General features: G+C 41.5%; 2 protein-coding genes across 4 annotated transcripts; both read right to left on the bottom strand.

Annotated features, from left to right (window-relative positions):
• Positions 1-16,762: 16,762 nt before the first annotated feature.
• LOC132836882 (uncharacterized) lies at positions 16,763-52,529 on the bottom strand. 3 transcript variants are annotated; one of them, XM_060856442.1, is made up of 12 exons: positions 52,425-52,529; positions 48,857-48,917; positions 45,900-45,957; positions 42,495-42,839; positions 33,408-33,526; positions 32,588-32,708; positions 29,318-29,571; positions 28,240-28,330; positions 25,080-25,804; positions 21,468-21,660; positions 18,389-19,817; positions 16,763-17,140 (listed from the first exon to the last, which is right to left on the bottom strand). In XM_060856442.1, exons 2-11 carry the CDS (start codon positions 48,872-48,874, stop codon positions 18,406-18,408), a joined length of 3,336 nt encoding a protein of 1,111 aa, XP_060712425.1. In that variant the 5' UTR covers positions 48,875-48,917; positions 52,425-52,529; the 3' UTR covers positions 16,763-17,140; positions 18,389-18,405. The 3 variants fall into 3 exon arrangements, with proteins under 3 accessions (XP_060712425.1, XP_060712427.1, XP_060712426.1); XM_060856444.1 differs by having other exon boundaries at positions 29,318-29,556; XM_060856443.1 differs by lacking the exon at positions 52,425-52,529 and adding an exon at positions 51,970-52,004.
• A 2,433-nt stretch (positions 52,530-54,962) lies between these two features.
• Positions 54,963-67,468, bottom strand: ddx56 (DEAD (Asp-Glu-Ala-Asp) box helicase 56). Its single transcript, XM_060856374.1, has 14 exons — positions 67,388-67,468; positions 66,133-66,294; positions 65,327-65,481; positions 65,072-65,242; positions 64,422-64,512; positions 63,311-63,552; positions 62,728-62,856; positions 62,012-62,125; positions 61,656-61,750; positions 59,689-59,762; positions 59,068-59,157; positions 58,796-58,901; positions 56,979-57,076; positions 54,963-56,407 (listed from the first exon to the last, which is right to left on the bottom strand). Exons 1-14 carry the CDS (start codon positions 67,442-67,444, stop codon positions 56,333-56,335), a joined length of 1,659 nt encoding a protein of 552 aa, XP_060712357.1. The 5' UTR covers positions 67,445-67,468; the 3' UTR covers positions 54,963-56,332.
• Positions 67,469-72,089: the final 4,621 nt, after the last annotated feature.

Raw genomic sequence — 72,089 nt, 5'->3', positions numbered from 1 at the left:
GCAATGCTGAGTTGGAGGATTGGGATGAGGAGAGACGAGGAAACTGGTGAATTCAATATTGATGCCATTTGGTTGGAGGATCCCAACGTGGAAGACGAGGCATTCTTCCTCCAGTCGTAAAATGGCTTGGATTTGGTGGTGGAGGCGGCCCAGGACTTGCATGTCCTTGGTGGATTGGGAAGGAGAATTGAAGCGGTTGGCCAGAGGGCAGTCGGGTTGGTTGGTAGGTGTCCCCAGAGATGTTCCCTGAAACAGTCCTGTCTCCCCGATGTAAAGTAGATGACATCTAGAGTAATGGACGTCGTTGATGAGATGGGTGGATGTGCAGAAAATCTCTGCAGGATGTGAAAAGATCCTCTGGGGCCTTGGATGGAGGTGAAGAGGGAAGTGTGGGCGCACATTTTAAATGTCTTGCAGATGCCATGGAAGATGCCAGGTGTGGAGGTTGGGTTGGTGGAGGGCCTCCACCTAACAAAAGAATCACGGAGGGATCAGTCTCTGCGGAACACTGATAGGATGGAGAGGGAAATATATCTGTGGTGGGTGGGGTCTGATGTAGGTGGCAGAAATGGCAGAGAATAATGTGCCGAGTGCTGAGATGAGTAGGATGGAAGGAAAGGATCAGGGATCAAAAATTGGCATAAAATTGGAAGCAGAGAGGAGGCATAAATGGCTATTTTTCAGGGTGACAAGATTTAACAAGACATTGGAATTAATGCGAGAATCTCAACTGCCCGCAATGTATATTGAAAATACCCTCATTTGATTTTCTCCTTGATTTCATCTTTTAAAAAATCATTCTGGTTTGAAGATCTGAACTAGGAGCTGAAAGTAACTTCGGACTGTGAGATACAGCTCATTTAAAAAACAAACAAATTCAGTGCTTGAGGCCAGATCTGAAAGCTGGTTGTCATGTCATGATTGTTAAAAGTGCTTTTAAGTTATTGAACTCCAGATAGGCAATCTGCTCATCTTATGGCAGATGCTTATATGATAATAGGAGGGCAATCACGTGGGGAAAATCAGCATAAACGAAAGATAAACCAGAATTTCAACTGGTTTTTGCACTGTATTTCAGTCAGAAGGATTGGGCTTGTGAAAACCACAGGATGGAGGTTTGACTGCTCCCGAATTGTTCTCTTATTGTAAAGTATTTAAGCTGTTCGGAGAACAGAATCTCAATAACAATTCAATTAATATCCCTCAGAAAATATTCAATCTTATCTGCATGCATTGGTTTCTTCAGGAAAGAAGTCAGATAGAACCTAAACATCTGCCATGTTAGAGATCGTACGGTCAGCCTAAGTAAACATTTTTTTTCCATTTATCTATTGCTTCTGTCTCTGCCTCTGCTGGTATGAATAAGTGTGCCAGAATCAACAGAGATCATGTTCAAGTCAATTAAATAACCTTGTGCTTTAAGTTTGCTGTGCATAAGATACTGTTTGTCAATGAAATATTTTGTTTAAGCTACTAACTTCGCAACTGGCATGGGGTCAATTTTGAGAGTATTAAGTATTTTAATTTTACTGCATTGTGAATGCAGGAACAGAGAGCATCATTGCATTTGACATAGAGACTCTGGAAACAGCACAAATGACTTGGGTGAAAGGATAAAAGGGATGGTTACCAAATTTGCTCTCAATGTGAAGAACAGGAAAGGAAGTTGTGGAAAGAAAGGTCAAAAAAATGGATTAAGTGTGTAGCCAAAGATGTACCAATTGCAATACATGTGGCAAAGTGTGAAATTATCTGTATTGCTGAGATGAACAAAAAGTATTGGAGCAAAGTGCTAAGAAACTGCTCACAACTATGCAATGCACAAGGATCTGGGAGTCCTTAGGCATGAATTGCAAAAGATTGAAATGCAGGCACAGAAAGTAATTTTGGAAACTTTACAGAACGTCATCATTCACAACATTGTGAATGGTGTGGCAGGGTTGAGGGGCTGAGATACCTACTCCCACTTCCTAAGATAATGGCTTTGCTACCTGACGCCTCAATTTGTTGTTCACGTCAGCTCCTCACTCACTGCGTTCAAACCTGCAGTGTTTCCAAATTCTATCGATCTCCTTTTTAAAAATATGTTGATCACAGATTTAGTAACCTTCACTCTGTTAGGAAACAGAGATCACATCAGGAGTGAGACACAGACTGAATGACAGTATAGGAATTTGATGAGAGAAACGCTTTCTTTGGTGAACATTTTGGAAGGTCTTTGAGCAGGCCAAACTGAAGAGCAGGCTTGGGGGGTCCAACTTTAAACAGCTGATAATTTGGCTATCTATTCTACGTTATTTTCAGACGTAAAGTAAGTAGGAGAAATATTTAGATTGCAACCTGAAACACCAGTTGAATTTAAATAAAAACAATGTTTTGTAACTTCAAGGTATGGGAGCGGGTGGATCCCACTGTGATCTATAATAACCACACCCCATGACTGTTGGTTGCTTTAGGAACGCTGGATCAAAAGTTGACAAATTGGAGTCCAAGTTTTCAAAACTGCAGTACAGAGTTTCGTGCAGACTGTATTTCAGGAGCTAGTCACATCCCTTAAATTAACAAGCTCAAAATAATTCAGGGACAGGAGAATGTGATTACAAGCGAGACAAATAAGAGTACCCAGGATATAGTGCGGAAGGAGCCTCAGCTTTTGAGCGTGTCTAATGGATTTGCAATTCTTACTTCCTGTGTGGACAAGAGCAGGAACGATTAGGAGGATGAGCAAACTGACTGAATAACCGTGGATGCCCCATTCCTGATGAAGGGAGTTTGCCTGAAAAGTCGATTTTGCTGCCCCTTGGATGCAGCATCTCCAGCCCTCACTTTCACCAAACCAGGGACAGGGAGCAATTCAAAGTGTGGGAAAGCAAGTAGAAAAGACACATGTAATTCTAATGGGAGATAGTAAGGAGAACACATTGTTGTCTTTACCAGTGTTAAACATCCTTTAGGCTCCATTTTATGCATAGTTCTCAAGTCCAGGGCTCAATAGTTAGAAATGACGTCTCATTGCACCAGGAACCCAGGTTCAATTCCATCTTCAAGCAACTGTGTGTGCAAATTATCCCCCCTGTTTGCTGGGTTTCCTCAGAGTGCTCAGCTTTTCTCCTACAGTGTGCGTGTAGATTGACCACATCAAAGTGCACGTACTGCTCAAAGTTGTGCAGGCGAACTGTATTAGCCAAAGGAAATGCAGCAGTACAGGGATAGGTGGTGTGGGGCTATTTTTGTGTAAGATGGTCTTCGAACAGTCAGAGTGGATGCAATCACTGGAGTCAGGTATGTTCCAGAGGACCCCTATTTCAGAAAGGAGAGAAGCAATAGACAGGAAATTATAGCTTGGTTAGCATGACCGCAGTTGTTGCTAAGATTTGAGTCCATTATTAACGATAAGACGATAGGAAACTTAGAAGCGCATCGTAGAAGAGGGCTGAGTCAACACAGCTTCACGGGGATATCTTCCTTGACAAATCTATCAGACTTCTTTGAGGAGGTAACAAACAAGCTACACAAAGGAGAGCCACTGAACATCATCAATTTGGATGGCCACAAGGCATTTTGAGGAATGGGGATAAAGTGGTTCCTTTCAGGATGGTAGCCATGGAGTTTCACAGGGATCTGTGTTGGAAGCATAACTATTCACATTATGCATTAACAATCCAGATGAAGGAATTGATAACATTATTGCCAAAGTTGCAGATCAGGCGATGATAGGTGAAGGGGCTGAGAGTGTTGAAGAGGGGGAGTGACTGCAGCTGAACTTAAGACTGTAAGAGTCAGCCAAGAAGTGTCAGATGGTATAAAATGTGGCCAAACAGAAGTTATGCATATCGCTGGAAAGATTAGAGGAACAGAGTACTTTCTGAATGGGGAGAGGCTTTGGAAATCTGAAGCACAAAAGGATTGGGAGTCAAGAGTTCCCAATTCTCTTCAGGTTAACATGTAGGTTCAGTTTCTGGGTTAGTGGTGCTGGAAGAGCACAGCAATTCAGGCAGCATCCGTCTGCTCCTCTTCCAGCACCACTAATCCATAATCTGGTTTCCAGCATCTGCAGTCATTGTTTGTACCATGTAGGTTCAGATGGCAGTCATAAAGGGCAAATGCAATGTTAATTTCAACAGAGCTAGAACTCATGAGCAGGATGTACAACCGAGGCTGTATAAAGCACTTGTCAGACAGCATTTAGAATACAGAAGTTTGCGGCCGTTTGTCGAATGCGGTGCTGGCCTTCATGGGGATCCAGACCAAATTCATGAAAACAGTGTGGGGAATGAAGGGCTTGTCATTTGAGGAGTGATTGAGGACTGTGGGTCTGTTCTCAATGGAATTGTGTTGCATGAAGGAATGTCTTTTTTTAAGATTACTTAGTGTGGAAACAGGCCCTTCGGCCCAACAAGTCCACACCAACCCGCCGAAGCGCAACCCACCCATACCCCCACATTTACCCCTTACCTAACACTACGGGCAATTTAGCATGGCCAATTCACCTGACCCGCACATCTTTGGACTGTGGGAGGAAACCGGAGCACCCGGAGGCAACCCACGCAGACACGGAGAGAACATGCAAACTCCAGTCAGTCAGTCAGTCGCCTGAGTCGGGAATTGAACCCAGGTCTCAGGCGCTGTGAGGCAGCAGTGCTAACCACTGTGCCACCATGCCGCCTAAAACATACAGAATACCAAGAAGCTGGATGGAGCGGACACGAAGAAGACATTTGTCAGTGTATAAGAGCAGAGTACCAAAGGGCAGAGGCTCGGAGTAAAGTGAGGATCCTTCAGAACTAAGCTGAGGAGGCACTTCTTCAGCCAGAGGGTTGAGAACCTGTGAAATTCATTGCTTCCGTAAGTTGCAAGGCCAAGTTATTTGAGTGTCTTTAACACAGAGATAGATAAGTTCTTGATTAAGTAGGGCGTCAAATATTAGTGGGAGATGGTTGGAGAATGGGACCAAATGAAATGCAGTGCAGAGGAATCTTGATTATCTGAAGGACATGGGCAGGGAATATTTCGTTCAGTTAATCAAATGCTAGTTAGCCAAGCATCAGGACCTTGTTAGTTAATCTATTATCATTAATTGAATGCTGGATAATAGAGGTTCCTCTGTAGTGTTGGGGAGAATCTGCTATCGGGGTACCTACATTGGGGCTAGGGAGGGGAGCACCATTATTAAAGCAGACACTGTCAGATACCAGCTAAAACACAGCCATGTAAAGTAAACCCAGCCACTGCAAGACTGTCTGCCTGGGGCCACATTCCTGGGGGATTAGAACATGTCCGTCAGTTTCAGATCATCCTATTACACTCTCATTGTTAATAAAGGGAACCGGTAACTATAGGATAGTGTAAATCGCACCGATACTACACTTGATTGATAAAGTACTTGCTAATGCCTCCGCTGACGTCAAACTCATTCGGGTCCTATGTTAAATGATAATATCTGTATATTCAACTATGGAGAACTATTGTGAACGCCCAGACAGCCAGACGCATGGCAATGAGGAATCCCTTCCAACAATAAACTTTTAATTTACAAGATCGGAAACTGCCGAACCCAGGATGTCTACCCATTGTTCGGCACAGCAGGAGTGGGACAGGTATCTCGGGGCAGCCAATAGAGACACTAATCCCTTCACAGACAGGTGAACCGACCAATGAAAGAGCCGAACAAGGGGAACCTGACCGGGAACTCGAGGAAGCGCGAAGTATAACTGCACCAGATCCGAAGGGAGAGACAGAATGCCTTCTCCAACGAATTTGCATGCTTTTGAATTCGTTGTATAGTGTACCAGTTTTGATTCTGTAATAAACTGTGTTTTTGCTCCAAACTCTAGCCGGTTTGATCTCTCCTTCCAACGAACACGTAGAGACGAGACCATTCAGTTTCCGTCTCAACAGTAGTTCAACTGGACAGTTCACGACCAACTTCTCAAAGACAAGTGGGAATGGGATATACAACTGAATATCAATTTGTGACATACAGATCCCAATGAGTTTGAAAGAAATAAAGAACAGGTTGGTCTCATACTGAAAATTAGGAATTTGGTTTTGTTGCCAACTGTGGTACAACCTAACCATATGCAACATCGTGGTTGAGAAGCTCAAAGCTAATTTACAATGTTAAAAAAAATTCGCTTATCAGTATTATTCAAATCCTGCCAATGAATTAAAAGAATGTAGTTTAAGTGAGTCTTTAAACATTGCAAAAGTTCTTTTAACAACATTGTACTAATCAAAATAAAACAAAGAAAGAAAGACAGACAAACAGACAGACAGACAGAGAGTGATGTGGACAGGATTATCCTTGTTTTTATTTACATATGATCGAGCCCATTTTCAAGAGCCAGATGCACCAAGCAACCCCCACCCCCGAACCACACTCCATATCAAGGGCAAGGTCGGTCAAATCCAGCACGAAGCAAACACCCCATGACAGAACTGCCTCCGTCACACTGTTCCACCTCTCTCCCTGCGCGCACACACGCACGTGCTGTTTGGGGGAGCAGGGAGTCAAAAGGAAGACAAGTGGCTTTCAGCAACTGTAGAGCACCACCTATCTGTGCCCCTCACCATAGCAAACCTCAGGCAAATTAAGGTCTCTCATCCAAGCCTGCCAACAACTCCCTCCCTCCCTCCCCCATTTTTACAGGATGACAATTGAGTCTGTTCCCTAATATGTCAAGCAGATAGAGCAGAGGTAGGTTTCAGGATTTCATTGTGCTTATATACTGACCACTTCAGTGCCTGTTTAGTCTGCCAGTCAGAGGTCAACCATGGAATGTCAAACCCAAAACCTTGTGCAAGAAGGGAGAATTCTTCTCTGGTACCAACCACCCTAGGATCACCCCTTGTTATCAGATTCTCAGGAGGGCATCTTGTACAGCATTTAAAGAACTTAAATTCCATGTGGTGGTGCAACAGGTTCTGTCATGAGGTTGGTTTCAGGATACTGAAGTAGATAATCAGTCTAACCCCACAAGAGAAACCATTTGCCTCTGAATGTCCAATGATAAGTATCTCAGAAACATAACTGCACACCCATCATATTCTCATCATACGCATGTATGCAGTAGATTGAACTGCTGCACAATTTCAAAGTTGAAGAATAATACAGCTTTTCCTTCTTCAATATATCTTGAAAGAATTCCAGTAGTACACAAACATATCAAAATGTTTTACCTGCAGAGTTTCAGAAATTGTCTGTTTGTTTTGGCAAGTTTTAATTGCAAGAGCCAAAATGAAAAAAATCAGGAGGCATTAGCAGGAAGCATAAGTGTGGCATGAATATTTCTTGGACACTTCCACTGTGATTTGTGAAAAGGTCGCTTGCTCCTCAGATTGCAAAAGTTTAGAGATGTTTCCAAACTCTTCCAATCTGGAGCTGTGTGTGTGAAGCTGTACTATACAACAGGTGAACCAGAAACAATCCCTTTAATGCTGCAGCTTAGTGTTCTGGGCATTCCAAACCTTGGCTCATAATCTTGTGTGGTCCTTCAACAGTTCTTGTTGTGAAGGAGCGAACAAACAGGATGCTTTGTGTCAATGATTTAGTTCTCAACTCCAAGATCATGGAAGTATTTTTTACTGACCAAAACAAGAATTGCTTCATGTACGTATATAATGCTGCTTCTTTGTATTCATTCTGAACAGGGATAACAAAGTAGAAACCGACATACAAATGTATAGTTATGCAAATGTACATTTTTGAACCATTTTATATGTAACATGGAGTAGTCAGATATTTCAACTGCTCTGTGCAACAATAAAGCACGCAGTAATAATAAATTAGTGTCAAGTGTGATGTACATTAACACCATGGCTTTGAATTGAAAAAGCAAACCATACCACATTCTGATCAATGTACATTTCAGCATCAAACGTGCAGCACAGAAAGAGGCGCTTGGGCCCACATCTGTGCCAAACATGCTGTGATTCCCAAGTAACATCATCTGACTGCAGGTGGTCCACATCTATATTCCCTGCATGTTAACATGTTTGTTCAAATGCCTCTTAAAACTGGTTTATTGGAACTGATTCTACCACCTCCCCAGCATGTCAAACACACACTTGTCTGACAAACATACCTTCATAGCCACTTGCAACTCCAAAGTCCTATTTAGTCAAGCGCATGAAATCCATCCAGGTATTCAAAGACCATTCAGCCCATATTGAAAATACGAAAAGACATGATCTGACATTCTCTCATCCTACCTCACGTGGGCACAAAACATCAGCAGCATGAAGACACAGATCCTCCAATGGAACTGCCGAACAATTCAAGCTTCATGGAAGGAACTTTTGTGCACTTAGTGCAACAAACCACACAACCTGCTCCCCACACACAGAGACACCTCCCTTGCCTTCATCTGCAATCTTGAGACAGCCTTTCAGCAAAAGATCTCCAAAAACATTCTCTCCAAGAAACATTTAGAAGAGATTCATGAAATTTTCTTTCATGTGAAGAAAAGTACACTGCTAAAATTTTGAGTCGGGAAGTGATTTTACACTGAAAATCAGCAATTTATGCCACCTGCAGCAAATGTCTTGAAGCATTACAGCAAACTTCTCTTCAGAACCTTCAGCTACAGATCAGACTGACACTTTGTTTTTGGCCATGCAGCATGGACAAAGAAGCTAAGTCAAATGCCTTCATTTGGTTTGTTTCTGTTAAGATTATGGAAATGATCTACTGGTTCAGGCTGGTTTGATTGAGCAAGTGCCTGTGGCATCTCTGTGGTAATGATAATGTGGTGACAGAAATAGAAATTGCTGGAAAAGCTCACCAAGTCTGGAAGCATCTGTGGAGACAAATGCAAGTTAATGTTTTGGGTCGAGTGAGCATTCCTCAGAACACCTTTTGATTTCGTACCTGATCACCTCTTTGACTGAGATTACTAATGGCCTAACATTTGCATCTGCTCCTTGTTGTTCCAGAAGTAATCACTGGTAATGCACCTTCCATTTATACATACTCTGGATTTGTCTTTTATTTGTTTTCTTGTCTCAGAACCATTATTTTGTTGTGCTAGCACCATAACCTCTACATTATTTCCAACCTTTCTTCTACCACCAACCTCTGCCAAGCGCCACCATGTTTCCCCACTTGGTTTATAATGTTGAACATCACAATACAGAAGAGCCTCAACTGGAGCTTCCTCCACCACTCAGGCAGTGCATTCTTGATCACAACCACTCTGAACATCAAGGTTTCTCAGGTCTGTTTTGCTTCTTTTCACAATTACATTTTACATTTCTATGAATGCATTCTTGATTGTTGCATCAATGCAATCTTTTGTCATCAAGCTTGTCAAAATTAACCCACCTCTGACACGACATCATTGTACCAAACGTGTCCCATATTTCTTTCCCTGAGTGACCCAGCCCAACTGGCTCAGTATTTTCCCACATGTTCCAGTTTAACATAGGTCAATTCATCTTGGATGATGTTGTTGCAAACACCCCTATACCGATCGATCAATGATTCTGAATTAACATGACAGCCTTCAATAAAAATGAAATCTTGGACATCTGAAATAAACACACTCAATCCTGAAAAAAAATCCAGCATTTCTGGCAGCAGCTGTACAGAAGGGAAGAGAACTTAAATTCCAATATGTCTTGGGACTGCCATAGTGTTAAGGGTTTAGATAAAGACAAATTTGTTAAGAGTGTGGATGTACCAACTGGAGATGGTGCACAACGTGACTTGATCTTGGGAAGTTAGGCAGGCAGGTGACTGAGGTGTCAGTGGAGGAGGACTTTGGGGCTGGCAACCATAATTGTATTGGTTTTAAAATAGTGATGGAAAAGAATAGAGTGCATCTAAATGTTGAACTTCTGAATCAAAGGAAGGCCAATTTGGACGGTATTCGGCAAGAACTTTCAAAAGCTGATTGTGGTCAGATATTTGCAGGTAAAAGGTCGGCTGGAAAATGGGAAGCTTTCAAAAATGAGATAATAAGAGTCCAAAGACAGTATTTTGAAGCCAGGGTGAAAGGAAAGGCTGGGCCGTATAGGGAAAGCTGGATGATGAGAGGAATTGAGGTTTTGGTTAAGAGAAAGAAGGAACCAAATCTCAGCTTTAGACAGGAGATATCGAATAAATTCCGAGAAGGGTATAAAGGCATTAGGAGCACACTTAAGAGGAAAATCAGGAGGGCAAAAACAGGACATGAGATTGCTTTGGCAAATATGGAAAAAAGGAGAATCAAAAAAGGGATTTTATACAGAAATTAAGAAGGACAAAAGGGTAACTAACTAGAGAGAGAATAGGGGTCCTCAAAAGATCAGCAAGGCAGATGTGTAGAACCGCAGGAGATTGGGGAGTGGGGGGATACTAAATGAGTGTTTTGCATTAGCATTTACTGTGGAGAATGTACATTGTGGGGAAACAGATGGTGGCATCTTGGAAAAGAAAAGGCCATTTACAGAGGAGGTGATGGATGTTTTGAAAAGCATAAACGTGGATAAATCCCCATGACCTGATCAGGTGTGCCCCACAACACTGTGGGAGGCTGTGGAAGTGATGGCTGGGCCCCTTGCTGAAATATTTGCAAAAGTGCCGAAAGACTGGAGGTTGGCTACCGTGGTACCACTATTTAAGAAAGATGAGTAAGGAAAAGCCAGGGAACTATAGACTGGTGGGCAAGTTGTTGGTGGGAATCCTGAGGGACAGGATGTACATTTATTTGGAAAGGACTGATTAGGGATAGTCAGCATGGCTTTGTGCAAGGGAAATCAGGTCTCACTAACTTGATTGAGTTTTTTCAAGAAGTAACAAAGAGGATTGATGAGAGCAGAAAGGTAGACGCAATCTATACTGACTTCAGCAAGGCATTCCACAAGGTTCCTCGTGGGAGACTGGTTGGCAAGGTCTCACGGAATACAGGGAGAATTAGCCATTTGCATACAGAACTGGCTTAGAGGTACAAGCCAGAGGGTGGAGGTGGAGGGTTGCTTTCCAGATTAGAGGACTGTGATCCATGGTGTGCCACAAGGATCAGCGCTGGGTCTACTGCTTTTCATCATTTATGTAAATGATTTGAATGGGAACATAGGAGGTATAGTTACGAAGTTTGCAAACGGCACCAAAATTGGACTTATGGTGGACAGTGAAGATGGTTACCCCAGAGTACCAAGGGATCTTGATCAGTTTGGCCAATGTGCTGAGGAGTGGCAAGTAGAGTTTCATTCAGATAAATGTGAGGTGCTGCATTTTGGAAAAACAAAACAGATCAGGGCTTATATAATTAATAGTAAGGTCCTTGGGAGTGTTACTGAACAAAGATACCTCAGAGCGCAGGTATATTGTTCTTTGAAAGTAGAATCAAAAGTAGATAGGATAATGAAGACGACATTTGCTACGCTTTCCTTTAATGGTCAGAGCATTGAGTATAGGAATTAGGAGGTCAAGTTGCAGCTGTCTAGGACATTGGTTAGGCCACCTTTGGAATATTACATGCAATTGTGAAGCTGGAAAGGGATCAGAAAAGATTTACAAGGCTGTTGGCAGGGTTGGAGGATCTGAGCTGTAGGGAGAGGCTGAAGAGGTTTGGGGCTGTTTTCCTTGGAGTGGAGGCTGAAGGGTGGCCTTACAGAGGTTTATAAAATCATGAGGGGCATGGCTCGGATAAATAGACAAGGTCTTTTCGTTAGGGTGGGGGGAGTCTCGGAATAGTGGGCACAGATGTAGGGTGTGAGGGGAAAGATATAAAAGGGACTTAAGGGGCAACTTATTCACACAGGAGAGTGGTGTGTGTGTGGATTGAGCTGCCAGAGGAAGTGGAGGCTGGCACAAATACAGCATTTAAAAGGCATCTGGATAAGTATATGAAGAGGAAGGGTTTAAAGGGCTACGATTCAATTGCTGGCAAAAGGACTAGATAAGGCGAGGATATTTGGTTGGCGTAGACGAGTTGGACCAGAGGATTTGTTTCTGTGCTGTACATCTCAATGGCTTAATTCGAAGGGGTTGGAGCATGGCTTTTTTTAAAAAATGTGGTCAAAGGAGGAAGACAAGTACAATAGGTGTTAAGGGTTTCTTCAGCAAAAGGCAAATGGAGTGTTAATGATACATGTTAAAAAGGAGAAATCTATCTACTCTGCGGAGAGTGAAGTGAACAAGATGCAGCATTTTCTGTCTTCAATACGAAAGCCTTGGAATCAATCCATTTTCAACATAACACAATATAACAAAAGCAGCTTTCAAGTCTTAGAGGAGTGCTAAACTGCTTATTCACCAGTATTCGGAAATTTGCCACACAAACACAAAGACAGTTAAACTTTTCAATGAATAATGAACTCATAATTACATTCTTTGAAATTCTAGTGGCATTCGATAAGCTGTTTCAACCAAAATGTAGGTGTCCGACCAACATTGACCCCCGAATCAGTACAAATATAAGAACACATGTAGCCATTCACCAAGTTTAGTAAATAGCAATATATAATTAGTAAGTAAGTAATTAATGAGATCAGGAGGTACCTCAATAACTTTGGATATTGTCCAGGCTCTCTTTAAACACTTAGCTCACCTAGTTAAAAATCACAGCACCAACCTATAGTCCAACAGGTTTATTTGGAAGCACTAGCTTTTGGAGCATTGCTCCTTCATCAAATAAACCTGTTGAACGATAACCTGATTTTGTGTGATTTTTAACTTTGTAGACCCTCGTCCAACACCGGCACCTACAAATCATAGCTCACCTTGTAAGAAAGTCAAATTAACCTTGCTTTTCACATCCAAATAAATGCAGAAACCAACTGCCACACCCTAGACACTGTAGCATTACACCCATGTTGACTGCCTGAACAAAGTTATTCCTAAGATTACAACATTTTCAGACATTTGTTGAATAGTATAATGTTGCCATCTGGTGGCAGGAGTCAACAAGCAAAATGCAATATTTGGAGTCAAAAAAGATACTTAATTGTACATGGCTTAATCCCATTCCTGAAGAAATTACAGGTTGTGCAAGTCTTCGAAATCTTACAAGCATTTCATAGCATCAGAGACGTACAGCATGGTAACAGACCCTTCGGTCCAACCCGTCCATGCCGACCAGATATCCCAACCCAATATAGTCCCACCTGCCAACACCCGGCCCATATCCCTCAAAACACTTCGTAATCATATACCCATCCAAATGCCTCTGAAATGTTGCAATTGTACCAGCCTCCACCATTTCCTCTGGCAGCTCATCCCATTCGTGTACCATCCTCTGCATGAAAAAGTTGCCCCTTAGGTCTCTTTTATATCTTTTCCCTCTCACCCTAAATCTATGCCCTTTAGTTCTGGACTCCCCAACCCCAGGGAAAAGACTTTGTCTATTTATCCTATCCAAGCCCCTCATAATTTTGTAAACCTCTATAAGGTTACCCCTCAGCCTCTGACCGTCCAGGGAATACAGCCCCAGCCTGTTCAGCCTCTTCCTGTAGCTCAGATCCTCCAACCCTGATAACATCCTTGTAAATCTTTTCTGAACCTTTTCAAGTTTCACAATATCTTTCCAATAGGAAGGAGACCAGAATTGCACACAATATTCCAACAATGGCCTAACCAATGTCTTGCACAGCCGCAACATGACCTCCCAACTCCTGTACTCAATACTCTGACCAATAAAGAAAAGCATACCAAACGCCTGCTTCACTATCCTACCTACCCATGACTCCACTTTCAAGGAGCTATGAACCTGCACTCCAAGGTCTCTTTGTTCAGCAACACTCCCTAGGACCTTATCATTAATTGTATAAGTCCTGCTAAAATTTGCTTTCCCAAAATGCAGCACCTCGCATTTATCTGAATTAAACTCCATCTGCCACTTCTCAGCCCATTGGCCCATCTGGTTCAGATCCTGTTGCATTCTGAGGTATCCCTCTTTGCTGTCCACGTCACCCCCAATTTTGGTGTCATCTGCAAACTTACTAACTAGACCTCTTATGTTTGCATCCAAATCATTTATGTAAATGACAAAAAGTAGAGGACCCAGCATCGATCCTTGTGACACTCCACTGATCACAGGCCTCCAGTCTGAAAAACAACCCTCCACCACCACCTTCTGTTTTCTACCTTTGAGCCAGTTCTGTATCCAAATGGTGAGTTCTCACTGTATTCCATGAGATCTAGCTGCAAATGTGTTGCTGGTCAAAGCACAGCAGGCCAGGCAGCATCTCAGGAATAGAGAATTCGACGTTTCGAGCATAAGCCCTTCATCAGGAATAAGAGATCTAACCTTGCTAATCAATCTCCCATGGGAAACTTTGTTGAACACCTTACTGAAGGTCCATATAAATCACATCTACTGCTCTGCTCTCATCAATCTTCTTTGTTACTTCTTCAAAAAGACAAAATCAAGTTTTTGAGACATGATTTCCCCCCACAAAGCTATGTTGACTATCCCTAATCAGTCCTTGCCTTTTCAAATACATGTACATCCTGTCCCTCAGGATTCCCTCCAACAACTTGCCCACCACTGAGGTCAGACTCACTAGTCTATAGTTCCCTGGCTTGTCTTTACTGCCGCCCTTAAACAGTGGCACCACGTTTGCAAACCTCCAGTATTCTGGCACCTCACCAGTGACCACTGATGATCCAAATATCTCGGAAGAGGCCTAGCAATCACTTCTCTAGCTTCCCAGAGTTCTCGGGTACACCTGATGACGTCCTGGGGATTTATCCACTTTTAACTGTTTCAAGACATCCAGCACTTCCTCCTCTGTAATCTGGACATTTTGTAAGATGTCACCATCTATTTCCCTACGGTCTACATCTTCCATATCTTTATCCACAGTAAATACTGATGCAAAATATTCATTTTGTATCTCCCCCATTTTCTGTGGCTACACACAAAGTCTGCCTTGCTGATCTTTGAGGGGCCATATTCTCTCCCTAGGTAACCTTTTTTCCTTAATATATTTGTAAAACCCCTTCAGATTCTCCTTAATTCTATTGCCAAAGCTATCTCATGTCCCCATTTTTCTCTCCTGATTTCCCTCTTAAGTATGCTCCTACTTTCTTTATACTCTTCCAAGGATTCACTCGTTCTATCCTATCTATACCAGACATATGCTTCCTTCTTTTTCTTAACCAAACCCTCAATTTCTTTAGTCATCCAGCATTCCCTATACTACCAGCCTTCCCCTTCACCCTGACAGGAATATACTTTCTCTGGATTCTTATCTCATTTCTGAAGGCTTCCTATTTTGCAGCCGTCCTTTACCTGCGAACATCTGCCTCCAATCAGCTTTCGAAAGTTCTTGCCTCATACCATCAAAATTGGCTTTTCTCCAGTTTAGAACTTCAACTTTTAGATCTGGTCTATCCTTTTCCATCACTATTTTAAAACTAATAGAATTATGGTCACTGGCCCCAAAGTGCTCCCCCGTTGACACCTGCCTTATTTCCCAAGATTAGGCCAAGTGTTGCACCTTTTCTAGTAGGTACATCCACATACTGAATCAGAAAATTGTCTTGTACGCACTTAAGAAATTCCTCTCCTTCTAAACCTTTAATACTATGGCAGTCCCAGTCGATGTTTGGAAAGATAAAATCCCCTACCATAACGACCCTACTATTCTTACAGATAGCTGAGATCTCCTTACAAGTGTGTTTCTCAATTTCCCTCTGACTATTGGGGGGTCCATAATACAATCCCAATAAGATGATTATCCCTTTCTTATTTCTCAGTTCCACCCAAATAACTTCCCTGGATGTATTTCCAGGAATATCCTCCCTCAGCACAGCTGTAATGCTATCCCTGATCAAAAATGCCACTTTCCCTCCTCTCTTGCCTCCCTTCCTGTAGCATTTGTATCCTGGAACATTAAGCTGGCAGTCCTGCCCATCCCTGAGCCATGTTTTTGTAATTGCTATGATATCCCAGTCCCATGTTCCTCACCATGCCCTGAGTTCATCTGTCTTCCCTGTTAGGCCCCTTGCATTGAAATAAATGCATACAAAAGTTGCAGCTCAGACCGGAACATGGGGTCACGAACTGTTATAAACGATCTACTAAGAAACGCTGCACCCTCTCTTCCAAGATACTTGTTTGGCAATATCAGTCATTTCAGGCAGGAGACCAGAAAGAGCATAGCTGCATTTAAGAAACTATAAAAGAAAGAAAGAAAGAAAGAATGAATAGAAGATTTTATTGTCGACATATTTGAAAAACAGTTGGAGGAAACTGGTCAAAAACAAACTGGCCCTGTGGCAATGCTCACATTTGCAGTGCGACACCATATGAAATAAAGCACTTGGATTTGTTGCAACTTTACTAACATCTATGAAAGACAGTTTTTTGCCAAAAGACAAGCAAAGCAGTCACTTGAGCCAGCTTCTGTTGTTAATAGAAGGAAATGGGAGTGAACAAAGTATTATTTTAACAACAACATGACACTCAAATCTGATTGAGTCAGATCAACCTGCAGTTTTCTGACTCAGTCTAAGTGTAGCCCACAAAAATGCTTTGCTCCAATATGGTCCACATGGCAACAAGTCTTGCACAAACAATTAAATCCTCCAATTTGGGATTACAATTATCCCACTTTCTCAGAGGCAACAGAAATTCAAACATCCTCAATGAGTTCATCCAATCAAGTGATGCCGACATGACATTACACAAAACAAAACAATCATAAGGGTAGGAATACCAGAAACATAGCTGTTCCAGGTGCTGGTCACATCTGAAGTGGAAAACACCAGCACCAACATGAACGCTGATGTGCAACAGAATATAGACTGTGAGGAAAATTCAGCATGTGTGCCTCTTTATTTCTTATGAAATTAGCTGAACAATGTTTTTTAAATGACAAAGCAAAAGTAACATTATTTCACAAGCAATTCCTTTTTCTTTAAATATATCAGTTGCTTCAATGACAAATAATCACAAAACAATTTGCACTGTGCACAGCAGAACAGCAAATCGCTCCATTTCAACAATATAACTATGGATCTGCTATTGCAGAGATTCAGTACCTGCTCCATGGTTCACACTGGTACAGTGGCAGGGAATATGCAAGGAACAACAACATCCTCTAAATAAAGAAAACTTGGATTTTCACTTCTTTGAACTTGTTGGAATGTCAATTATCTTCATTCAAATGTCAGGAAAGTCTGTTATACAACTTCCCATTTCTTCAACTCCTGAAAAGAAAACCAAATAACTTTATTTGACTCAAAAAAATTGATAATACAGTTGAGGTGATTCTATCAAACCTACAGTTCCCAGCTGACTTGCTGCTAAATCCAAGAATCAACTTGACACTTGGACTACTTGTCACATTGAATTTCTGTTATATAAGTGCAGGACAGAGGCCATTTGGCCCATTGAGCTCGTAGTCTAACTCTGAACAGCCTCCCAAAGTATTTTCATAAGCCCAAATCAACCACCTCTAGTCTACCTAGCCTGCATTCCGCATCTACATCCCTGGACACTACAAGGCAATTTACTTTGGCTCATCTACCTAACCTGCACTTAGTTGGACTGTGGGATGAAACTGGAGCACCTGAAGGAAACCCATGGAGACCTGGGTACAATGTGAAAACTCCACACAGGCAATCACCCGAAGTTGGAATTGAACCTGGATCACTGGAACCATGAGGCAACACTGCTGACTACTGTGCCACCAAGACAACTATTGCTGATCATTTTTAGTTTGGGGTGATAACATTAGTATTCTGGAGTATAAGTGGATAGGAAGGGCAGAGAAAGGGGCAAAAGGAAAGTCAAGTCAATCTTAAAATTGCAAATGAAGTTTGGTCAGACAAAGGCACACTTCTATTGCAATGTCCTTGCCTGTGCAACTTGCCAAAACTTTGCTGTGCTGCTGTTTCACACCCAACATGAACAGCATTTATAACAGTCAGAGCAGAAAGCAGTTGAAAAAGAAAAAAACAAAACAAAGTTGCCCAATATGACCTAATTGTTTAACATATATGTTTCTTAACACATTTCACTCCAGTGATCTGTTCAGATTGCTTTCCATTTATTCCATTACAAAGCAGTCAGTCTCTGTGGCACTGTTTATTTAGTTTCAAAAGCACAATTAATTTCCTTTCAACTGGTTGCTTAACCATGGAACCCTTCACTTGTTTTTTCTGAGAATGTTTCATTGTCACTTCACTCAAGTTGATAGTTTGACCTGATGGGATTACATAGGGTCTAAGCTAACAAGTGCAAAACTGCATTTCTCCAGTGAACACATTTATGCTGCAAAATTAATTCTGTCAGCAGTGGCAGGCTGATGTCTATTAAAACTTAGCACAGCTAGATACAACTTTACGAACAGAAGCTGTAATTTTACTGCTGTTTGTTTTCAAACTGTACAGAAAATCAACAAGCTATACGTGACATAAATCCCCATGTTATTTCCCGGTGATATATGAAAATACCTGAGTATTTCTGATGGTCAACTTAGTTCTATCATGCTTTTCTTCGGAGATTCTTCCAAACCATCAACAGCCGTACTTCGCAGACACGAAAGTGACCGTCGCCTGAGAGTTCTAATTCTTGCTTGGGATTCAGTTTTACTCGCCAATTCTTCTGCACTGGAAATGTTTTCCCATGGTTTGGTGAGCCTGCAAGATCTTCTGGGAAGCATATTGGTCGTCATCTTTTCCTGTACCGGTTCAGTGCTAGATACCTCAACCCAGCTCAGTCCTGCCACATTTATCACACCGGACAGCCGGGCACTACGCCTCACCTTCTTTTTAAAGATTGAGTTTTCTCTTGAAGAACCTAAATATTTGATTCCCACTTCCAACTGGTCAGCAGTTTCAAATACATTTATATTCATCTGTTCCGATGAACATAAGAGGCCTGAGGTATCAAACAGAGCTCCAAAGTTGGTTTTTACTTCGGCCTCACCAACCTCAATGTTACCTTTATACTTGGGAACAATTCCTTTGCCCATCATGCTGTTTACAAGGCTTTCTGTTTGTGTTACATTCACAGCTTCATGACCATTTTTATCATTTGCATCTAATGCCTCATGTCCTCCAAAATAGTCTACAAATGGCTTGTCTACCTGCTTTTTGGATGCCAATTCTGCTGCTCCAAATATTTTGCTCTTTCTGCGGCATGTTCTGCTTTGAAATATCTCCTGAGTGGCTAGAGGTAAATGAATTGCAACAGATGGCACAGTTGCTGTTACAAGGGATTCTTGAGTTACAGCGAAATTACTGGTAGGAGTCAAGTCCTCCATTTTTGCTGACTTTGCGTTCAGTTGCTGGTCACTTTCTTGAACAACATTTGATTCAGATTCCAAGCAAGAACGATTGATTTTGTAACCAGCTGTGTCAACCGCCTCCTTGAAATATTGTTTGAGTTCAATGTCCTTGGGATGTTGTTTCTCAAGAAGGATCTGCACTCCATCTGTTCCTTTCTGATTATTTTTCACCATAGGGAACTCTTCTGAAAGATGCTTCCTTGTAATCTTGTTTGAAAATGTCTCAGTCATCCAAGTAGGCTCATTGTCAAGATTCTTGTCACCTGAACTTTCCAAAGCTTCCAACTCATCAAATGTTGTATGTGACAATACAGGCGATTCATCAGTACCACTGCTTAAATTGTTCTTCACTTTCTCAAGTGCACACTGGTGATCACTCACATTGTTAACCAAAGTGGTTCTTTGCTCACTGTCACTTTCAACAGATTTCCAAACACTTGAGTCTTCCTCAAAGTTGTGCAGACTGCTCTTGCACAATCTTTTGAGTTTTCGTACTTGTTCCCCTCTGGACACTGCATGCAAAGCAGCATGTCCATCAGCTGGCTTTTCAGAGTTGAATGTGCTTTGTCTACTTTCTTCTTCAAGAAGACTACCTGCAGGACAATGAAACAAGACAAATACAAAACATTCTGTACTTTTTTTAGCTACTTATGATTCAATGTGAAGCTGGAAAAAAAGTCTGTCCAGGGAGAAAGTAATCATAACATCTACATAGTCTTTAACAAAAAAGATTTGTCTTCCACCATGATGTCAGTGCAAATCAGAACATTGGCCTGATAACTCTTTGCCGAGGAAGCAAACACAGACAGAAGACATCCTGAAGCGGAGATGATTAAAAAAAAACAAATTAACAACTGATCAACTAAAACAAAAAAAAAATAAATGCAGGGCCAAGTGATACGTTCTACTTGCATGATGAATGGGGAACTGGAGGACCCCAATGTTCCTCCTAACAGCAACCCATGTCGGTTGCTCAAGGAACTCAAGTTAAGAACTGTTAAACTGGACAATGAGTTTCAGACATTGCAACACACCTCTAAGTTTTAGGAGGAATCACACCCTTTAGGTTACTTGAAATTTGGCCAACAGTCAGGGACAGGACAGTGTGACTCAATGTGATGTACCTGAAGTGATCTTCAGTGTAGCACTAGAGGATGTAGAGTCCTCCATGGGGTGCTACCTACCTGGTACCAGGTAGAGAATTACCTTCAACTAGCTTCAAAAGGAAGCCTTGGGCAAGTCAATGCGGTTTCAAAAACAACTAACAAGACAGATTAAATCAACAGCCAGGAATCTTAGTTCAGGCATGGCAGGTAATGGCAAAACTATACCAGTTCAGTGATTTAACTCGATGACATAAATAAAACAAGTTAATAAAAAATTAGTGCTGAGTGACAGATTTAAGTGCTCGGCCCAAATAACAGTTCAATGCAGAAGTGTGTGTAAGGAATAATTTAAATGAGCTGCAGGTACAAATTCAAATTGGAGTGTATGACATAGTTACCATGACTAAGACACGGCTGCAGGACTGGAAACTACGTCAGAAGCTTACAAGAGAGACAGGGAAAATAGCAGCAGGTAGGAGGAAAATTTGCATGTCACATTGTTCCACATTGAGAAAGGATATGAATCAAGAAGCAGTTGATGAATTTATATGCCAAGGCACACAAGAGTTATAAAAGGGGAACGAGAACAGTTTAGTGGTTGGTTTTGACAAACACAATCTGTACGATTGAAAAGGTGTTTCTGTGCTCTGGGCGTTTACATCTGTCCAAAAAGGGAAGAGTCATCTTAGGAAGCAGTAGCAACATTAACAATTACTTACATGAGATCTATGGCAAGGTCATTCTCCCTTTGTGCAAACTTGCTGCAAAGTTCCAATTATTTCTAATTTGTCAACAATAAACAGTAGCAGACACAACGATAAATTAGCCAGAGTGATGTTCAGCAGTCAACTGGGAAACTACTCTTCGCGCTTGAAAGCAAATCCTCTCCTTCATTTTACATTCATCCACTCTGTTATCCCCGACACTTGGGATCACAGAATTGACCTCGTCAAATAGGATATGGTGACTACTGTTGAAAAATGTGTGTGGCTCTTGTTTTTTGTGAAGAAAATCTTCTTAATTATACCAAAGATACTAATCCCTCAGAGTCAACCAAGTGCTTACTTTGAAAAAATTCAAATATTCTGTCAGTCAATCAACCATTAAGAGACAATTAGTATTTCCAAAAATCCTTACCCTCAAGAGGGAGAAGAATGCTCATCCTTGAAGCTTTCCAGTCTGCCTTTCCATCACAATCAGGAAAATCTTCTGGTTCAGGCCACATATTAGAGTCCTCTGTGATTGGGCTTAGTAATGGTTTCTTGGAAGCATATTCCCGTTTTCCATAAAGTTCTTTTTTGACTTTCTTTCTATATTTGCCTTTTGTTACCTGCAAAACAGTTTTGCTGCCATCATTCCTGTTTTCCGTCACATACTACTTGAACTGGAGGCATTTAACTTAGATTACGTCATGCTTTCCTCAGTCTCAAATTCAGCCATCACTCCACTGTACAGTACTGTACTTGAACATGTCCTGCATAGTTTCACAATACAATGCATTTGAAGGGATGAAGATTTTATGACCACTTGAAGAGCCATGTTGTACTAAAACTAGTCACAGCTGCTTACAAATTATAATAACTGCACTCTGAAAGGAAAATAATTGGTCAACATGCACTGGGGAATATTCCGAACAAGTGTGTTGTTCAATATATCAAACACAGATTCCTGACTTACTCAATCTATTTTTCTGTCTGGTCTTTAAATCCCTCCGTGGCTTTGCATGCTCAGTGTACCTCCTATTGTGCCCTCTTGGGCTCTCATCCGAAATACTTCCAAAAGCCTACTTGCTCAACCAGACATTAGGTCATCTTGCCAAATGCTGTACAAGACTTGACATTTGAGTGGGTCTGATAACACACCTTGAGCAGTCACCTGGAATGTCTTGCTCTTCAACACCAAGCAATGTTGACTGTCCCTAGTCAGTCCTTGCCTTTCCAAATTCATTAGGGCAACACAGTAGCTCAGCGGTTAGCACTGCTGCCTCACAGTGCCAGGGACCCGGGTTCAATTCCTGTCTCGGGCAACTGTGCGTAGAGTTTGCACATTCTCCCAGTGTCTGCATGGGTTTCCAGTCGGTGCTCCGGTTTCCTCCTACAGTCACAAAGAGGTGCACGTCTGGTGAATTGGCCTTGCTAAATTGTCCGTAGTGTTAGGTGCATTAGTCATGGGTAAATGTCACGGTATGGGTCTGGGTGGGTTGCTCTTCGGAGGGTCGGTGTGGACTTGTTGGGCCGAAGGGCCTGTTTCAACACTGCAGGTAATCTAATCTAATCATAAATCCTGTCCATCAGGATTCCCTCCAACAACTTGTTACCACCGATGTCAGTCTCACCTGTCTATCAATCCCTAGCGTTGACTTACCACCTTTCTTTAACAGTGGCACCACATTAGCCAACCTCCTGTCTTGCAGCGCTTCACCTGTGACCATCAATGACCAAAATGTTTCAGCAAGGGACCCAGCAATCACTTCCCGAGCTTCCCACAAACGTCTATGGTTCACCCGATTTGGTCCAAAGGATTTATCCATCTGATTTGTTTTTAAGACCTCCTACTCTGTAATATGGATGCTTTTCCAGATGTTACCATATATTTTCCCACATTCCAAATCTTCTACGTCCTTCGCCACAGCAAAACCTGATGCCAAATACTCGTCTAGCATCTCTCCCATCTCCTGCAGATCCACACATAGGACCCCTTAAACATCAGCAAGACATCCTATGCTTTCCCTAGTACCCATGAAAAAAATGCCTTTGGATTCTCCTTAATCCTATTTTCCAAATGTATGAACCCTTTTGCCCTCCTGATTTCCCTCATAAGTATATGCCTACTGCCTTTATACTTCAATCTCTGCTGTCTGTATCTGGAATATGCTTCCTTTTTTGTCCCCCCCCACCAAAACTTCAATTTCCTCTAATCACCTACCATTCACTACACCTACCAGCCTTGCCTTCCATCTTAACAGGCATGTAGTGTCTCTTGATTCTGGTTCTCACATTTTTGAACGCTTCTCATTTTCCAGCCATCACATGACCTGCGAATATCCACCCCTCGTGAACTTTTGAAAGTTCTTCCTTAATACTGTCAAAACTGGCATTCCCCCAATTTAGAACTTCAACTTTTAGATCCAGTCTATCCTTTTCCACCACTATTTTAAAACCAATACAATTATTGTCGTGGGCTCCAAAGTGCTCCCTCACTGACACCTCAGTCACCTGGCCTGCCTTATTTCCTCAGTGTAAGTCACATTTTGCACCTTCTCCAGTAGGTACATCAACATGCCGAATCAGAAAATTTTCTCATTTAGACTGAAAAAAATTCTCTCCATCTGAACCCTTTACACTTTGACAGTCCTAACTTGGTTTCTGCTTTGTTTCTGTCTGCCCTGAGTGTTTGCCTCACTCCTTTTCCCAACTTTACCAGTTTTAGCCCGATCTCTTTCCTCTGTATCTCCCTGGGTCCCACCCCACCACCTTAATAGGTTGAATCCTCCTAAGCAAGTTTCTCTGCTGGTATGTTCGTTCCCTTCCAATTTAGGTACAATCTACCTTTCTTGTAGGTCAGTTCTACCCCAGAAAAAATTCCAATGATCCAAAATGACAACCCATCTCGCCGCACCAGCTCCTCAACAACACATTCATCTGCTTTATCCTCCTACTCCTACACCCAGCAGCTCGTAGCATCAGCAGTATTCCAGATATTACTACTCAAGGATCTCCTTTTTGAATTCCTGCCTGACCTCCTATATTCTCCCTTCAGAATCTCAACTGTTTGTCTTTCCATGTTGTTAGTTTCAATGTGTATAATGACCTCCTGCTGGTCACACTCCCCTCAGAGCATTCTGCACCATCTCAGAGATATCCTTGATCCCAGCATCAGGGAGGCAACACAGCATTTTGATTTTCACTGTCGGCCGCAGAAACGAGTGTCTGTGCCTCCGAGTACAGAATCCCCTATCACAATCCATCACTTGGATCCTGACATACTCTTCATTGTACTACAGCCAGTCTTGGTACCAAAAACTTGGCTGTCCGTGATACATTCCCCTGAGAGTCCATCACACCCTTCATTTCAACTTTGGCCCATTTAGTTTACTGACAGTGTCAACATAGGAATGGTCCATGAAATAAAAGGCAACACAATCCCCATTGACTGATTTTCTGATTCAGTAAATTGCACAAGATGATGCAAAATTAGAAACAGAGTTGGCAAGATGATGCAGAGTATCTGGATTGTTGTATCCCTGGCTTGTGTGTTGGCTGTTGGCTCAATTTGCATTCAAGAGGCAAATGGATCAATGTGCAGCACAAACAAATTTCCAGTTGAACAGCTTAATGCTTTGTCCGCATAATCTCTGATTGTAAAAACTCTATCAGACCCCATAAATCAGAGTATTTTCTCATTATTAGCTCAAGAATATCAACTAATTAAATGCTCTTTATCATTGCTTGCAGAATACTCTTTGTACATGAGCACATCAATTTACTTAGTTACTCGGTAGCTTAGAAATTCGTTTCAACTTGAATGCAGTTGCTCTAATTTCTCTGAAGACAAAACACCGAATACTCGATGGACAGCAAAAAAATTGGACTTAACATAATTGATCAAAGAAAACATTACCTCAACTTTGCAGCACTAGGGTTAACAACAAAGCTACATTCCATGTGCTTGGCTCACAAAAATTCCTAACTTGACAATTGATCAATAAGCTCATCTTAACTCTTCTCGATATAACAGAATTTTGCATACCATCGTGGAGTTCTTTGAAGTAGTGTTAATCTTGTTCTTCACCCGAGTAGATCTGCGGGGTTCCTCAACTTTGGGCTTTTCTGACAGATATTCAAGTTGGACCTCTTCCTTAAATTTTGGGCTTACCTCCACACTTGAGCAGAGAGATGGCACTGAAAACATATTAAGACACACTGCATCAGTAGTGACATTCTGAATCCCCAGGCACGCACCTTCACCACAAGACCAGTTTTGCTCAAGTTCATTGGTAGATTCCTGAATGGACACATCGGTGGTCTGAAGATCACCATTTTCGTACTTTTCATCAAGTATACAAGTCACTTGTTGCACATCAGGCTGAACAGGGGATGCTGCTTTAATTCCACAAGACCCCAAGTCACTAATTGTACGAGAACACTTGGACTCATCCATTACCCTTGACAATTTTGACTCATTCACAGAATCTGTTTTCTTTCCACTAAGCACATTTAGGCAAATGACATTGTTATCCCCAACTTGATTCTCTTTGCTATTGTGCCTCGATGAATGATCCACTACAACTTCTTTCACTTCTTCAACATTCATTTCCAAAACATCACAAGGGTATCCATCATTTCTCATGGGCTTCTTTTGAAGATTTACATTGCGTTCTGACATCGGAGACGACAGTTCAAGGCTGTTGGGTGCTGAACAATCGCTCTCTTCATTACCAAGCTTAGCTTCAGCAGTTCCATTTTCCATGTAATCTACATAAAAACAAAATGTGAATGATTGACGAGTAATTTTCATTCAAATTTCCCCCTTAGTTATGACTGCCCTCATGGGTCACAATCAAGCCTGGAGATGAAGTACATGAAAATGAACAAGAGTCTCCGAATTCACGGCAATAAATATCAGCAAGTCATTCTATCTTGAGTCACGTCACAGTCCAGCACTAACTTACCTCACTTCTGGTCATGAACTCACCAGATATCAATGAACAATGAAGTTCCCCCAAATTCAGTGCTCTTCAAATCACTGATCAAAACTCAACCAATGCCATGGCTGAACTGAAGTGAATCCTACATGACACAGTGTAGATACAAAAGTAGGTCAGAGGCTAAAAAACCTGCAGCAAGTAAGGTTCTCACTCATGAAAGCCTCTCCATTATTTGCAAGGTACATATCAGGAGGGTGCTGAAATAATCTCCATTTGCCTGAATGAGTCCAGGTACATAACCTGAAGAAGCTTGACACCGTGCAGAACAGCCTGCTTGACCGGCACAACATAAACAAACAAACATTCACTTCCAACACCCCACCATATCTCAGCAACGCTATGTCCCACCTACAAAATACACCACAGCAATTCACCAAACATCCTGCCTCACATAGCACATTCCAAATTCACGCCCACTACCACACAAGGACAGAGCAGCAAATACATGGGAAGATCTCCACACCAAGTTATGATTCAAACTACTCACCATCCACCTTGGAACCCATCCCTCCTCTTCCACTATCACTGGTTTAAAATCCTCCAACTCCCTCCCTCACAGAATTGCAAGTCTACCGACACCAAACACACTGCAACAGTTCACATATGGACATTAAGTGCTGGTCTGGTCAGTGATGCCCAAACCCAATCAATCACAAAAAGAAAAAGGGTTTATATGCACTTATACCATGCTACAAGTAAGACAAAAAAAAACACAATTTTATTCCATTATTGTCATTTGCAGCTCTCTGACGACAAAAATTTTCACTCCAGACATGGAAAAAAAATTCAATTTCTGCTTATTTAAAAGCAGATCATCTGATTTCATTTGTAGTTTAATTGTGTGCAAAGATCAAGCAGGATAGTTAAAAATAATGCACTACTATACCTTACTTAATCACAGTCAAATTTGTTGTTATCGCCAATTGTTGTTTCCACATTATTTTTGTTTCTGTGAAATAGGAACAGGATCTTCACTTTAAGGGCAAAGTACTCCATTTAACTGCAGACCATTGCTCTGACACGAGAGATGGTTGAACAAGACCATGTCTGAAACTGGTTGAAGGGTCACTTCCCTTTACCCAAGATTCAAAGATGAATTATCACAAAGCTCTGTGAGGGGGGGGTGGCTGCCATGTTTAGATCCTTCAGCCCATTGACCAAATTAATTGTTTCTATATTTACCATGTTGAAAAGCAGATTTTTAATTTTTAATTAATATAACAAGTCAATGAACTGCTTTGGGTCTTTGAGAATTCAGAGCTTCCCAATTACTAAGATGCAACTGACTTTGTACACCTTGCTACCTCATGTTTACACAATGATACACTAGGTTGATCTTTTCCTAAGTTTTAAGGCCACATGCCTCTTCGTAGTATTCATTTGTATGAACTTGTAAACACCAACAATCTTGACAAAAATACAGAGCTGCCAAACAAAAAACACCAATAAGCACCACCTTCTTCAAATTCTACAGGATATACGATATTTATTTTGTAACACCCATCAGGCAATTGACACCATGAACCCACAGGTTTATGAGTGGAATTTCACGCCACAAACTCTTCTCAACACGGGAAATGTAAAATTCATCATAAAGATAACCTGTTATATAGGTGCAGCATCAGAGAATTTTAAACAAAATAACCTAAAGACACTGTGTAACAAACTCCTTCAAAGAACCTGTCAAGAGCAAACCGGGAATAATATCTATACATGACTGCCATCTTTCAGAAATCAGAGGTGGATGATGCACTACCTCAACCAGAAAGTGAACCAGGAACACCACCAACTACAGGTAGTCAGGGTTGAGATCAGTCTCTTCAATCCACTCTGTCATACTAAATATTGAAAAAGGGCTCAGAGAATGAAGAATCTCAGGTTGCAACAAATCAGCACATGAACTGGAGGTCAGAGCTCATGTCCACAAACTTCTTAAACCACAAGGAAAATCCACCCCCACCAAGTCTAGTTTAATAAATAATTGCACCACATACCACAGTGGTGAGCAACGCAGACCAGATTTCACTTGTTCTGTAACTGGTTTCAAATTTCAAACTTCTGTGGGTCAGAAACATCTGGGATACTACAAATGATCTACATCGACACAGTTTGTAGTTCTTGCTCCAGTGACCCCTGCTGAACAGTCATGAATTTTAAACAAGATACTTCAAAGGTCACTTTTATTGCCTTCATCTGACTTACCTGTTAATTTTGGCACCAGTTTCAGTGATGCGTTGTTGCATTTTTCGTGAACAGCAGGGCTGCTATTGTCAGCCATCTTACTGACCAGGTTCTAACAAATAGAGTTCAAAGCGGAAGCATTACATTGTTGCGTCTTTTTAATTAGTTGAGACTATCACAAGCATTTATCAAAAATCTGGATAACTGCATTATATTTACAATCTATCTCAGTCAATAAAAGTAAGGTTGAAAGCATGAGCAGTAATGTTTAACTTCAAAACAACAACCAAGATGAAACACTCGAACACTGGTTCAATTGAATTGCAGCAAATTTGTGGATAACAGATCAAATGTGAAACCAAACCCCAGTATGTCCCTTTCCATGGCAACATTTGATGACCCCCTCCAAATGAAAATGTATTATCTCACCAGAAAGCTTTCAACTCAAATCACAAACAGGAGTTTCTCAAGAAGTATTTCTAAACTTCAACCAAAACATGACAATCGTTTGAACACAAACATATTACAGTAAAATCATACTCTGTGAGGGTTAGTGATAGCAGTCATGCAGACCAGTTTTATCCACCAGCAAAAACTGTACATAGTAACCTCATGCAGCCAATCGTTGCTGGTCACCACCGTCATCTTCCTACCTGTCAGCTGACTGTACATTTTCATTTGTCTGGAAACAAAGAACTTCCTTCACGTCACTCAACTTTTCGTTTGGTGATTTTGTGCCAGTTTCTTTTATTGTATTTCTGATTGATGAAGTACTTGAGTGTATTTTTTTTATTAATTGGACTGAACTGCCACTACCTGCTCTGTGAGCTTTCAGATTTAGCAAGCCCTACTTTGAATTAACCTACCTCATTAAAATTCCCCACCAAGACCTCTTTTCCCCTTCACTTTCACTACTTCACACTGTTCCCACAGCATGTGGTATGATCTGTTTTTACTTAAACATGTAATCATACACACTTCAATTTGTCAAAATATGCTCTCATTTCAGATGAACTTCGCACTTTTTCACTCTGATTGCATAACAAAACTTCAAACCCTACAAACTTAATCAGGCCCTCGTCAACAAAGAGAAATTTACCATTTGCTCTCCCACACCGAACTGGACCAATGACACTTGCTTCTGAGCAGAAAGAGGACCTTCACTTAACAAGATCTTCTGAAACATGAACGTTTCTCCTGCACGCAAAGGAGTGTTGGATAGGAGCCTTTTGTCAAACACTTCGGGACTCAGTTCTTCTCCAAAAGTCACCTTTTTCTTCGGTGGTGGTTTACTTCCACTCAAGGAGAGGAAATCACATTGTGCTGAACAAGTTGGACCTGAAATACAAAAATCTTTTTTTTTTTAATGCGAATTTATGTAATCTTATTAATTGCTCACATAAAACTAAAGTTTCACTGGAAATGCAATGATGCCTTTCTCTTACAACAAAAATGACACCGACTCAAGATCACCAAACTAAAAACCATCACTTGTCTCCCCTGTTGCCTGCTGAACATCAACACTGTTTTAATGTCTATAAATCACTGTTGAATAACAGGTTACTTGGTCCTTTTCATAATTAAGAATAATTTGTCCAATTCATTGGCTACACCTTCAACCCAAATTACCACTGCTCTATGAAACATGCCTGTTGATTGATGCAAATTTAATACAACCTCCACTGCAAAACATGACCTCTGAATGCAATGGGATGTTTTCAAAGAGGGAATAAGATAATGGAGTACTCAATGCAGGTTAAGTCACAAGAAAGCTCAGAGGAATAGAGGGAATCTTGGGATGCTTGTCCACAAATCACTGAAAGAGTGATAGTATCGGTTAATATAGTACTTAATGCATTATATGGGACACTTGTCTTCATCATTCATTTCATAGGTTATGAGAGCATTAAAATAATGCTGGAGTTTCACTTAACTTTGGTTAGACTTCAGCTGGTTTACTGTATGCAATTTTGGTCACCATACAATTGGAGGGGATGCAAACAAGATTCACTAGGGCGTTGCCTGCAATGCAGCATTTCAGCTATCAAGACTGACTGGATTGGGTTAGGTTACTTCCCTTGGAACAGCTAACGGAGAGAGGGGCAGCTCATAAAAGGTGCATTAGATTATTGAAGGCACTGAATGAATAGAAAGCAGTTTTCATCCAAGGCTTAATAACAGGGAGCATAATTTTCACGAAAAAGGCAGGATGTTTGGAGGCAATTTGGGGAAAACCTCTTCTCACCCAGAGGGTGAGAGGAGCCAGGAATGCACTGCCTGGAGTAGCTCAGACAGGAAGCCTTATAAACTTTTAAAGAAATACTTGCATGAACACTAAGTGTCATAACACAAGGCTATGGGCTTCGTGTTCAAACATGAGACTTGTAGGTTGTTGGACATTTTTGGTGGTGCAGACTTCATGGACCTCTTCTGTACTGAATGATTCTATGACATTGCTAGTTTGTTTTTTGTTTGTGGGGTGGTTATACATCAATTCAAATCAAGAATGAAATACTCTGACATTCAGGTCAGAAACTGATCTTAGTAAATGATGATGAATAAGCAGATGATTAAGAAAACAAAACATGAAAACCATATTGCGCAAGAGTGAAACTTGACAGCTTCAAAGGGAAATCATTTCGTAAAATAGTTGTAATTTAACACTTCTGGTACATGTTAACAGCTCAGTTTTGAACTTCAACAAACAGCTCTTCAAAAAACAAGACTGAAGTCACAAGAAACCAATTTCTACGAGATCTATTTTTACTGCAAAAGAATCAACCAAACAAACAAACAGAAAATATTTAATCTACAGTTTAACATCTACAATTAACATGAATTAACAGGCAAATTACAATTGAATGTAAACCTCAAATCGCAACTTCAATTGCCAGAGCTGATTAGACAGGTCATACAGGCTGAGTCCAATTGCATCCAGTTACATTTTGTCAGCTTACAGAGTCCAAGTTTTTCAAAACTTGATCTCCTGCTAAACTTCAGCAAATCTGTTCACATTTGCTTTTATGTTAAATTTCGACCAACCAACATGTCTATTCCATTGAAATTGAGTGTAGCGCATACAATATATTTGACAGACTACCTGTTCAGTTTCCATTTGTAAAAAGATCTGTCAGTCAATGAATGGCACAAAGCAGAGTGCCAAAGGCATAATCTAAAAATACATACTGGCACTGGAACGTGTCCAGTGGAGATTCACACGGATGATCCCTGGAATGGTAGGTCTTACATATGAGGAACGGCTGAGGATCCTGGGATTGTATTCATTGGAGTTTAGAAGATTAAGGGGAGACTTAATAAAAACTTACAAGATAATACATGGCTTGGAAAAGGTGGACGCTAGGAAATTTTTTCCGTTAGGCGAGGAGACTCGGACCCGTGGACACAGCCCTAATATTAGAGGGGGTCAATTCAGAACAGAAATGCGGAGACATTTCTTCAGCCAGAGGGTGGTGGGCCTGTGGAATTCATTGCCACAGAGTGCAGTGGAGACCGGAACACTAAATGTCTTCAAGGCAGAGATTGATAGATTCTTGTTGTCTCGAGGAATTAAGGGCCAAGGGGAGAACGCTGGTAAGTGGAGTTGAAATGCCCATCAGCCATGATTGAATGGCGGAGTGGACTCGATGGGCCGAATGGCCTTACTTCCACTCCTATGTCTTATGGTCTTAAAACACAAATGACTGCACAGCCTGCTTAACTTTACCGGCATGCAGTGTGGAGTTTGACGGCCTTCTTCAGCTTCCAATGGACACATCAGCTGCTCGCATCCAGCTTGGTCTGATCAACATTTTTGTTGTAATTATGGACAGGGTCAGTTATTCCTCAAATTTTGGTTTACCAACCTCAGCTGGTTTCAAAAACAAGAGCGTCAGTTTCATTGCTGTTTACATGGTCTGTTTCTCTTTGCAATTCAGCTTCTGTTTGGTTTTGCATCGGCCTCAAAAAACAACGTTAAATTTGAAAACTCAAATTTTCTCATCAAGGGAAAAGGTTGTGACATTCAGGTCAATGATTGCTCAAGGAATGGTGACAATGGTGAATCTGGGTGCCAGGCTCTTTGCTGTTCATTTCACATTTGCACAGACAATGCATAGTGAGAGAGTTTTCTCTGCCTCACTCAGACGTGTTGAGATCAACAATACTCAATGTGCCATAGATACAACTCAACAGTAAAGCATAATCCAAAACATAACCCTCACTTGGTTTATCTTTCTGCATCAGTGCTCCAGCTAAATAAGACAGCAGCCAACATGACGGTGTTATTTCGACATCATCCAAGCCTTCATTCAGACCAACACAACATTCACTGGAAACTATGCTTAGGTCATGGTATGAATTCCATACCTACCATTTTGCTGTACATCAGAGGGATCTGGGGTGGACATACTCCTCTCATCATGTTCTGAATTTTGAAACACGTCCACAAATCCAGTCATCTTGCTCTTCAGAATCACACCTTTATGGGATTCCTATTAAAAAATACAGGTATTCCATGAACTATGGAGGTTTGTCAGGTTAATGAAAATGTTAAGGACATTAAAAGTAGACAACATGCATGTATTGGACAACCAAGTATCACAAGTTGTTGATTCTGTTTACTGTTAGAATGTAAACAAGACTAGTCAGTTTCACTTGCATTGTGAAACCTTTTTCAGGATTGATTTTGAAGTTGGATGCAAAAAAAAAGGGTTGATTCAACATGGATTTCTAAAGAGGAAATTATGTTTTAACTAGACTGCTGACGATTTTTGAAGATGGAACAGAAAAACTTGATATGTGTAACATTTATCTTGTATAGTCTTCTCGAAGGCGTTTTACACAACATGGGGTGGGGAAAGCTTTCAATTCCACTACATGGAACAACCATGCCATAATGAACACAAGATTAATAATTTCACTCCATGCTTAAATGCATGTTACCATTTCAACCATTAAAACTGAGCAAAGCAGCACATTTTACCCATCAACATCTATTGCAGTCAAGTTATCCCAGAGGTCAACTGCAATACCAAACCATTTTTAGCAACTAAATTCTGTTCTACCTCAGATCAGTTAAACAAGTAGAGGCTACTGTTTAAAAATGTTCTCCGGTACATTTTTCTGTCAAACATTCAGGACAAACACAATTGTTAAGATACATTGCGTCATTTCAGCAGTATCAGTTATACCTGTAACTGCATTCTCCGTTTGGCAATGTAGCAGATAAGACTATTGGTCTCTGGAGATCCTCTGGCTCCAACAGAAGATGTGCGCCGAGAAAATCGCTTTCTCTCTGTTAAAAACGTTTCTGGAACACAGGTTTAATGCAATTTTAAAGATATATCATACGTCCCAGACAGCTAAAGGCAAAATCACTAACATAACTGGCACAGAAATTCAGGTCAGAAGTTGAGGGGTGACCTTATAGAGGTTTATAAAACAGTGAGGAGCACGGATAGGGTGAATAGCAAAGATCTTGTCCCAAAGAGGAGGGGAGTCTGAAACTAGAGAGAGAATACATTTAAGGTGAGAGGGGAAATATTTACAAAGAGACCTATGGGGCAATTTGTTTTCACGCAGAGGATGATTCATGTATGGAATAAGCTGCCTGTGGAGGTGGGTATAATTACAACAGCACTTAAAAGGCACCTGGATAGGTACACCAATAGGAAGGATTTAGGGGGATATGGGCCAAATGCTCGCAAAAGGAAACTAGATTAATTGAGGATATCAATCAGCATGGATAAGTTGGACCAAAGAGTCAGTTTCCAGGCTGTGCAGCTCTAGGATTCAATGATTGCCAAAGCTCAATTATTCAATTGCCACTTAGTGACCAGCCTTCTTTGTTCCAGCAACTGATGGGCATTGTCTGAAGGAAAAAGGGAAATGAGAGCCTTTTACCTCAGATTTGCTGCTGTTATCCTGTCCTCATATCAAGCTTGTTATGCATGGGGAAAAGGTACGTTCAATTTACATTTCCTTTCGTTTCATCTGTAAATGCCATAATCTGACGGAGTTGTTTGCAAATCAAAACAACATAGAATCAAAGAAAAACACTAAAACATTGACTTGCTTTTCTTTGTAGTCTTACAAATCTCCAATCTTCACATCATCATGCAATTCTCTTTTGAAAGGTCAAATTCAGGTATTGACACTGGTTGTGAAAAAAAAATGCATTTCTTCACATTAATTCAGCTATTTTGCCCCTTAGTTCAAGTTTTGTCTTCTCTGGTTCTTCAGCATTCCAGGATGGAGAACGATTTCTCTCTGTCCACACCTCTCCAAGCTTTTAAACACAGTTCAATCAGAATAGTTCAGTGCCTCTTATAAAGGGCTGATGCAGATGTCATGATTTTATTAACTACATTCTGTTTTGTAACCATGATAATTGTGCCTGATTTGCTGTCATATTTCCCAGTGGAAATATTTATATTTACTAAGCTCAAATTTCTTTACAAGTGTTTTTATATTGCATTATTTTGCAAACCATTCCATCAGATGACTTTTCCTCTTAACTTAACAAAGGCAATTACAATCTGCTAAAGTAGACTAGGCAGATAGATTAGCATGAAGTAAGCAATTACCAAGCAGACATTTCAGGGAATTAATGACTTGCGGCAAAATTATATCCCATTACGGAGGTAAAATTTTATGATAGGGATAAACCAATCATGGCTAACCAAAACAGTCAGACTATTAAATTTAAAGAAAAAGCCTATAAACGAGGAAAACATCAGTGATGGTGCTGAACAATGATACAAAAACCAAAAGGAGAAGATTAAAGAAATTACAAACACAAACAAAGGAGGAATACAATAAGTAACAACAAGAGCTTCATTCAAAGATACAAAAAAGAAAACTGTGCTCGAAACACAGAATGTCGGAGTGGGAGGCAGCTATTCGGCCCTTGGAGCCTGCTCCACCATTCAGCCGATCATGGCTGATCATCCAACTCAATAGTTTAATCCTGTTTGCTTCCCCCCATAGCCTTTAATCCCATTCACCCAAGTGCGATACCTGGCCGCCTCTTGAATGCATTCAATTTTTTGGCATCAACAATTTTCTGTGGTAATGTTTCATTAAGAACAGAGGTGGTAAAAGAGGGGGGAAGATGAGGTATTGTTAGTGAAGCAATGTAATACGGTGGCAGAATGGACATTTGATGGGGACTTGTCTTCTGAGATAGTATGGGAGGAGGTTAGAAACAGGAAAGGAGAGGTAATCCTGTTGGACGTTTTCCACGGGCCTCCGAAAAGGCCCAAAGATGTAAAGGAAAGGATTGCAAAGATGATCCAGGTTAGAAGCCAAAGTAATAGGGTAGTTGTTACTGGAGCCTTGAACTTCCAAAATGTTGACTGGGAACCAGATTGTTCAAGTTTTTTAGAGGAGTCAGTTTTCGCCCACGTGTGCAGAAGGGTTTCCTGATACATTAATTAGATAAGAAAGTGAGGACTGCAGATCAGAGCTGAAAATGTGTTGCTGGAAATGCGCAGCAGGTCAGGCAGCATCCAGGGAACAGGAGAATCGATGTTTCGGGCATAAGCCCTGAAACACAGAAGAAGGGCTTATGCCTGAAACGTCGATTCTCCTGTTCCTTGGATGCTGCCTGACCTGCTGCGCATTTCCAGCAACACATTTTCAACGTTAATTAGATAAGTCAACAACAGGCGAGGCCACATTGAATTTGGTATTGAGTAACGAACCAGGCAGGTGTTAGAATTGGAGGTAGGTGATCACTTTGGTGATAGCGACTGCAATTCTGTACAAAGGAGGGATAGGACAAGAGTTATAGCTGGGGGAAAGGCAATGATGATGCAATTACTCAAGATTTAGGTTGCTTCGGGTGGGCACGAGTGAAATGTGCAGCTTGTTCAAGGAACGGCTACTGCGTGCCCTTGATAAGTATGTACCTGTCAAGCAGGGAGGGCAAGGGAGCCATGCTTTATTGAAGAAGTTGAATCTCTTGTAAAGAGGAAGGTGGCGGCTTAGGGCGTTGGAGAGTTATAAGATAACCAGGAAAGACCGAAAAAGAAGTGAGAGCTCAAAAGAGCCAGGATGGGACATGAGAAGTCTTTGGCAGGTAGGATCAAGGAAACCCCAAAGGTTCCTGTAGGTATGTCAGGAATAAAAAAATTACAAGAGTAAGATTAGGGCCAGTCAAGGACTGTAGTGCGAAGTTAAGCGTGGAGACCAATGACATAGGAAGAGGCGCTAAAATATTTTTCATTCATATTCACACAGGAAAAAGACAATGTTGTCGAGGAGAATACCAAGATTCAGGCTATTAGACTAGACAGGATTGAGGTTCACAAGGAGTGGTGTTAGCAATTCTGGAAAGTGTGAAAATAGTTTAGTCCCCTGGAATGGACGTGATTTATCGTAGGATTCTCTGGGAAGCTAGAGGAGAGATTGCCAAGCCTTTGGCTTTGATCTTTATGTCTTCCTGGTCTATAGGAGTAATACCAGAAATGTTGTCCCCTTGTGGACCAACAGCTGGATGACAGTAAAGCAGTTGATTTGGTGTACATGGATTTCAGTAAAGCATTTGATAAGGTTTCCCATGATCGGCTATTGCAGAAAATACAGAGGCATGAGACTGAGAGCGATTTAGCGGTTTGGATCAGAAATTGGCTCGCTGAAAAACAACAGAGGCTGGTGGTGGATGGGAAATGTTCATCCTGCAGTTCAGTTACAAGTGGTGTACCGTAGGGATCTATTTTGGGGCAACTGCGGTTTGCCATTTTTATAAATGACCTGGATGAGGGCGTAGAAGGATGGGTTAGTAAACGTGCAGATACACAAAGGTCAATGGGGTTGTGGACAGTGCGGAAGGATGTTGCAGATTAGAGGGATAAGCTGCAGAGTTGGGCTGAGAGGTAGCAAATGAAGTTTAATGCAGAAAAATGTGAGGTGATTTGCTTTGGAAGGAGTAACAGAAGTACAGAGTACTGAGCTAATGGTAAGATTCCTGGTAGTGTGGATGAGCAAAGATCTGTGCCCATGAGCATAGATCCCTGAAAGTTACTATGGTAGTTAAGAAGGCGTACAGTATGCTAGCTTTTAAAATCAGTAGAGGGATTGAGTTTCGGAGCCACAAGGTCAAGTTGCAGCTGTACAAAACACTAGTGCGGCCGTACTTGGGAGTATTGCTTCTAGTTCTGGTCACTGGAAGGATGTGGAAGCATTGGAAAGGGGGCAGAGGAGATTTACCAGGATGTTGCCTGGTATGGAGGAAAGGCTGAAAGACTTCAGGCTGTTTTCGTTAGACAGAAGGTTGAGAAGTGACCAAAGGGAGACATACAAGACGACCAGAGGAATAGACAGAATGGGCAGTGAAGGCCTTTTTCCTCAGATTGTGATGTCAAACATGAAGGGGCAGAGCTCTAAATTGAGGGCCGATAGATAATTGGATAGATATCAGAAGTTCTTTTATTCAGAGAGTAGTTAGGGCGTGGAACATCCTGCCTGCAACAGTAGTAGACTTGCCAACTTCAAGGGCATTTAAATGGTCATTGGATAATGGAATAGTGTAGGTTTGAAGGGCTTCAGATTGGTTTCACACATTGTCACAGTGCCAGGGGCCAAAAGGCCCTGTACTGCACTGTAATACTCTATAATAAATTCCAGGCTCACCACTCTTTGGGTGAACACAAGGTCTCCTCACCACCTTCCTAAATGGTTTCCCAATTCCTCAAACTGTGACCCCTGGTTCTGGATGTACGCACCATCAGGAACACCCTTCCTGTAATCGACCCTGTCTCATCCTGTTACATTTTGGCAAGGCTGAGGAGATCCCCCCTCACTGGTCTGAACTCCAGTGAAAACAATTCTAACCTAGTTAAATCTCTCCTCATACATCAGTCCTGCTATTCCTGGCATCAGCCTGATGAATCTTTGCTGCACTCCCATGAGAGCAAGAGCAACTTTCCTCAAAAGGCGGCCAAAATGGCACAAAAAAACTGATATTCTAGCTGTCGCCTCACAATAGCCCTGTATAACCGCAATAACACATCCCTGCTCCTAGACTTGAATTGCTCTAATTAAAGGCCAACATATCATCTGCCTTCTTGACCACCTGGTGTCACCTTCAGCGGATGGTGCACAGGACACCCGGGTCCTACTGTACATGCCCCCTTCTCAATTTCTCAATGTCCTAATCTGCCTTCTTGTTTTGATAAATGCGAATAACCTCAGTTATTAAATGGTACTGCATCTGCCATTGATTTACCCACTCACCAAACTTGTCCAGGTCATTGCTGAAGGATCCTCATCACAGTTCGCCCTCCCACCCACCTTGGGATCATCTGCAAACTTTGACATCAAGAAGAACATAGGCCCCTCAGCTCAATCAATCAATCTGTCCAATTTTATGGAACAAGGGAATGGGAGCAGAGTTAAGCAGGTAGTTACAGTAAAGGATATTTCAAAATATCCCATTAAATCTGAAGACTATAGAGCATAAATGAAATTCCAACATCAGAACAGACGTAGAATTAAACAAACTAATGGGGCTAAAGCCAGTTAAGTCCTCTGGTCCTGATGGCTTGCATTCTAATATCCTAGAAGTAGCAACAGAGATGGTGGATTCTGTATTGGTCTCAGAGGATTGCTCAAAAGTGGCAACATTAAACCCATATACTAAAAATTATGGAATCAAATGATTAAATAACTAATACCAGCATTTGAAGAAAATATCAATCTAAAGCAGAAACAGCATGGTTACAAAAGCAAATTTTGTCTGAGAATTTATTGTACTTCAATGAAATGACAACCAGCGTGGATAAAGAGGATCCAGCAGATGCGTTCCGTTTGGATTTTCTGATGGTGTTCAAGGACAAGCAGATCTAGATGTAATGGGCAGGAAACAGCAATTGTTAAAGGGCTCTTGTTCTGGGTGGTAGGGTACCACAGGGATTGGTGGAGAGATTGCACAAGCTTCACAAGACTATGAGAGAGGAATCGAATGTATTGCAATCAGATATGCAGACCACACAAAAACAGGTGGAAAGGCCAAGTGGGAGACAAACAATTTACTGAGAAAAGGTGATATGATAGTTAAGTGGGCAAAGGATTACCAGAGTATAATGTGGATGGACTAACTCAATAAACCTGTCTGGACTTCTTACTGAACACGACAATAGAGTCACTGATCATGGCATACACAGGTTACTCCCAGCTTGGGACAGACAGTTCTGCACACCTCTTCCTGGGTCTGCTGAATTTAACTTCTATCCAGAAGTGCTCTTATGTACAACTGAACGGCTTTCCCACTATCAAATCACCATGACAACTAAGTTTATCCGGCTGCTGACACACCAACACGCCTGGTCTGACACTCCAGAACACAATTCCTCGAAAGTTGGATTATTCGACCTGTGCCACCTTTAATTCCAGTTCTGGGTCAGCTATACTTTGCTTTGACTGGAGTATCCTAAAAGAGCCACATGACCTTATCCCTGTACTGTTCACCTGCATGAGTACCAGTGAAACACAAGAGCCCTACAATCAGAGTTTAAGATATTTCCCTTGTCAACCTGTTCAAGCTTGATAATACATGCTGTGATGACACAATGGCTTTAAAAGCTGGATTCTGTCCTGGTTTTTTATCACGAAGAGGTTGAGACAGAGGTGAGAGCTGTGTGTTCTGCTTGAGGCCAATAAACATAACAGCTGTGACGCCTTGGGTTTTTTTTTTCGAAGTGGGAGTTGTAGAAGCAGCCTGAATGGGTGGAGTGAGGTGCTCAGAGTACCAGGTTTCAGTCTAGCTTGAAGTAATTGTTGGGGTTTTGAAGGTAGTTTTTGAAGTTGCTACATCTTTGTCACAGCCAAAAGATTGGGTTATCTTCCTGCTGTCAGAACTGTGTGTGAGAGAGAGTCTCTCTTACTGTGGCTTAGCCAAGGTACCATCTAAGGGATGTTACAATATGAGAAGAGTTGCTGTTTAGTTATTAGATAATCTGTTGCTGTGTTAAGTTTGTCAATCAAGTTTAAGTTAGACCAATTCCTTCTTGCATTTCTATTTTAACTGTAGATTGACAATACAGTGTGTAACCAATTGAATTACATCTGGATCAAGCACCTTACACTTGCCTTTAAATAACAAAACATTAGGATTTGGCCATCTCCTTGCTATGCTTGCTTGGGGCAGCACAGTGGTCAAATGGTTAGCACTGCTGCCTCAGGCCTTCAAGGACCCGGGTTAGAGTTCAGCCTCAGGTGACTGTGCAAACTCCATAGACATTCTCCCAGAGTCTGCATAGGTTTCCTACAGGTGCTCCAGCTTCCCACCCTCCAAACAGAGTCCAAAGGAGTGCAGTTTAGGTGAGTTAAGGGAGTAATGAGGTTGAGGAATGTATCTGGGATACTCAGTGTCATTGTGGACTTGTTGGCCTGTTTCCACACCGGAGGGATTCTTAAAAAAAAACTTTGAAGAGCATTTGGTCTAGTCCAATGCAGTACCTCTGGAGCATGTGAGTCTCTAACCCAGCTTCCACAACTCTGAGCTCGGAACAACACTACATCACAACAGTTCCTTCCTATGTCTGCTTTATGATTTTTTTGAGCTAAATGTTTAAAAATATCAGCATAGCTACCAGAAGATGAATAATCAGCTAGCTCAAATGTATTATGATGCATCTGTGAACTAAGTGGGACTTGAACCAGGACCTTCTGACCCAGACATGGGATGCCATGACTTTAAAAACAAGTGCGGTTTTTAAATTAGTAATTTTATTTGACATCAACTTATTCAGACCTATTATTACACACCTCAGGGGCAGGTGGGAATTGAATCCAGGCCTCCATGTCTTGTGGTATAGACACTACCAATGCATCACAAGAGGATCTCTTGAGGAGCCCCACAAGGGCTCAGGTAATGAGTTCCAGCTCAGCAGACAAGTAGGCCTCATGGGCCTTGCAGGGGTAATCACAGTAGGAAAATGTGAAAGTGGGTACTTTGGAAGGGTGAACAAAAGAACAGAGCATTAGTTAAAAGGGGAGAAAATTTGGGAGTACTTGCACAGCAAACACAGAAAGCTTACACGCAAGCACAGCAGGGATGTCAATGGAATTCTGTCCTTTATTTCGGGAGGTACGTATCCAAGTAGGATAGTGTTGCTGCAACTGTACAAAAGTGCTGGTGAAACCACATCTGCAGTACTTGGTTCCATTATTTAAGCAAAAATAATAATTTCCTTGGAGGCAGTCACTGAAGATTCATTAGGTTGATTCCTGGAGTGGATAGACTTGTCTTTAGAGGAAAGGCTAAAAAGCTTGGGACACCAATCTCTGGAATTGAGAAAAATGAGAGGGGATCTCATTAAAACATATTGGATCAATCAAGGGCTGGACAGCATAAATGCTGACAAGCAGAGGCTCAGACCAAGGGCATCACCTCTCAATCGAGGTATGTCAACTCAGAACTAAAAGTCAATTCAAACTAAGGTGAAAAGGAATTACTTCTCTCAGACAGTTCAGTGTCTTTGGAACTTCTCTGCACATTGTGTTCTAGGGTGGAGTCTGAGAGTTTACTTAAGGCTAAAAAAAAATTCAATCAGTTGGGAATCAAGGAAAACATGAAATAATATGAAGAATGTTGGTTTGAAATGGTGGTGCAGGCATCTGTTCCACTTTATGATCTTAGGAAATAATCGTGTGCCATCTCCCAAGAGAACACGGGTTCTTCAGAACTGGAGTGCTTTAGCAAGTCATGATCTTGACTCTGCTCTCGCCAATCCCTTGCTCCTTTCGAAAGTGTGGCACTGAATATTGACAGTATTCCATCATAACTAAACACATTTTCTTACAAACCTGTTCAGACATTCAAACATTCCTTTGCAACAGCACTTCAGGAGATAGAGACACTATCACTGTGCCAAATCATGTTAAAATTACACTCACTTGATCAGGTTTAATGAACCAGGCTCCATCTTGTGGCAACAGCTGCCGCATGCAAGCAAATTTACCTCTGCCATGCAGTTGAGTCAATAACTTAATTACAAGTGCAAAGTTGGAGCCAAAATAAAAATTACACCAAGCCTTTAAAAGGAGAGATCAGGCTTAGAGGTAGTGCAGAGAGACTCAAGCACAGACAAAAACTGGCCTGGATAACAAGAGTAGGAGCAGAAATAGAAACAGAGAAAACATCAGAAAAGCAGGCATTCCAGAGGAAAAAATGACAACGTTAAACCAAACACACACTTTCATGAACAGCACTGAAGCGATAAAGTTAACCAAATTAACTCAAAACAGGAACTTAGTATATGCCCACACATTACCTGGAGTTTCTGGACCAACAGGTCTCCTGGGTAAACCATCAGATTGAATTAAGTCTTCGGACTGGAGGTCTAATTCTAATGACTTTTTGGTCGAATAATCCGAGGCACTTGGACAGGTTGCATGTGATCCTTCAGAAGCAATTGCTAGTTGCCCATTTCGGGGATGACACTTTGTTAAATCACCAACTTTTAACTTTTCTTTTTCTTGTAAACTTAATGGTGAACACAGTACATTATTGGCTTGTAACGGTCTTGCACAAAACTGCTGCCTGGTGCTTTGATATTGATTTTCAACTATTGACATTGTTATTTCACGCAAAGGATCATGCCTCAATTTCCTTTTGCCTGTTAATCAGAAACAAAATATTTTTTCATATCACCAACTGCAATCACCAAATTAGCCCCATTTAAAACAACACAAAACCTTGCAGCTAAAAAAAAAACTTTTCAGCCACCATGTCTTTGTAAATCACGTTGCCATTCTGAACTAATCCTATCTGCCTATACTTGGTGCATATCCCCTTACTCTCTACCTATTCATGTGTCTAAATTACTCTTAAATGTTCCTACCCTACCGGTTTGTTCCACCTCCCTTGGCAGCACATTCCAGTCATCCATCATCATCTGCATAATAAACTTACCCCTCACATGTCCTTTACAACTTTACCCCTCTCACTTCCAACATAAGCCCCCTACTTGACATTTCCAACCTAACAAAAGGAATGACGACTAGCCACCCTATCAAGCCTCTAAACATTTCACGTACTTCGATCATTGCTCCTCAGCCTTCGAACACATTTGGAGCTGGAGCGTCAATCTCTCATTAATCGCTAAAGCACTCCAATCCAGGCAACACCCTGGTAAATCTCTTCTGCATCCTCTCTCCAGCCTTCACATTCATCCTATATTGTGATGACCAGATGTGCACACAATACATCAAATTTAGCCGAAGATTTCGTATTCCTCCAAAATGACTTGCCAACTTTCAAACTTGATGCATCAAGTGAGGACAAGCACACCGTTTGCCTTCTTTGATGCTTTATCCCTTTGTGTTACCACTTTCAGGAAAGTGTGGACTCTGATTACATTCCATCTGTCTTTTGTTCCATGTTTTCCTCTTATATTTCACCTCCTCACTTGCCCAGATTCTACACCACCTGCTATTTTTCCACCCAACCTTCTGCTATATTGTTTTCAACCTTCCTCGCTACCAACAGGTCCAATTTTGTCATCAGCAACTGACTGATCAGACCATTCCAAGTCCTTAATGTATAAAACAAGCACCAGCACTGATCCTTGGAGAAAACCAGTGGTCACAGACATCCAAACAGAAAAACAGTCCTCCACAATGACCCTATGTCTGAACAATGCCTACACAGCAACTCACCATGGATCCTAAGTGACTTCTGGACCTGCCTGCCTTGAGGAACCTCAAACACTTTAAGAAGGTTCAGATCGAAAACATTCATTGCCTGATCCACAGTCATCTTCATCACTTCCTTAAAAAAAAATTCAATCAAGTTTCCGAGAGCTCCCCCACAAAAAAAATGCTGGTTTGCCAACAAGTCTATTCTTTTGTGTGTGACAAAATCCTGTCCCTAATCAGCCTCCGCAATAATTTCCCTTCTTAAACATAACAAACAATGTGGATTTTTGCCTGGGGTTGAAGAGGATTCAAAGATCTGTCAGGACACAAACAAACAAACAAACAAACAATCTCCTCCCTCACATCTCTCAGTACTGTGGCCTAAATCCATCAGCCCTTGTGGACTTGAAGTTAACATTTATCAATGCACCCAGAACAACTATCTTCTTAATAATCAGCATACTGCAGAGCATCAACAACCCCCCCCAAACTTAGCACCATCCATCTCCTTCTCCTTGGTGAAAACCGATGCAAAGTACTCATTGAGCACCGCACCCATCTCCTCTGGCTCCATGCATGAATTCCCTTTTATCCCTCATAATGCTCTTAATATACTTATGAAACACCTTGAGAGTATCCTTAATCTTACTTGCCAAAGCTATCTTGTAGACTCTTTGAGCTTTCCTCATTCCTTGTTTGAGCTCTTCCCTGCTTCCTTGATTTTCCTTAATGATATCAGTTTCCTAAACATTAAACAAGCTTCCTTTTTGTCTGAATAAACTTTCAATACCTCTCAGAGCTCAGGGTTCCTGAATCTCACCATCATCCTTCATCTCCACAAGAAGATGCATGCCCTAAACTCTGCTCAACTGACCTCGAAAAAAGTGTCCCACTATCCTCAAACTGCACCCCAACAACCTAATTTCTCCAGTCCCTGCACAGTACTTGAACTAGCCTTCTCTCTATTTAGCAACCTTACCCAAGAACCAGTCATATCCTATTCCATAACTATCTTAAACTTTAAATCCAACTATAACCACTGTTCATAATAGGCTACCTACACTGAATCTTCAATCACCTGGCCACAGTTATTCCCCAAGTTCTTGTGTGACCCTTGCCTCTTTGCAGTATCTACATAAACTTTCAAAAAACCCTCTTGGAGTCATTTAAAATGACTCGATCCCATCGCAATGCTTGTTCAAGTTTTAGGCTTCCTCAAATGCTCCAAAAGGTCGAAAAACCCCTGCTTATGTAGAATATTTAACTTCCTAAAATTTGATGAGGCGCCACTGGTGTTGGATTGGAGTGGATGAAGTTAAAAATCACACATCAGGCTATAGACCAACAGGAATATTTGGAAGTACTCGCTTTTGGAGTGCTGCTTCAGCTCCTGCCCCACTAGCTACCTGATGAAGGAGCTAGTGTTGTGCAATTTTTAACTTGCTAAAATATCCTAAATTTGACACCACGACTGACATGGTGAAAGTTTATATGAATTGAAGGTGGGGTGGAGTCAGGCTAAGTACATTCCTGCTCCCTCAGGCACAGCACTTGATTTCCCACACATCCTCCTTGCGTGACTAACTGCAGGTGAGATCCAAAATGGAAACAGACAATTTAGTTATTTTCTGTATGTAAAACCCACACAACATCAACTTCTCTTTCAAATTACCACACATCGAGATGGCCAATTCCCAAACGTGTTTCCTACTGAATCGTTTACATTGCTGAACTTCTATACTGTGACTACAAGGTATTTTTCTGATAATGTCATCAACATGGAGACAAAAGTTTCTCCCATCCCAGTTCAATACTGAAGAAACACAGCATCTCAGCAATATCACATTTCAGATAAAAAGAAAATAAATACCTGACCTCCTCTGGAGGCATTTGGCACTATCCCAGCAAACATAATGAAGTAAACTGGCTACATCATCACTGTGATCCAAAAGAACCCACTACATTGGACGTTTCACAGAGCACTGTATAAACAAGTTCTTAAAATCATTAGGCAATATGGGCAAACTTTTGTACTCTACCAGATGCATTCCTCGTTGCTTGTCTGTGGCCTCGATGACTGTCCGATGAAAGATTCTCCTATGACAGTAATATACATATAAAAATATACACCAAAACAAACAAACATTCAGAATAAAATCAACCTTATGTTTTAATGAATATGGTTGATTTGATTTATCTCAGGAATGTTACATAACACTTTTGGATCAGGTAGGAGTTGATCTGGTCTTCCTGGTTCATTAGCACTGTGCCACAGAACCGTCAATTGTCGGTTGCAAAACATGGGATGCCCAACCTGTCCAGAGTGGTTCTGGCATACCTTTGAAGCAGATGAGATTTCAACGGACATGGCTTAGTCCTAAAGAAGGACACTACCATTGCATCACAAGAAGCCTTGACAACAGAGTTTAACTTAGCCTTTCTTCAAAAAAAAAGCAACCACTTCAGGGTTCACATGTGTTAAATGACTCCCATTCACCTTCCAAAGAAAATCAAATTTATATTTCCCCCAGGAACCTGGCCAAATATGCCATGGATGCAGTTAGGTGCGATTTGAACCTGGGTCCGTAGGCTCAGAGATAGAAACCATTACCACTGAACCAATGGTTATCTGCTTCGATCCGGAAAGGATGCAAGATGCACAGAAACCAAATGGTTCAGTGGGTTTCACCTGAAATTTATTTAACTATAAACCTAGCTTCAATCGCAACCATAGGACTCCATTTACTGACAACAAGGATATTGCAGCAAATTAGTTTGCCTTTGAGAAGTAAAATTTCTATGGAGCACCGCACAGGACGAGAAATAATTCATTCCAAAAAAACCAAAATCAAAAATGTCACCCTTAGATAACTGTGTGGACGAAGAACATATTTCGCCTTGAAGCAGTCTCCAGGATAAAACCAAGGCATAATACTTCAATATTAACTTTGGGCTTGATCTTCATTGCAGCTCAGAATTTATTCAATTCAGTACTGAATTGAAACCGGATACAATTCAAGCAAAAACCTATTGAGGCAGCTAAGTCAGTGAAATGGCCTGAAATTCACTGTTTGAATTCAAGGGGATTTTTTCTGCTGACACCTTGATTTCCCAAGCAACATTGGCATATCTGAAGTCAACAGTAAACTCACAAAAACATTGCAAGACAGAACCTTTTAAGATTTAAGCAGGAGTGAGTGAGGGAGAGTTCAACAACTCACAATTGTTGTACACCAATAACTGCACTGAAACAAAACTTGATGGACAATACAGAATACGGAATGGATGGTAACCTCCAGAACAGCCACGGGTCATTCAAAAAAAAAGAAAAATGGGCTGACAAACCCTGGGCAGCTCATAAGAGGTCACATGTTTTCAATTCTTTTAGGACTTGAGGAGGATGCAGATTGATCGTGAAACCATGACATAATAATAATTCAAAAAGTTATCCTAACGCCAAATATAGTTACGTAATTGTTCCCTCAATTATCTAGCATTCGATTATCCAAATATCGGATTCTCCTGCAAGATCACAAGGTCCCAATGCTTGACTAAACTATGTTATACAGCATTCAATTAACCAAATGAATAACTCCTCAAATAATCAAGGTTGCTCTGTATTTCTATTGCAAAGATCATTCTGCTTCTTAGCGACTTTAAATTAAAGCAGAGCAGCACAAGTGGCAGTGCTTAATGATCACACTAAATACAACTAATATGTAGTATGATAACAAAGTCATACAACATTAATTAGTCACAACCACATTCCCAATGCAGTTCATTTTAGCACCACAGGAACACAAAGGCCTATCAAACCAAATCTCCTCCTTCCAGTCAAGTACAAAACAATCAGGTTGGTGACTGCATAACTTACAACAGCACACTTGAGACCCTTGTGTTCATGGCCAAGCAGGAAACACACTTCTCACCAACCTCTCTTTTTAGCACTCACCGCACCTGGCCCAGTCTTGGTCATCATCTGACAGCTCACTCTCCATTACCCACTTGGTCCTCCTCTCCCGAGGTTTGCATATCACAATTCAGATACCACATGCAAGTCAGCAGAAAGCAACTGCCTCTGTTTGGTGCCAAGAACTACAGTGATTGCATCATCCACCCTGCCCTCTGAGGAGGCTGTTACAGTCAAGGGACAAAACGGAGGTCTCTTGAGGTGCAGTGACAGTCTTCCTGCTTGGTTCAAATCTCACCTGCTTTCGAAAAGTGTACAATGACATCACTAAATGAAACTCCAAACCTTATACCCATGGTCAATTAAATCACAAAAGTAGGTTTTATCCAGAAGTTACCTGTCAGGAGCATAACTAATGCTTGTTACATGTTTTCCAAATCAAAATAATTTTCATTTAACACACATTCAGTCAGCATAAGAACTTTAAAGAACATATTAGAAATGTTAAAAGAATCGATGCAATTGCTCGTACAACATTAATTTTCTAATTTGAGTGCAAACAGATTTTCAGGTGCTTTTGTCATGTCTCGCAAAACAAGTAACTTGGTAATTGCCCCTGCACAACTTCTATATATCGCTTCTGTTGGAACTGACTCTTAGTGAAGCAATGCAGTGGCAAGTTATTGAGCATTATGAACAGGATCAGACTGTTTGACAAGTGAAAAATATATCAAAGCCAAGCTTAAACATTAATTAAAAGCCTAATTGGGTATCACTTTCACCTTTTTAATAAACCTATTCAAAAAGCGGTCAATGATCAAATTATTTATCACTCACAGGCCATTGTGTCATAAACCTATCAGAACATCTCATGAACTGCCTTGGCTGAAATAGTTGACTCACCAAGCACAAGTATTTGGTTTTATACCAGCTCTTATTGCTCTCTATGTTACAGTTAAATGCTGGGAATTGTATGTGAGGCTATCCATTTCACTGAATTTGGTTTCACACTATGACTGTTGCGTAGCTATTACATCTCAAATCTTATTCAGAAGAAAGAACTATTGCCAGTATTAAATGACATACTTGTGTTTTTGCATCCATGGCAAACCCTGAAGTGAAGGCTTCTAAATCTTGGTTCTCAACTCTGTGGATGAAGTGCACACAGTTATTAGTCAAATCAGGAAAGTTCAATCACAAACCTGAATTCCACAACAAAGCGACAACTTTTTGAATTATCTGAAAGTTGTTTGTTCCACAAAAAGACTCCATCAATGCAGGCATTTCAATGATTCAAAAGTAATGACTCTAGATCCTTTTTAAATCTTTGTCAACTCACCTTAAAACTTATGTCATCTAGTGTTGGACTCCACTACCCCAAGGAAAAGACCTTGCCTATTTCAACTTTCTATGCCTTAGACGTTTCACAACATATTCGATACTATGGCTATAAGAGGTGAACACAACACCTTACCCTTACTACTAAACTAAGAAAGAGTTAGCGTCCAGATTACACTCTTAGCATACTTAGAGAGAGTTTGATGTGCCCATAACACAAGCAATCATGCATCATTTGTTGAAAATTTATGAACCTTCCAAATAATGGTTTTGACTCAAATGCAGAGACAAACTCGTGCTGATAACTTTTGATCAAACTCGAACACCCATTATTACCTATATTTGCCTCGACTCTTAAAAACAAACTCATTTTTGATATATAAAAATGAATTACAGTTACAATAGGGACAGTCAACAGCAATCAATGCATTGGCCATTAATGCCCTCTGAAACATTAGCCCAATCTAAAAGAACCATCAGCTCTGACAAGTGTTCCATTCAAGATCATTAACCTATTAATTTGGCAAACTGGTATCAAGGGTAAAATTTGCAACTGATACAGTTGATTGGAGATTTGTTTCATCTTCATTAACAGGACAGAGACATCTGTGGCCAAACCAGCATTTAATGCCCATAGATAACTGCAAGAGCCATTAACAATGCAGTGAGACTGCAGTCACATATAGACCAGACCAGGAAAGTAATGCCTTCCACAAAAAGGAGTAAATCAGATCTTTTCTTAAATGGATTATGGCTTCATGGTCTTTGGAATTCTTGATTTTTAAATCAGATTCAAACTTATTTCAGATTCAAACCCAGGTCCCCGAGAACATGGTTCTGGATCAGTGGTGCTGGAAGAGCACAGCAGTTCAGGCAGCATTCAAAGTGCAGCGAAATCGATGTTTCGGGCATTTGCCCTTAATCAGGAATAAAGGCACTGAGCCTGAAGCGTGGAGAGATAAGCTAGAGGAGGGTGGGGGTGGGGAGAAAGTAGCATAGAGTACAATGGGTGAGTGGGGGAGGGGATGAAGGTGATAGGTCAGGGAGGAGAGGGTGGAGTGGATAGGTGGAAAAGGAGCTAGGCAGGTTGGACAAGTCCGGACAAGTCATGGGGACAGTGCTGAACTGGAAGTTTGGAACTCGGTTGAGGTGGGGGAAGGGGAAATGAGGAAACTGTTGAAGTCCACATTGATGCCCTGGGGTTGAAGTGTTCCAAGGTGGAAAATGAGGCATTCTTCCTCCAGGCGTCTGGTGGTGACGGAGCGGCAATGAAGGAGGCCCAGGACCTCCATGCCCTCAGCAGAGTGGGAGGGGGAGTTGAAATGTTGGGCCACGGGGCGGTGTGGTTGATTGGTGCAGGTGTCCCGGAGTTGTTCCCTAAAACGCTCTGCTAAGAGGCGCCCTGTATCCCCAATGTAGAAGAGACCACATCGGGAGCAATGGAGACAATAAATGATATTAGTGGATGCGCAGGTAAAACTTGGATGGATGTGGAAGGCTCCTTTAGGGCCTTGGATAGAGGTGAGGGAAGAGGTATGGGCACAGGTTTTACAGTTCCTGCGGTGGCTGGGGAAAGTGCCAGGATGGGAGGGTGGGTTGCGGGGGGGGGGGCGTGGACCTGACCAGGTAGTCACGGAGGGAACGGTCTTTGCGGAAGGCGGAAAGGGGTGGGGAGGGAAATATATCCCTGGTGGTGGGGTCTTTTTGGAGGTGGCGGAAATGTCAGCGGATGACTTGGTTTATGCGAAGATTTGTAGGGTGGCAAGTGAGCACCGGGGCATTCTGTCCTTGTTATGGTTGGAGGGGTGGGGTCTGAGGGCGGAGGTGCAGGATGTGGACGAGATACGTTGGAGGGCATCTTTAACCACTTGGGAAGGGAAATTGCGGCCTCTAAAGAAGGAGGCCATCTGGTGTGTTCTACGGTGGAACTGGTCCTCCTGGGAGCAGATACAGCGGAGGTGGAGAAATTGGGAATACGGGATGGCATTTTTGCAAGAGGTAGGGTGGGAAGAGGTGTAATCCAGGTAGCTGTGGGAGTCAGTGGGTTTGTAAAAAATGACAGTGTCAAGTCGGTCGTCATTAATGGAGATGGAGAGGTCCAGGAAGGGGAGGGAGGTGTCAGAGATAGTCCAGGTAAATTTAAGGTCAGGGTGGAATGTGTTGGTGAAGTTGATGAATTGCTCAACCTCCTCGCGGGAGCACGAGGTGACGCTAATGCAGTCATCAATGTAGCGGAGGAAGAGGTGGGGAGTGGTGCCGGTGTAATTACGGAAGACCGACTGTTCTACGTGGCTAACAAAGAAACAGGCATAGCTGGGGCCCATAGGTGTGCCCACGGCTACCCCTTTGGTCTGGAGGAAGCAGGAGGATTCAAAGAAGAAATTGTTAAGGGTGAGGAGCAGTTCGGCCAAACGAATGAGTGTGTCGGTGGAAGGGTACTGTTGGGGACGTCTGGAGAGGAAAAAAAATGGAGGACTTGGAGGCCCTGGTCATGGCAGATGGAGGTGTAGAGGGATTGGATATCCATGGTGAAGATGAGGCGTTGGGGGCCGGGGAAACGCAAGTCTTGGAGAAGGTGGAGGGCATGGGTGGTGTCTCGAACGTATGTGGGGAGCTCCTGGACTGGGGGGATAGGACAGTGTCGAGGTAGGTAGAGATGAGTTCAGTGGGGCAGGGACAGGAGCATGACCTGGGTCAGTGGATCAATCATCTATCGATGCTATCAGTCTGTCATACTCCTGAAACTGATGCATCAAGTAACATAACTTCAACCTCAGTGAGGACCCTTCAACCATTTGGTGATACATGTGATTTGTTCCTGTGTTTCACAATCTGATGAGATAGGAAATACTAGGGCTTACCAGCACAGGTTTGAAACTTCAACCAGACACTCGGCGATCAAAACAAACATCTGGATAAATTCAGCACTGTCTATCAAGAGAAACGAAATCTAGGTTTAACTTTACGACTTCCAGTATCACTCTTGCAGGGAACCATCACCTTCGGAATACTGAACAAACTCGGAGGAAAACAGCTTCAGTGTGAAAGAACCCAAGGCTGGAATTAAGCAGTCGGTCTAGTGCGGGCAAAATTCACTTTCGGAAACTCGCATCGTTAACTCTTAAGTTTTCTAGCTGTCAGATCTGCAAAATTTCGCCAAATTACTCATTAAATATTATGTCTGATGTCCGCATCGCGCAGTATTTGTAAGATTAGAAACAGCCGCTTCAATCGACACAAACTGCGCTCATTGGCGCACATCCCCAGCCCGCCCGTTAAATCAGCATTAAAACTCCACCAGCAAACAAGCACCCACCGTCAATCACCAATATCGTTTGCAATACCGGACAAAGATAATTATTTCTGCGACGTGAGGTAGATGATGGAAACACCTTACAGCTCCATTACCCTCATGCCTCCAGTGAGGACAACATTGGGACGAAACCGGCGGGATTCGAAACGGGCCAATTGGAAGGGAGTTCGGGGGCCACGTGGGGACGGTTCCAACCAGTGGGAGCGGAGCTCGAGGAGGGCGACCGTTGGCGGGCCTGATCACGTGCTGCAATTTGAAGTTTTGGGGGCGCGCGGTGCGGTAACGTCAATAACTGTCACTCAGCCGCTGCTCTCACCGCCACGTCTCTTCCGTCAAGGTTTAAAAGTTATTTATTCTGCCTTCTCTGGGCTTTGAAGCCTTCCACTGCTTCCCAGCACGACTCGGCATACGAAATCGGGAAAAAAAACAACTGCAGATTGTGCTGTCAATCTTGAAAAAAAATATTGTCAGAGAAACACAGCAGGCCTGGCAGCACGATGAAAGCAGAGTTCATATTTCGGCTCCTGCGACCTTCATTTCAGAACATATCCAGTTTTCTGCTCACTGGACAGGACTGCAGATCAGGGTCAAAAAGCGAGGAACAGAAGAGTCGTTTCAGGCATCAGCCCTTCAACAGGGCAGATAAACATTTGCCATGCATTCTCCTTCCCCTGCCACGCCACACCCCCACCTCAAATATGAAAGTCATGATTGGGAGATGCCGGTGTTGGACTGGGGTGTACAAAGTTAAAAAGCACACTGAACACCAGGTTATAGTCCAACAGGTTTAATTGGAAGCACACTAGCTTTCGGAGCGATGCTCCTTCATCAAGTGATAGATGAAGGAGCGTTGCTCCGAAAGCTAGCGTGCTTCCAATTAAATCTGTTGGACTATAACCTGGTGTTGTGTGCTTTTTAACTCAAATATGAAACACTGCGAACTTTTAACTGTTCCTTGCCCAGACTGTGGTTTGTAAGATCTACGAACAATGTGGCCAAGTCTTCAAGCCAAACATGATGTTTCTCTTCACTGTCAATTGCCAGAGTTTTGTGCACTTCCAGCTTCTCAACCATCTGCTTTTACAGAGAGATGTCTGCACGAAGCTGATGTCTGGAACGTCACTGAACTAAATTCGCGGTGCACTACAACAGTACCTTGATTACATTGGCCAATGGGCTGCAGAGGAGCAAGTAGAGTTTAATTTAGGTAAGTGTTGCATTTTGGTTAAGCAAAACGAGACAGGATTTTTTTACGTGAGGAGAGCCATGGTAAGTGTTAACCAATACTAAACTAAAAAAATGAAATTGCTTGTAGACAATGATGAAGAAAGCATATTGCACACTTGCATTAATTGGTCAGTGGATGGACCATGGGAGTTCAGATCTCATATTGAGGCTGAATCGTATGAGTGAAGCCACTTTTAGAGTATTGCATTCAGTTCTGGTATCCCTGCTATAAGAAAGTTGTTCAGAGAATCCCAAGTGTGGAAACAGTCTATTTGGCATAACAGGGCCACACTGATCCGCCAAGAAGTCGACTATCCCGACCCATTCCCCTACCTTATTACTCTACATTTACCCCTACCTAATGCACCCAACCCATACATCCCTTAACACTTTGGGCAATTTAGCAGGGCCGATTCACCAATTCTTTGGATGGAGGGAGGAAACCAGTGCAATCCCACGCAGATACACAGTAAAATGTACAAACTCTACACAGACAATTGCATGAGGCTGGAATGGAATCCGGGTTCTTGGTGCTGTGAGGCAAAAGTGCTAACCACTGAGCCACCGTGCCACCCATTAAAGAATTCAAAAAGGATTGCTAAGGTTGGAGGATTTTGAGTTAAATGGGGAGTCTGAAGCTCTTTCCTATGGACCATCAGAGGTTAATGATAACCCAATCGAGGTTTACAAAATCATGAGGGACATTGTCTTTTTTTCCCAGGGTAGGAAAGTTTAAAACAAGAGGGTAAAAGGTTGAAGGTGAGAGGGGAAAGATATAAAATGGAGCTTAAGGGCAACTTTTTCACTCAGAGGGTGATGCTTGTATGGAATTAAATGCCAGAGGCCATGTTGGAGATACAACAACATTTAGAAGGCAGCTGGATAGGTTCGTGAAAAGGAAGCATTTCAAAGGATACACGCTCATTGCTGGCCCATAACACTAACTCGCTAAAAATCAATTCAGTTGAGGACATCGGAACAGATTGACAAGTTGGACTGATAGTTAGAAAACACAGAAATCAACCTCTAACTTCTGGCAGATGCTCTAACAACTGCTAATATCTTGAAAACAGAAGAGGCTGTTCATCCTACTGAATTCATTTATGCTGATTGAGCTATTACCCTTAGCACTTGTCTTGCAAACGAATCACAATTTTACAATGAACTGCCAACTAAAAGCAAACCTACAATTGCAGGTAAGAGATAGAGAATACAGTAGCTCATTCAGAATAATGTTCAACACAAGATCACAGAATACTTTGAAATATATGTATGAGATATACAGTGCCAGCTGTTGCACAAAACTGGAAGAAAAACATTGTGTCTCTGGTAGTACAATCTTTTATCAACGGAGATGGACATGGCTCCACATTAAAAAACTAATCATTTCACAAAGGAACACAACCAGCCATGGCTTATGTAAAACATGACAGAGCAATACTTACTCACAATTTACAACTCAATTTATGTTAAAGGTCATTCATAAAATAAAAAGGGAACTGTGAATTTTAAATGGAGATAGTCTCATCTGACCTCACTGAAGATCATTCCTTTTGTCATGAAAGGGGAAAAACCACTTCTTTGATACTGATTACAATTTCACATTACTTTAAACTTACACTTTATCTCTTCACATGTTTAAAAACTACCTTACACACAATCCTGTGTTTGAAATTTCAAACATCTTTACAAAAAGAATCTCACATACTATTGAGTCTTTTTGAAGGTAAAATTACAAAATGTTAGAAAACCTCATTTGTTTGAAATGTGAAGAACATCTGTAAATCGCAAAACATATTCTGAGTCGGAAGATCCAGAACAGATAAAGAAACCAAAATATTTTGAATGTGTTAAATTACAAAAATATGAATATTTGGCACTGTGACTGTCCATTCATGCATGTTGTACTAAACAACATAACTCCATGAGTTCCCATCCACCAGGAGACAAGAAATCATCCAACATAATATAAATACTTGTCAATGAGGAGAGCAGGATGATGAAAGATAGGTCAGCCTGCGATAATCATCAAGCAAGGAGACAAATCCAGTCACAAAATTACACCTTTTTGTCAAGATCCGCACTTGTTGGGTCTCTTTCCGTAAATCAGCCAAAGCTTTGCTTTGGTTTTATTATACACTTGTGCCATCATATTGACATGTTTGTACGTCTATATGTGAAAACCACGAATGAGTGTTGTGGTCTCTTTTGGCATCAAGAGAGGAACTGCTTCTGCTTTGCAGTGTAGAACACACCCAATTATATTGTGCACTAATGCCATATGTCATGATGTGTGCGCACAGTGGTGGGTTTGGTGGCACTGCAGAGAACAGGAGAGAGATTCTTGCAATTGGTATTGATAGCCAATTGCACCTTCACAGGGCAACATTTCGAAGAAACTGAATAAGGCTTAAAATTAAGTGCAACAACATTTTCATTTTATAAATGCCTTGCCAAAAGTAAAATTTTAAGCATTCATGACACATGGAAAGGTTGTAGCTCCACATAAATTGACAAACAATTCAATCAAAGCCAATGTCTACTGGTGTTTTCAAACTAGAAATCCACACACTGGTCTCCATTTTCGATTCGTCCATTCAACTGGGCCTAAATTGAAGGCATACAGACAACAGTTTCACATTCTGCCAAGTCACATCCTTTTAATGGATTCTGCAAGTTCTGCTTTAACTCGCACTCTTTGCCTTTTGCTTCTTCCCTTGGGAGGTGAAATGCTTGAGTGGGTTACGCTTCATGTTTGGCTAAACAAGGGAAAAACAGCCAACATTATTACTCATTACTCATCTTACACAACACCAAAAGCAAAAGCCACCATAACAGAATTCAAGAGGGTAGATAGATGAATGCAGATCTGTTGAAAACACAGCTGAAACACTGGTGTGACTGGCAAGTTAAATATAACATGCCTTCCAAATGCATCAAAGAATTATTTAGGACCAGACCAACTGAACATCATCTTGCTGTTTGTTTCAGATTTAAACATTGGCAGTGGTCCCTGAAGAATGCATCCTCAAGCTCTCCAAACTTCTTTCTCAAACCCACCCACTTCACCTGCATCATGCATAAAAATGCTGGAAGAGCATCAAAGCACGGTGGATAATTCCAAAATTTGTTACAGTAATATCACAACACAGTAATACTGTCCTTCCATCCACCACACATTAGCCACATTTTACGAGTAATAGTTGTGACAATGAATCTTGATTGGTACAGCCTTAATATAGATATATAGCCAACAGCAAAATAATCTTTTGCTCAGCAAGTAAAAAATAGTTCAGTCAATGTTTCTTCGGTTCGACTGTAGTCTCCCACCTTTTTGTTTTTCTGAGTTGATTTTCCTGTGATCTTTCTTCGCCATCTTATTCTTTTACTGATGAGGGGCCTCGTGATTCTTTTGAGGGGTTGGGGAACTGGCAGGATTAAAATACAAGTTACTTGAACTGCCAAACAAACAACTGGAATTTATTGAAGGAAAACAAAACAGTTCAGATGCTGAGACTCTGAAATAATAATAACCAAGTGCTGGAGAAACTCATCAGATCTGGCAGCATGTGGAGAACGAAACAGAGTTAGAGGCCAGGATGACTCTTATTTAGAACAATCAACGTCAAACATGAACTCGGTTTCTCACTGCACAGATGCTACCAAACCGGTTGAATTTCTCCAACACTGTTTGTATTCCATTAAAATATTACTTACCCACTTCACTGCTACAATGTCAGGGGCAAATTCAGAAGCTATGGGGACAACACTTTTTAAAGCAGGAGTGAATTAACTTCAGGTAGCAGGGTACTGATGTGCTGCATTACCAACTGAGAGATAAAAGATGAGAGACCTGGCCATTTTTGCGACCAAGGCAAGTTCAGGTCAAACTTGACAGTTTAGGGAGGTACAAGTTTGCCGACCAAGAACTATTACTCAATACAAACTCATTCTTTTCCTGCATTACCAATGACTTAGATTAAATTATACATTGTCAGTGGAACAAACAGTTTAAAAAGTGGTTCATTCTCCTTCTCAACAACCAAGAGACAACTGAACTCAAAACCTCCTCCTACACTTTCCTGCATGTTCTAGTTATTTGAAATCTTCTTACTTTACGTAAATTCAATTTACATTTGTCGATCCAACTAATGACTAATACTTCTTTTGTCAATTGAATCATTGAAGTTTTTCTGCAATTCCATTGTTTGCCATCCTTTTTAAATTTTATATTCCAAAATATCACAGAAAATAATTCCACAATATAATCTAGTAATCTGGTGAAGGAGACAAAGCATGTTTGACTGAGTACAAGTCGTGTACTCATAAGTGCAAATTAATACTGCAACTACCTAGGTTTTGCTAGATTTAATGAAGTATATGAGATGTGATGGATGAATAGCACCAAGATTATCTCTTTCTTTCTTACTACCTGCATTCTTTTTCTATGTTATTTGAATTTCATCTTGACTTCTCTTGTAAGCAAATTCTTGCATTTGCTTTCTGTTCGTACATTTTTCTCTTAGAGATGAGCCCCTGAACTCTCAACGTTCAGAGTCACCCTGAGGCTAATCTTGTACAAAACTGAAGTTTGATTAGGAATGATCAGCAAAGGTTATGTCATGATTTTGAAGACCAGGTCGGCTGTTGAATTGATTGCAATAATCTCCCTGCTATTTAAGTGCTACAACTGTACTCGGGCCAAATAAACTCTGTCTTGGCATTAGCAGAGCAAAGTGGTCTCAAACAGTTTTCTGACTTTCAATAGTTTCCCCACTACTTCTGCCCTGTTACAATTTTGAGAACCTTCCTGGCCAAGATTTCATTAATTAAAAATCAATCACCATCTCCTTGTAGTTTTACAGTCTACATCATCAGTATACGTTCATCTCAGATAGGGATAACATCTGTTCTTAAAACACTCTTATAATCCTTTTTGCTGGTCATCTGAATATTGAAGCTCCTGTACCTTTTATTTCAATTCACCTGATTTACAAATCGCATCTATACACTACAGCAGCAAATTATATTCTCCCAGCACAGATCATTTGAACCAGATCTCTGCGTTGGAGTGACAATGTCTTTGCTCCAGTGGATCACACAGGGTAGGACTGGGCACATTTGCATCCACTGGGCAGGCTACTCACTTAAGTAATCCGGTACATTCTTCAAATGTGGCTTCACAATAGCAGGATGCAGAGGTTTATCATGTCGCAACAAATCAAAGTCTCGAGGATTGTCCTCGAAATAGGTCTGCAAGAAAAGAACATGCTCACTGCAGAACATTACTTTGACATGGAGTTTTACTAAATTACCTTAACACTCATTTTTAATTTTCCTGGAACTACTTCTATATGATCAGACTGCCATTGCAAATATCCCAGCGCGTAAGAAGAGCAATAGAGTTTTACTTTCTCACCTTCAGTTTCTCAGAGTTGAGCAGTTCCTGTTTGATTTCCTTGATGCGAGCCTCTTTGATTGATTGTTTTGTAACTGAACGCATTGCATCCTACCAAGAAATAAAAGTATACCTCAATTAACTGCCAGGACAAACACAATACTCTGGAAACATCTCAACATGAACAGTAGCATCACCTTCTCGAGAACGATTTGATTATTTGCACAATGCATTTCACCCAAAAATCTGCATGAATTATTACCATTTTAGATCAAACAACATGTGGAAATTTCAAAAACTATGCTTCCATTCTGTGATAATGCTTTTATCACGAATGGAGATGGTACTTTGCACTCAGTATTTTCTTAATTGCTGAGAAATGCCTTTCACGTCATGGCAGCACCATATCCATCAGCATACTGCTTCATAATACCGTCTTCATTTTCATGTCTAAATGCTTATAGATGACTTCATAGTACTGAAATGCATAATGATCAAAATAAAAGCCCTGCAGACAGTAGATAAAGACAAAACTGATTAAATGGCTGACTTATATGCTGTCAGCAACAGAACTCCCCAAGAGTCTGGGACAGGCAGCACAACAATGAACAGCAAATTTCACATCATCTGTGTCAACCATACCTTACACCGATAGCGGAAGCCCTCAATCTCCTCAATGCGAAACTGATATGGTTTCAAAACACAGTCCAAATTCTCTGTCAACACAAAGCAATGAACATTAATACAATTACAGGATATGAAACATTTCACACACACATGTTGCTGAAGACAGAAGCTTTTCTATATGACTGAGGATGAAAGATAAAATGGGTTTTGGGGGCAGCAGAAACATGGAAGATGTTGCATCAGTGGTACATCATGCACCACAATTTCTGCATATCTTTTGCTTTGCTGCCATCGTCCAGGGTGGTGAATAGGCTTTTAACAAAGTTTGGGAGAAGATTTGTAGCTCGGGTGCTCATTGTTGTGGTTCTGTTCGCTGAGCTGGGAATTTGTGTTACAGACGTTTTATACCTTGTCCAGGTGACATCCTCAGTGCTTTGGAGCCTCCTGTGAAGCGCTTCTGTGATCTTTTCTCCAGCATTTATAGTGCTTTGTATCTGCCGCTTCTGGTTGTCAGTTCCAGCTATCTGCTGCAGTGGCTGGTATATTGGGTCCAGGTAGAGGCATGGCACTCATCCACAGATTCAATCAATAAGCACATCGACCTGGACCCAATATACTGATCCTCCAGTGCACTGGAACCAACAGCAGCAGATACAAAATCACTATAAATGCTGGAGGAAATGTTATAGAAGCGCTTCACAGGAGGCTCCCAAGCACTGAGGATGTCACCTAGAAAGTGGACGAAACGTCTGCAACACAAATTCCCAGGCGAACAGAACCACAACAGGCTTTTAACAGTTGGATACCCAACAACATATTTGTGCCACATGTCCTCATCCCTTGACTGTCAGATTGACTATGCAGAGCAGAGAGATACATTTTCAAGGAACACTTGCAATACTTCTGATATGATGCAAATATCACTTTCTATGATACGATTTGTTGATCAGCCCTAAAGGTAATGGCAAGCTGCCTTTCTGAGCCTCTGCAGTCCACACAGTGTCCACACAACATTCACCTAGAATTATATTAGACAGGAAGTTCTAGGATTTTGATCCTTCAGCACTGAAGCTAAATTGATCTCATTCCAACTCAGGATTGGAGTGTGCAGCTTAAATGGAAATATGCAGGTTGCAATGTTGCCATGCACCTGCTACTCACTCTTGTAGGCAGATGGCACAAATTTGTCCTGTCCAGAAGATGCTGTAGATGCAGACACACATTGTCGCTGCAGTGTATCTCGCACATTGTGATGCCACTGTGCACCCATCCTGGAGGGAGTGAGTATTGAAGGTGAAAGAAAGGTGCCACTGAAGACGGCAAGCTGACCCGTGAGCAGGGAAGACTTTGCAAGATTGTGCTGAGAGCATTTACTGCCCATAACATTTCTCCCCTCTCGAACTCACATTTAACTTCTCATTACCTATTTTAAGCACTTATTGAACCTAAATCGCACATGTTGCCTGGTAACACATGAACTTGGTGCCGAGCATTTGAACTCTGGTCTCCAAAGCATGTGTGCCTCTAGATTTCTTGTCTACAAGTAACACCCGTACGATACCCATCCCAGCATAAGGCAATTCCTTTCAACTTCATGAATCAACTGATCTGCATATGTAAAACAGTTCTCTCGGTGAAATACTCAAACTAAGAAATCAGCAACTGCACTTAAAAGATCTCTCCTTGTGAAGGTCTTGTGGTTTTGCTTAGCCTTTTCACTAGATTTCAATGATCCTTCATTAGAAAACCTCACAAAAGAATTCTCAACACAGACTCACACTACAACTCTCCACTTGACAAACCAAACCAAGAAAACAAGACCAGACAGCATTCAAAGCATCTAAGGCAGCAACACAGAACAGAGAAAGGATAAATATTAGCCAAAAAGTGTGGCACTGGAAAATGTCAGGCAGCATCCAAGGAGCAGGAGAGTCAATGTTTTGGACATAAGCCCTTCATCAGGAACGTTACTTGGAACAAACCTCCAGCAAGTGCATCCTCCACATTCTGTAGTAGTGGCAATTCTGTGTGAGATACAAACGTCAATGCCGTCCCCTGGTTATTCGCACGGGCAGTCCTATGGAGAACAATTAAAGTCAGAATTTAACTATCAAATACGTAACTCATTTCTCATTTCAGTATTCATAAAATAAACAAAGCTAGCATGATACCAGTAGGATTGATGCAGCCAGGCAAATTATGTGTATGATACCAAACAGTGACAGCATCTAAAAGAGAAGCTGCCAGTACATGAGACAACAGTGCAGCAAGGACAGAACAAACATGAAAATGACATGTGGGAAAGCTGCTTGGTGTACAGGTCCACATTATATCTCACCTGCCAACACGATGTATATAGGACTCCACTGAGAGTGGGAAGTCAAAGTTAATAACATTCGAAACATTATAAAAATCCACTCCTCTGGAGACCCCATATTCACGATCCTTGGCTCTGAAAGAACAGAAAGACTGGTCAATAGCAAATCATAAATATTCTAACCATTTGAACACACTGAATGAACTACACCAGAAGGAAAGAACAGAGTGTTTTTATTTATGAAATTGTAGACCAGAGTATGCAAGCCCAATAACTTCATGCCCCAGAGTACAGAGCATACTGACATGGTTCCAGAATTAGGTTAGGGCCAGCCAGATATTTTATGTTGATGTTGGAGAGAAAGTCAGTTTATTTTTCAGCATTTTGATCCTTCAGCTCTGATATGTAACATGGTAGAGCTAACTGCAAATTAGAGCTACACATGCCCAGAAGATGGCCAAATTCACAGAAGCAGAAAATCCCAAACTCAGAGAGATTCCTAATGAAGGGCTTCTGCCCAAAACGTCGATTTTCCCGCTCCTCGGATGTTGCCTGACCTGTTGTGCTTTTCCAGCACACTCTAATCTTGACTCAGAAAAACTAAGCTAATTGAGACTCAAACATCAAGCAAATTCAAACAACAAAGCAAGAAATCCAGACTTGTAAATAACAATTTAAGGTAATTTAGAAGACAGAATTTTTCATTCATAGGGCTAAACGAAATTGATCATGATTACCTTGCTTTTTTACACTGTTTCTTTTTTGTCTTTTGTTCCTCTGAGCCACTTAAATTTGTCAAAATATGTTCATCTGTGGCAATGATATAATCATACAAACTCCGATTGAACTGATTGATGATATGACACCTAATGGAAAAATACAGGAAATAAAAGGTACACCAAAGATGCAATTTATTTGCCCAACTCTCTACATCATAGTACAACTTTTCCACTAAATCTACAGCTCATAGTATAAAGGTCATTCCAATCTCATCATCCATACTGTCCTAAATATATTCATACAGAAACTTTCTGCAGTGGTGTGTCACATCTTGTGCATGTACAACCTAAAATACTTGATTTCCCAGCTCAACAGAAGGAGAAGAAATAATTGTGGCATTAACGAGTTTCCCTTTCAAAACAGATGATTTCTTATAATATTTCACAACTGTGAGCAAGTGCTTTTTATCCGCTATTTGATAGTTCTTTTTGTGATCTCTAATAGGAACATGCGAGTATGAGGACTTTGCGGGTTTTGGAGCAAAGAGCATGTATACGCGAGAGAAATCGAGCAGATAGCAGTTACCAAACATGATTCTACCTGGAGTGTACCGGTAATTCTGAGTTTAGGACGCATGCCAATATGCTGAATTGTTCCAAGAATAGTTTCAGCCGGTAGCATCTATCAATGGAATTCACAAAGATTATGGTCTTGCCACGGACAAGGGAGAGTTTGAGAAATGTGTAAATCAGAAGGAATTTCTCCTCCTCCTCGCATTTAATGTGGTACTGGATCAGCTGTGAGCTATCCGGAAGCTGAGACTCCTTGAGCTTCAGAATCATCTGCAAGGGTAAAGGATATCAGGTTACAGTGGACACACCAAGACATTCCTGATGAAGGGCTTTTGCCCGAAACGTCGATTTCACTGCACTTTGGATGCTGCCTGAACCACTAATTCACACCAAGACATAAAACCGGACATGTACCAGTCTGTTTGTCTGGCAATGCCCTCTTCTGGAATCAAGCACTTCCATCTACCTTAAGTTCAGTAACATGGAAATGCAGGAAATAGATGCATTAACCCCTCATGCCTTCTCCCCATTTCAACAAGATAATGGCTGGCGTTACAGCTCCCTGAATGTAAAAACAATAAAATACTATCCATAATAATTATCTTTATCATGTCTGTCTCACTGCTCATAGGAATAAAATACCAATTGCATTTACAATACATTTGCTTTAGTGCTCATGGACAAACTGTCTTTGCACAACTTGAATATCATACAATTGACCAGACAAAGAAAGAAATTGGATTCATACATGACCTTTTGTATCCTCAAGAGACCACCCAGCTCATGTAAAATGAGTTACATTGTGAGAAATAGTCATCGTTTTCGGAAAAGACATAGCTCTTCTGTGACTAACACATGCTAACCTGTCAAAATTCATCGTGCAAGAAAGACAATGCTGGCCAAAACACAGGCAGAAATCCCCATTTGAATTCCACAAAATGAAATTGAACCTTTTCATACACATGGAGTATAGATAAATACATCTTCAGATTAAAAAGTGTCATCTAGAGCTATGAACACTCTTATCTCCTGTGTGGTGCACAGATTATGTGCTCAGTATCGAGATTGAGGATGGAAACAACAATTTCCTGTTTGAGACACAGGGAAAGGCCTCTGTTGCATTTGAGAAGATTTCTTACCGGGTTATGAAGCACCAGTTCCTTCAATGTCTGAACATCCTCATTAAATGTGGCTGACATCAAGAATGCTTGGTAAATCTTTGGAAGGTGCCTGCAAAAAGACAGAATAAGCCTTGAAGACAAGCAATCCATTTAGCTCAACCATAACCCCAAAGGGCCTCAATGTTACAGATACTGTAACAATCAAAAATATAATTACAGGCCGGGGGGGTGAGGTCATGAGACTCCAGTAAAACAGCAGTGAAAGTAGCAATATTAGCATAGCGCCAGCACTCAGTACACCAGACACACTGGTTTAAAATAAAAACATGGAGGCGCCACTTGGGTCATCACACTCTTGTGAGCAGTTTGCAGGACCAACTTGACGAATCCCACAATCCAGCTTTTCTCCACTTACTCTTTGCCCCTCTTGAATTTTCCATAATTCTGAAAGCCCCAATTGTACTTACTCTCAGACAATGCATTTCAGAGCCCAGCCATATATCTGAAAGAAATTCCACACGTTGTCTTTGCTTCTTTTGCAACTTGCTTTAAATTGGTGCAATCTGGCTGTCAACCTTTACAATAACTCCAACAGTGTCTCAATCTTCACTCTCTCCAGTTCTGTGATGACACTGAACCAATAGGAGTTTTGAGAAAAAGAAACTTACCCCAGCAGGTTTTTCAGATCATTTTCAAATCCAAATGAGAAGAGTAGATCAGCCTCATCAATGACAAGCATCTCCAGTGTGGTGCTGAGGTTCAGGGTGTGCTGTTCCAAATGTAGCAGAATTCGAGAAGGCGTACCAATAACAATGTCAGGCTTCTCCATTAATATAGGCCTGAAAGAATGTCGTAAGTGAGAACTTACTCAAGTTATGATACTGAAGGCAAGTGCCCCAAAATCATGCACTCATATTTTATACCTTTGTGCTGATACATCCACCTGTCCCGAAACATCAGCCACTCGAACATCCCGAGCACAACACAATGTGAGTTGTCGGATCATCTGCAGCACTTGTTGACCTAGTTCCTTTGTGGGAACCAATATGAGAGCTCGCACTGCTTGCTCGCAGACTGACTAAACAAAGACAGAAAATCAATGCTTCATTATAACTTTGTTCTGCAATGTTGACAACTCATGCAGCCTGTGCCAAGTGGTCGCAAAAGGTACTTCCCTGACATAAGAACGAGCTCTTCATAACAATGAATGAAGGCAGATGCAAACTCCATTATCAGCTACACACGGGCAACATAAAGTCAGAGTCATACAGCACAAAAGCAGATCCTTCGGTCCGGTCAGTCCATGCTGACCACAATCCCGAACTAAACATTTTCCAACTGCCAAGTGGGTTCTAATACCTGCAAGTATTTCTTATTCATGTACTTATCCAAATGTCTTTTAAAATGTTCTAACTGTACCTGCCTCCATCACATCCTCTGAAAGTTCATTCCAAACGCAAACTACTCACTGTGAAAAAAACAAATTACCCAAGTCTTTTTAAATCTTTGTCCTTTCACCTTACAAATAGGTCTCTCCAAGCTTTGAAATCCTCCACCCTTGGAATTCTGAAGTACTGTTGAGACATGGAGCATAACAGCAATTTCCAAGACAACTTGTTGACCTCAATGCCAAGTAGAGGCTCAAGAAGATATATCGAACTCATCACATTGATAAATTTAGCATGATTAAAAATGAAGACAAATAAAGTCAATCTAATAATTTGATTACCTTTTTGGTGTTAAGAAGATGCTCTATGATGGGGATAGCATATGCTGCAGTTTTTCCTGATCCTGTACGTGCTCTGGCAAGGAGATCCTTTCCCTCCAGTGCCAAAGGAATGGCTTTTTCCTGGATCAAAGTTGGTTCAGCCCAACTGAGGCTTGCAATTGCCTAAGCAACGTAAAATTTATATTTGCATCTTTAGTCAAAATTTCAAGAAGTTGACATCATCTTTGCTGCAACCAAAGCCCCCCCTTGTCCAACTCCAACCCCACATTCCATCACTTTTCTTCCATATATGGATTCTGCATATTACTTTGTATAAGTCTTATTGTTTTAATCTTCCTAGCACATCGTTCTTCATCAGTACACAAGATGAACCACACTGAGTATTGCTAATGGTAACAAGAGCATTAAAATTCTGGAATATCTGCCACAACAGTACTGTGGAACTACCATAACATGGCAGCAGTGATTCAAAAGGGCAGCTCAGCACCACCTTCTCCCGGAGAAAGTGAGGACTTCAGATGCTGGACATCAGAGCTGAAAATGTTGCGCTTTTCCAACAACACATTTTCACCACCTTCTCTTGGACAACTAGGAATAAGTAGTAAATGGTGGTGCAGCCAGCAATGCCAACATCCCAGACATAATCTGAGAAAAATACTATCCTGTCTTTGGGCATTTGCAGTGATTGATAATGCTTTGCTACACTTGTAAGCTTTCATGACCCAGAATGATTGCTTGCTTAACCTGTTCTCCCCACACACCTTGAACTTCAGATTTGCCATTCAAGTCATTTGGGTTAACTGCTGGTTGTCCAACCCTACTTGACTCCACTTTTCCCCACTCCCCCATAACTTCTCCTCACCCTCCCTCTACCCATACCCTAAGCCCCTATCCTTCCCACTCCCTCACCAACCTTCTTCCCCTCCTCCTCTCCCCAATCGTCTTCCCCCCCCACCCATCCCACCCTCCTTCCCTCTCCCCTTCACCCTATCTCCCTTTTCCCCATCCCCTACTCTCCTCTTCCCATCCACCTTCCCTCTTTCTCCCCAGCAGACACACAGACAGTAAACTTCTAGATCTTCTTCCAAACCCCTCCAGGGCTCCATGACTCACTCACCACTTTCCCCTCTCCATCCTGTCGTACATGATACTCACTCTCTCTGACCCAGAACAAACATAATATCCCGTCCTTTATCACACTCGCCTTTCCCTTTCCCTATTTTTATTTTTATCTTTATCCCTCTCCCTGTCTAACCTGTAAAACTCTCTCATCAAGTCCCATCTCGTGGAACCTCAACTTCTCCGCCGCCATCTTGAGTCCCGGTGATATGACGTCAGTACACCGGTGCTCACGGCTGCTATCCGTGGTGGCGCCGGGTAACTGCAGCTCAATCCCAAGGCTGCAACAGAGGAGTTGGATCTGCAACCTTTAATCAGTCGCCCTCCCAACAAAGCTCTAATCTCAGAGAAATACTTCAGTTAGCATCTCAAAATCCGAAAACAAGAGGCAACTTTATCTTCAAGTTGAACACCTTGGTCAGAACGGTAAACAAACGGAAATTGCTTGACAAGTTGAGCAAATCTGGCACCATATGTGGAGTGAAGCTTATCACTGAATTTGAAATATTAACTCGACTTTCTCCACACAATGCTGCCGAATTTGTCTTGGAGTTTTGATTCAGATCTTCAGCATCCGCAGTTCATTGCTTTATTTTGATCAGAACTGTGTTACCTGCCAACCTCATTGTCAAGTCAGCCAAAGCATTTTACAACTCACATCCAGATGGAAATCAAATCCATCTTCTTCTGCACTACATATTAATTTCAGAGCAAAATATCTAAATTTACTGAGAACACTAAACAGCCCGAGAAATTCCAGAGCATGTTGAATAGTATGTGCAGTGCGCACACGTCAAATACTGGCATCAAAGAAAGCATGTAAAATGAATGAATTGTTTTATTATCATATGTATTTTAAAGTGAGAAAAATAGTAAAATACAGTGAAAAGCTTTTCCACTGATGCCGCAATCCAGCATAATTTTGAACAGTTATAAAAGGAAAAAAAAATAGACAAGGTGCCGCACAAAAGACGGCTACATAAGATAAATATGAAAGGCATTACAGGCAATGTATTAGCATGGATGGAGGACTGCTGAACTAACAAGAAGCAAAGAATGGTGATAAATTAATGCTTTTCTGGTTGGCAATCAGTGACTGGTGGTGTGTCTCAGAGATCAGCAGTGTTGGGACCACAATTATTCACAATTTCCAAAGATGACTTAGAGTTGAGGACCATGTGTAGTGTGTCAAAGTTTGCAGAACAAAATAAGATGAGTTGTGGAACAAAGTATATAGTGGACTGTGAAACTTTGCAAGGGGACATCATTGGTTGAAATGAGTGAGCAAAGGTATGGCAGATGGAGTACAATGTAGATGAATGTGAAGTCATCCATTTTGATAGGAATAACAGGAGAAAGAATTATTATTTGAATAGTAAATGGAACTGGCTGTCCACAGGGACCTGGGTGTCCTTGTGCATGAATCACAAAAGGTTGGTCTGCAGATGCAACAGGTAATTAAGAAGGCAAATTGAATTTTGTCCTTCATGGCTAAAGGGATTGAATGTTAAAGCAGAGACGTTATCTTGCAGCTGTATAGGGTGCTGGTGAGGCCATACTCGAAGTATTGCTTGCAGTTTTTGTCTCCTTACTTGAGAAAGGATGTACTGAGATGAGAGGGGGTGCAGAGGAGTTTCCATAGGTTGATTCCAAAATTGAGGGGGTTGACTTATGAGGTGAGACTGAGTAGACTGGGATTATATTCGTTGGAATTTAGAAGACAATAGACAATAAGTGCAGGAGTAGGCCATTCAGCCCTTAGAGCCTGCACCACCATTCAATATGATCATGGCTGATCATTCCTAATCAGTATCCGCTTCCTGCCTTAACCCTTGATTCCACTATCCTTGAGAGCTCTATCCAATTCTTTCTTAAATTAATCCAGAGACTGGGCCTCCACTGCCCTCTGGGGCAGAGCATTCCACACAGCCACCATTCTCTGGGTGAAGAAGTTTCTCCTCACCTCTGTCCTAAATGGTCTACCCCATATTTTTAAGCCATATTATTAAGAATGAGAGGATATCTTAGAGCAACATAAAATTATGAAGGGAACGGATAAGATTGAAGTAGAGAGGATGTTTTCACTGGTGGACAAAAGGGCATAGCCTCAAAATTAGGGGGAGCAGATTTAGGACTGAATTGAGAAAGAACTTCTTCACCCTAAGGGTGGGGAATCTATGGAATTTCCTGCCAGTGAAGTAATTAAGGCTTCCTCAGTAAATGCTTTTAATGCGAATATAAATCATTTTCTGAACAGTAAAGGAAATAAGGGTTATGGTGAGAGGGCGGGGAAGTGGAGTTGGGCCATGAAAAGATCAGCCATGATTTTATTGATCCAAGGGTCAGATGGTCTTGACCTGCTCCGAGTTCTTATGTTCTGTGTACAGCTTTGAGACAATCCATCAATCCTGAGCCAGCTCATCAACAATGACACCCATACTGCCACTTACACTGCACTCAACCAATGTTGAAATAGACACTCTTCAGGTGCCATCTTCCACCACTGAACTGATTTCTATCGTCAGCGCTGGGCCCATCTCAACATCACTGTGATGCCTTTCCACCACCAATAATGCTGGCTCCAACCAACGATGAAGGTGCTGTTCTTCAGATGCCATCCTTCGCTGCTTGGCCTACCTCACCAATGTAGCAGCCACCGATTCTGATGCCAGGTCCCATACCTACCTACTTTGGGATCAAAGGGTTTTTTATATAATAAGAAGCTGAGTAAATTAAGTCTTCATTCCCTCGAAATGGGAAGAATGAGAAGCGATTTCATTCAGACAATCTGAAGGAACTTACAGTGTAGATATTAAGAGGTGTTTGACCTAGTGGATATGAAGAACATGCCTGAGGAGAAAGCCGGGGGGCTGAAATAAGGAAATACTTATTCATTCAAAGGGCTGTGAATCTTTGAAATTCTCTCTCCAAGAACATTGTGAATCATCCATCATTGAATGCATTTAAGGCTGCAACTGACATATTTTTGGTCTTTTGGGAGACATGGGATGTACGAAGCAGGCAGGCAAGTGGAGTTGAAGCTCAACAACAGCCATCATCATATTGCATGGCTGTACAGAATTGAGCAGTCATGTTGTCTATTCTTTTGTTGTTTCTTACATTCTTATATTTGGGAACTTCCGAGTTGCTGTATGATTCAACAGCTTAGAGGGAACACTGAAATGACCATCAGGTGTTAAATGGAGTGTCCTGTCTTTTCATTCAATAGCATTATTTTCAAGAAGACGAGGAGAGTCTCAGTCAGTATTTATCCCTCTGTCAACATCACAAAAAATAAACTGCTGGTTGAGGAGCTTGCTGTGCATAAACTATGTTTCATTTCCAACAATACAACAAGGAATGTTGTTGTGAAGCTGTTGGAATGTCCTGAGGTTTTTAAAAGATGATTGATGCATGATTTGTGATTTGTGATTAAGAGATAGGGGGCAGTGTTGTCAAAGGCATTTAAAACCCAGTTCATGAACTGAGTTAGGAGAAAATTCATAACACAGCGAAGGTAAAACAAATTCTAAACATTTATTGCATCTGATCCTGAATATGTAATCTCAGAAGGAAGAGGTTTTGGCAAGAAAGTTAGTTGTTGAAAAAAGCTCCAAACTCTCAAGGTGACACTTCATCTCTTTAATACTTCATGGCAGGGTCCTCCCCTGAATACAACACATCGCTTGTCCCCTTGGTGTGTAGAATTGCCAATCCAAGAACACTGCCCTGGGCAGTCAACACATCCCTTGTAGGACTGGAGAGAAGCAAATTGCCTGTCACAACACTCTAACCCAAGTGCGATTTGTCCCTTTTCTTCAGACTTCGATTGCAGGTTGGGTTCCAGTGCTTCCAGCTTGAGTCACAGTTATTTCTGTAGATCTGTATGTCATCAATTGCAGCATCGCTCTGATAGCTTGGTCCCAGCACACCTTCGATAATCACCTGAAGAGGTAAAAACTAGTCAGATCTGCCACGAGAAAAATATCAATTATTGGTAACAGATGTTAATGGCTCATTGAGACAACTACTTCACCTCAGCAAATGAATAGAGAACAAACACAAGAGGGATTCAAGACACTTGGCTCAACCAGTCCATGGTTATCCTCAATGTGAACACAGCCCTCTTCAGTTACACAGCCTGGTCCAACATTTACTTCAAGCAACTTTCCAATTTACATGAAGTGAAGGATGCTAATTGCCCCATTTGGGGATAATCAGAGACAAGGATGGGTGTGGGTCAAGGAGCTGGCCTCTGAAAGCTACCTTTTGCACCACCCTCCAAAGATGATCTGTTGCTGGTCATTTTGCTGCATCATGGGCAGCCAGTCTCAGCAGCCAGTAAAGTCCTTCTGGGTTAATCAGTGTCCAGGAAATTTTGGACCAATCTGTTCAAAAAGAGGCAGCCAAGAATATTTTGTAAGGTAAGCATTTAAACTGTCTTTGCCTGCCTCAGAGGCTTATTGCCATTCTGTAAGGAATGCAAACTCTTCTTGCAACCCCACCAGGATAATCACAGGTTGGTACCCTTGGCGTTGACCTGTAGCAGTGCAGAGAAGGACAGAGATGTTTCAGAGTCAGTAACTCAAGCTTAAATTTGGTTCACGGCCAGGGAAATATTAAACGGTTTGCCCAACCCCACATCAGTGTGTTGTAAAATGCCTTGCATTAATGGGTACCTAGAATTCCACTCTCAAATGCTGGAGTCTCAATCCACAAACAGCAATCACATCAATATCCAGTGAGCAGATGGATGCTTCAGGGTACATGAAAATACTCACTCAGCCTTCATTGCACCCACATCACCCACCAGGTCACTGCATGGCACAGTCCGCAGA

This window comes from Hemiscyllium ocellatum, chromosome 48 (assembly GCF_020745735.1).
Source record: "Hemiscyllium ocellatum isolate sHemOce1 chromosome 48, sHemOce1.pat.X.cur, whole genome shotgun sequence".
Lineage (NCBI taxonomy): Eukaryota > Metazoa > Chordata > Chondrichthyes > Orectolobiformes > Hemiscylliidae > Hemiscyllium > Hemiscyllium ocellatum.
The sequence above is the reverse complement of the archived record's forward strand: the minus strand, read 5'-3'. Positions and strand labels throughout refer to the sequence as shown.

What these genes read in the sequence shown, in the direction of transcription:
- LOC132836882 (XM_060856442.1), bottom strand. An exon ending in TCGGTGTGGGAGAGCAAATG is followed by an intron (nt 28,331 to 29,317) that starts GTAAATTTCTCT and finishes TCTATTTGTTAG; the next exon opens with AACCTGGTCAGTAAGATGGC. An exon ending in CTTCAAAGAACTCCACGATG is followed by an intron (nt 21,661 to 25,079) that starts GTATGCAAAATT and finishes ACTGTTTTGCAG; the next exon opens with GTAACAAAAGGCAAATATAG.
- ddx56 (XM_060856374.1), bottom strand. Translation starts at nt 67,444, where the DNA reads ATGGCGGCGGAGAAGTTGAGGTTCCACGAGATGGGACTTGATGAGAGA. An exon ending in ATCTTCTTAACACCAAAAAG is followed by an intron (nt 65,482 to 66,132) that starts GTAATCAAATTA and finishes GTCTTTGTTTAG; the next exon opens with TCAGTCTGCGAGCAAGCAGT. An exon ending in TCAACTCTGAGAAACTGAAG is followed by an intron (nt 58,902 to 59,067) that starts GTGAGAAAGTAA and finishes CTTTTCTTGCAG; the next exon opens with ACCTATTTCGAGGACAATCC.